The sequence below is a fragment of the Ambystoma mexicanum genome, chromosome 1p (assembly GCF_040938575.1).
Source record: "Ambystoma mexicanum isolate Mex_15411 chromosome 1p, UKY_AmexF1_1, whole genome shotgun sequence".
Classification (NCBI taxonomy): Eukaryota; Metazoa; Chordata; class Amphibia; order Caudata; family Ambystomatidae; genus Ambystoma; species Ambystoma mexicanum.
The window spans coordinates 41,079,164-41,151,252 of NC_090921.1; positions in this window are offsets into that span (position 1 = coordinate 41,079,164).

The following is a 72,089-nucleotide window of genomic DNA, read 5'->3' on the forward strand; positions in this document are numbered from 1 at the left end:
GGCTTCTTAGGTCCTGTGGCGACTTCTGAAGTCCCAGTCTCCAAAGCCCTGCTTTTATGCAGCAAATCCCCATTCACAAGTCCTAGCTGTCACTCAAACATGCTAAGTGGTGAGCCGGGGGGCTCACCACTTGGCCAATCACACAAGAGTGCGACTTGAGTTGCCAAGGCAATTCAGTCCAGGGTGCCTAAATCCCCCTCCCACACATCCTGTAGACCCAGACACAGTGGCACCACTTTGGAGGGCTTCTGTGCAGAAGCACTTGTCCACTTGTCTCACCACTTGTAATGTGCCCATAAGCACATTACAAGTCACAGGAATACACTCAAATCATGTCCAAGAGTGAGGGCAAAAAGAGTCCCACTCTTGGCAGGAGAAGAAAATAAACCCCAAAAATCCAGCAAAGCTGCTGGGGGATTCACTAGGTTAGGAAATTCAGCCTAAACAGAGAATTCTCCCTAACAGCGCTTTGCACAAGCTTAGGGTGGTCATGGAGAACGAGGCAGGAATCACAAATGACCCTTGGTTGGACTTTCTTTTTTTCCTGGGTGCCATCTTGGATGACCCTTGCCATCAAAATGTTCATGCCTATTTTTATCTTTTTCCTTATTATCTTTTGTTCTTGCCAAATGCTCTTACGATGCTGTTCTGCCCTGATACCAAAAGCAGCTGCCATGATGACTGTGACCCTGTTCAAAGCTAGAACCACTACTATTTCATATCACATGGGTACTCCACCAAGTTGGGATGATTGTGTGGTGTAGCAGGTATATTGTAGACATCGTGGAGGTATGAGTGGGGGTTGTTCAGCAGAGGAGTAAGCGCCTACTGGGACCGGTATGAAAGATGATTGTAGGGTTTCCCCGAGAGATGGTTTTAAAAAACAAGAATTTGGTTTATTAGTTAAAATATTAACTAAATTGGGTAATGTTGGGGTGGTCAGGAAAAGCCCCAATGAGAAAGCGGGGTACACGTTGCGCATGTCGTATTTGTGACTGGGGCAGAGCACGATGTTGCAATTGTATATGTATATAGCGTAGTTAATGAGAATAGGATATGTGTTACTTTGTGTTTAAGTTGATACAGTTAGATTTGCATATGCATAGCAGGATAAAATGTCTGATTATGGCATGCCACAAAGTGCCTAGTAGCTGGCCAACAAGGAGCTTCATAATGCACATACAAGGGGATTAGCCATGAAGAAACCACTGTGAATAGGACACAGTATTTATTATTTATTAAACATGCATGCACTGATATACATACATGGGGAATTTACAAATCTCTGTTCAGGTGCTCTTTTTATAAATTGGTTAAACTCTGCAGTCAAGTGTAAGTAAACCGTGACATTAAGCAGATGGTATGCCAACGGGGCGGCGCAGGCTTTTTATGGCTTGGCAGTATCGCGGAAGGAAGATGTAATCTATTAAGTGCATTTGTTTTTGCAAGCAGTAAATCTGCAGAAAAGGGACACCTGAAGCCAGAGTAGACTGATACTTCATGGGTTTTGATTGTTTTCTCAGGGTGTGTATGGAGGCCATGCGTGTTGAATTGGTAGTTGGTTAGATTTGAGTGTTCCAAAGATGCCAGCAAGTCAGGGTGGTGGAGCATCAACAGCGCATTTCAGCATCTCCTTTCCTACAATGCTTGAAGTTGCCATGGTGCTGAAGCAGATGCCATGCACGTAGGTGTCGTATCGCAGCTGCCACGCTCTTGAATCGATTATCAACAGTATCACCATGACTACATGGTGAAGGGCGCATTGTCAGCACCCAACATCCTCTTTTCCAGGAACCATAAATAACAGCCTTACAATGGCGCTGGCGCTTCTGAATGAAGTAAGTACCAGCGTATCTAGGTTTCTGTGTCACTTGTTATGAATGCTGGCTTTGACCCTGTATCTGCACTACCGACTGCTTCGTATCCTGATTTGGTACCTCTGTTCTGATTACCTGGTAAAGAACGATTGATGTGTTTTGGACTTCTTTCTGGATTGCCGTAGGTTTACTGTGGTTTCTAAATCTCGGAGTCTATGGAATTATGGATCATAGTTTATTGGTTTAAAGGCTGTGTTGTGCACGGGACTAAGGATGCACTGCTGTTTTTCTGTGCACCATCCGTGGTTAGTGTGTCCTTGTGCCGCGGGGAATAGATTCCTATTAACCATACTAAGCCCTTCCTTCATCCCTTTTCTGCGCTCATCTTGCCCTGGAACTGATATTCTGGTTGTTCACTCTCTATCTAGGTAAGGCATAGAGTCCTCAGGAATCATAGACACCCTTTGCAGGGTGCTAGAGGGACTCCTCTGCTAGGCCCAGTTTCTGGAAGACCTGTGAGATTATTTCAGGGACCAAGCATTCTGAGGATTACCTTTTTGCCGGTGCTTTACTTTCTCTATTCAGTCACGCTGGGCCTTTAAGATCAAGGATACGTTCCTGGTCAGGTGAGCACTCCCTCAGATCTCCTGGAGACAACGGAAGTCTGTCCTGATCATATAGCGGTTCTGCAGACACCTCAATGTCTTGAATTTGCCGAGCAGGGGCTGAGATTAGGATTGCATTTGCCCCCAACTTCGTTTTCAATCCCATTTCCACGATGTGAATGTTCTTATAGTCAGGAAATCTGACATATTCAATATACTTCTTTCTCCCAGTAATTCTCTTGGCCCATAATTTGGGGATTGCGAACAGACAAAGGTTGGGGTTGCTATCATTTGAGAATTTGTTTATAGCGATACCTCCCGCTTCTCTTGTTGACCTATCTTCATGGGAATATATTGGGCTTGAATTTTTGGCAGCTTTGGGTGGCAACACTTCCTCGATTTCCGCTTTTTTCCTTTGGGCAGTCATATCGGCTCTCTGGCTTACTTGTGGGCAATTTCTCGTATTTGAGCCATCCTTAGCCGGATTAGGGCCAACCAGACTTTGTGCAGTTTCTATTTTCCTGCTTGATACAAGTCTTGATCTGCTGCATGAGTCAACAATCCCTGAAGTCCCTGTTTTCCCGTATTAATTCCCAATGTATTAGATTGAGGTTTGTTTGGGGTTACTTTCTTTCCCCCGAAGGAAGATTGGAGCCATCCTTAGTTCTTTTTGGGGCGTCATTGTTTGGACACCCACCAAGCTTTTAGTCTGACCCCACGGGGGACCCGATTCACTGAACCCTGATCGCTTGGCCTCTTCATCGCAGTCAGGCTGGATCGCTGGTGCATATGTCCCCGAGTCCTTTTCCGAAGGTAAATCATAATTAAATGCTTTCGAGGTTCTCAAGGTCCCAACTACAGGTCTTGATGTTGAGGGAATGGTTATGGCCCCAACAAATTGGGCCGTAGCACTCTTCCTCTCGGTGTTTACCTTCTGATTTTTTGTTTTTTGTTCTGAATTCGAATTATGTTGGGCCCCTTTCGATTCACCCTCTAGCTTCTCCTCTTTTGCTTTGTTTTGCCATTGGTTTTGAGCGCCTTAGTAATAGACTCTAGGATCCCCTCTGAGGGTCCCAGGACCGAGTCAGGGCTCCCCTCGTCACTTGCAAGGGGATCCTCACACGATTGAGCCAGGCGGATGAACTCCTCAATCATGGAAGTTGATAGGGGGGTGTCATTTAGGTCCATTTGTCCATTCATTATGGTTTCATTATCGCATTCTATCTCCCTTCTCGGCCTCATTAGGAGGATTCCTGGAGAGCTAAAATCTGTGAGCTCAAGGCATGTGATGCCTCTTGGGCCTTTACCCATTTGCTTTGAAGAACTTCTATTGCCCCTGTCTGTGTTTTAATGTCTTTTTTTAGATCGGCAATAGGATCTCCTAGGGATAAAGTTACTGCTGATTTTAGGCCCACACATTAGTGGACGTCTCTCTTCAATTCAAGGAGGAGGCCTGAATGGGTCTGTACATCACCCCGTAACAAATTAAAAATGTTTACTAGAGAGTTCAGCACAAACTGAGGGCTGTTAACCTAGCCTCACTAGATTCTCGCTTTGGCCCTACAGGGGTATTTCCAAAATCACAGCCTGATGGACCCTTGTTATGTTGTGCAGGTTCTCCCTCGTATATTATTGGTTGCCCTAGTACTGGATTTAAGGCAAGACCTTGTGTGAATGTTACTTGCAAGGCAGGTACATTGATGGGTAGAGAGTCTACTAGGTTTGCTGTGACGATATTGCTGTCCACAAAAGGGTCACTTAAGTTGAGAGGGGTGATTAGGTCCTCCAGTCTGAGCTGTTCCTCATCTCCCGCACTGCAGTATTTCTTTCTTGGGAACAGATTGTTAATAGTTCTCTTCATGGAGCTAGTTGTTAGAGTAAAGTCCATGGCCGCCTTCTGTGCCACTCAAGAACTCAAGATATTTCCAACTTCAGTGTTGGTGCACATTTTACTTAACTGTACAGTTGTTACTGCACAGGCCTGTGACCTTAAGTTTATCACCATAGACTGCAATCTGGGGGATTATTTTTAGCAATTTTCCCCATTGCTTTTTCCGACTGTCTCATGATTGTGCTTATTGAGATGGGGCTATCCAACTCTGGGGCCCGCAGATCGACATCCAGCAGGCCATCCCTTAAATTGTAAATGCGCAAAATCAGCTCAAGGGCACAAAATGACCCGCAGTCACTGATTTGAGGGTTGCCTGATTTACAGCAGCACAAGAGGGGGTGGTTTAAAGGCTCATGCAGCCTGCAGTCACCACCCCAATAACTGTTTTAGAAATCCCTAGAGCTTCACCTGCAATCTGTAATCTGGTGCCAATCCCAGAAGATCACCCGATGTCCAGGGAAAAGAACTGTGAGTGGGGTGAAAGGACTGAAAGCTGTTAAGAATGTCTTTTCACTGCTCGCACTGGTACTGCACCCCCTTACAGAGGATGAGCCGATGCTTACCTTCAGCCTCTTCAGGACTTCCTCATACCAGATCCACAAGCCACTCGAGCTGCTCAGACTGCCCTGACGGCCTCTCTGAACCTCTCCGCTCCGCGAAGTCCCGGTCGTCTTGTAGGCAAGCTCTGCCTCTGGTGCAACGAAAACTGAAAAGAGACTCTGGATTGCAGGCAAGTCTAGCGCTCTGCCTCATCTGCCCCTCTGCTCCGCTCTGCGAGGCTCAGGAGGTCTTGTAGGCAAGCTCATTCTCTGGTGCCACAAAAACTGAAAAGTGACTCTGGATTACAGCAAAGTCTAGAGCTCTGCCCCGACTGCCTCTCTGAACCTCTCTGCCAGCTCTTTATTATAATGGGGGAGTCTCCTTACCCTATATTGAGGGCCCAGAATATGTTTTGTTTGGAACTGTGACAATATTCCTTTATAATTCAAGGTGCTCCCCCGCCCCCCAACAGATGGCAGTAGTTTCAAACTCTCCACAACAGCATGCAATTCCCCAGGACGGATTCTAAGCCTATTGCCGCCTTGAGTAACCTGTACATTCTCTACTTTCATTTTTACATCAGATTCCAATCTGGTTCCATTTAAGCACCAAGAGCTGATGGTCACTATCTATTCCCCATTGGAAGTGCAACTAATGTAAAGACCCATTTATTTATATTACGGGATATGAAGTAGTAGTCGAGGGAAGGCCAACAGGAAAGGCCGTCACCCCTCTCTGAAGCTCCGCTGCGAGAGGAACAGCAAGTAGTCACAGTCGCCGTGCCTGCAGCACCAGCGCCGCTCCAGAGCCCCCAGATGCCTGCCCGTGCACCCTGTGTGCCCATTAAATGCCACGAGGAGAGTATTCATCATAAGATGGCCGCCGCCGCCGCCGAGATCGTCGCCATGGAAACAAGGAATCAAAATTCCTTCCTAGTCCGACCCAATTGGGTCCCACACCTCGCGCCGACTTCCCCTCCTGCTTTAAATGGAGGGGAGGCGTGCCGCGAGGCGAAGCTGCCGAGGGAAGGCCAACAGGAAAGGCCGTCGCCCCTCTCTGCAGCTCTGCTGTGAGGGGAAGAGCAAGGAGTCACAGTCGCCGTGCCTGCAGCACTAGCGCTGCTCCAGAGCCCCCAGATGCCTGCCCGTGCACCCTGTGTGCCCATTACACGCCACGAGGAGCGTATTCATCATAAGATGGATGCCGCCGTTGCCGCCGCCGCTGAGATCATCGCCATGGAAACCAGGAATCAACATGCCTTCCTAGTCCGTCCCGATTGGTTCCCACACCTCGCGCTGACCTCCCCTCCTGCTTTAAATGGAGGGGAGGCGTGCCGCCAGGAGAAGCCGCCGAGGGAAGGCCAACAGGAAAGGCCGTCGCCCCTCTCTGCAGCTCTCCGCTGCTCGGAGCTGCTGGATGCTGGCCTCCACGTCCTACCCCAATCAAATGCTCCCACTTCCGCTACTACATACCCGCCCACTCTCACATGCAGGATTGAAGCCCTATGTCTGCGCACTGCCTCGCAGCACCCCTGCACCTTCCAGCCAAGCGTGACTACCCGAAACGGTTGGCTCAGCACTAGGAACCACAACAATGCTCGTATGCCTGAGTCTGGAAGCCGCCCCGCCTACTGCTCACGAATTACATGCATTGCCAATAATAAAAAGGAGCCCGCCAACACAGTCAGGACGCATTTAAACCTAGCACATATTGATCCACTCTGGGACAAGAACACTGCTCCCGCTCCCCATTCAACGCCTTGGCAGACATTCGCATCTGACTCTCACCTCCACCAGCTGCAGCTGCTCACAGCCACAGCCACCATATCGCGCCATGGTAACCGTGTGGATTCAAGCACTGAAGCACCCTCAGCACATCATTTAAGTGCTACTTGCGCTACTGTATCTACCTTATCTTATGCCCCTTCCGGCAATACTGCTAATCATGCCCTGCCATATGCTGCTGCCCCCAGCACTATGTCTGTAACTGCATTCAATGAGGCCTTGATAGATTCTGCTGCCCCCAGTACTATGTCAGTAATTGCCGTGCATGATGCCTTGCTAGATTCTGTTGCCCCCAGTACTATGCCAGTAATCGCATCTAATGTTGCCTTGCTAGACTCTACTGCCCCCAGTACTATGTCAGTAACTGCCGTTAATGATGCCTTGCTTGATTCTATTGCTCCCAGTACTATGCCAGTAAATGACTTGACTGCCGCCTTGCTAGACTCTGATGCCCCTAAACCCACATCGACCACACCAACCAAACACTGTAGGCCCAACTGCAACCTCCTCTTATGTGCCCCGGTTAACGGCCGCTCCATCCCAGCACACACACTTGAAGTGCACAATCTTATCTCCAAAGATAAGCTAGACATTCTCTTTGTGTGCGAAACCTGGTTGCAAGACACCCCTGGCCCTGCCCTCTCGCTGGCTATCCCACCAGGATACACCATATTCAGGCAGGACCGGCTAGGTCAAAGGGGTGGAGGGGTGGCCATCATAGCCAAGGACACCCTGGACATTAAAAGAATTCAGTGTGATTTCGGTCATAATGCGGAATACCTCCTCATTAAACTCAAAACTTCCCCCAACTCTTCCATTGCCTTCCACCTCGTATATCGCCCGCCAGGCCCATTAGGTGACTTCCAAGAATCCATCATCCACTCTCTCTCCCACAACCTGAAAACTACATCCAAAGTAGTACTACTCGGCGACCTCAATCTCGGCCTAGGCAATCCCCATGACTCCTATGCCTCCACACTTCAGAAAGGACTAGCCACCTTTGGATTTCTTCAAAGCATCACCAAGCCCACTCTCATCAATGGACGTACACTGGACTGGGTTGCACACCACAACTGTCCCATCCCATTCTCCACCACCACCCCCTTACCTTGGTCAGACCATTTCTATATCAACTTTCACATTGACACGTCCACAGCTCCTTCCAAACCCTCTATCCTTCTCCCTGCCGCTCTCTCCAGGAGCTCCAAGAAGCTGACAAAAGACCGCCCTTTTAGTTCCAGCCCTGCAACCTCCCTTTCTAAATGATCCTGTTATCCTAGCCAACATCTTCAACCAGGTGATTACCACCGCTGTAGACTTCATTGCCCCCCTTACAGCCAAAAAAGCCAAGAGAACCAAGCATTCTAATGCCTGGTTCTCCCAAGCACTCATGGATCTTAGAGCCAAAAAAAGGGTGTCATTTTCCACATGGAAAAGAAACCCCACTGAACTGAACAAAACCGCATTCAAGACGATTGCGAGGGAATATAAAACAGCCATCATTCATGCCAAAGCTGATTCCTACAATACTAGGATCAACAATGCAAAATCAGGGACCAAAGAAATCTTTGCGATTTTTAGGGCACTGGAATCACCCTCATCTCCACCCTCCACAATTGTTAAAGATCAATCATGGCGCAACCAAATCCAATCTGCCTTGCTTGACAAACTTGACACTCTGCACACCAAAATCCTTGCCCATCAAGAAGCCCTCGCTTCTCTCATAGCCTCCCACACAGCACCCCCCACATGCAATGCAGACTACCAGACACGTAAATTCGAATTCACTGCCATGAACGAAACAGAGGTCACGGCCCTCATAAAATCCATTAAGCCCTCCAACTGCAAGGGGGACGCATGCCCGACTCACATCATCAAAGAATGAGCCCCAGCACTTGCACCATTTGTTACTGCTTTCATCAATTCGTCCTTCCAAACAGCCCATGTACCTACTTCCCTTAAAGAAGCCTGGGTGAGACCCCTACTAAAGAAACCCTCTCTCGATCCAATGACACCAGGGAACTATAGACCCATCACCACGGTTCTGTTTCTATTAAAAATCCTGGACAAAGCAGCCTACCTGCAAGTTCAAAAATACTGTTACGCTCACCTGGTTCCCACGGGGGCGTCGACCGGAACTGGGCCGCTGTTGTTTCCACCAGCGTGACGTGTAGCGCCGACATGACTGACTGGACTGGCCCGCTCTGCCTAGTTTGTCTGGCTCGCAGGAATATTCTTCTGCAAAGGAGAAGGGGAATTAACCACCCGTGGAATTGAGTGTCAACCCACCTTCCCCACTCCCGTTGTCTTCCCACAGATCACTCTTGATGTCCCCTCCTTAGTCTCACCTGATGGTTTGGAAGGATGAGCTCTCCATCCTGCGTCGACCGCAGGGGCGCGTTGATGACCAGTTACTTCACTGGCGCAGAGGAATTGGTGAGTTCCAGTATTGACTCTAAAGTCCAATTGTTCATAAGAGTTCAAATGTCTGATCTTCACTCTGTCCGATTCTTTGCAGGTTGCCGATTAATCCACTCGAAGATTTCCAAATGGCAATTGGTAAGATTCAGGTAAGTCTATTGTGGTTTTCCCCTTAGGGGCCGGGGTACGGCGATGAAGCAGAGTTGACTGCGCCGACCCGAGATGAGGTGAGTACCCCCCGTGGTAAATCAGGTAAGTCCTTGGGGGTAGCTTGTATAGCCTTAGAGAGTCCCCTTGCTCACCTTGCTGTCTTTGTCTCCTTAGGTGTCGGAGGGCGGCCGCGAGGTGGAGAGAGCGTGATGGAATGCTGAAGTACCGCCAAGCAGGTGAGTTCAGCGCGGCGCCGTAGGAATGCTAGGCGATACTTCAAAGACTTCTGTCTTTCAGCTCCGTGGCGAAATGGATCAGGATTCAGGTAAGGATTAAAGTTAAAACTCCTGTTCTAACCTTTATCCTTCTTTTCTTCTTGTTTCAGGAGTCCCAGGACTGAAGCGGGCGTGGCTGAAGACTGGAGCTGCTGAAAACGCGGTGAGCGTTACGCTGCAGCAAGCAGAATAACGCGAAGCACGAGTGGCTGTCCGGGCGTGGTTTAAATAGCCTTGGAAGAAGTTCCAGGTAAGTATTCTTCCACAGCCCCACCCAAGTAACAAAATAGTCCCTTCAGTAAAATAGTCCCTCCTAAGCCTCATTTGGCTTGAGTCTTCATGCAGCATGGTCTGCCTCAGGTGAGTATGCAGCATGGTCTGCTTCAGGTAAGTTATCAATAATGAGCCTGGCGCCACTAACGGGGGCTTTTGGGCATGCTCCAAGTGGCATGATGCCTGCTTCCGGGGCTGCTGGGCCTGGTCTGGTCTTCCGGGGGCAGGCATCATGACAAATACATTGAGGACAATCACCTTCTTGGACTTCGCCAGTCTGGCTTTCGTCCTCGCCATGGCACAGAAACGGCACTACTAGATTTGAAAAACCAAATAGATGACCTCAGAAATGCAGGCAAACCTGCTCTCCTCCTGCTACTAGACCTCTCCGCTGCCTTCGACCTCGTTGAGCACAAAACCTTATGTCACCATCTCACCTCCACGGCAAACTTCTCTCCTAAGGCCTGCGATTGGATCAACTCTTTCCTTCAGGAGAGAGTAATGAAGGCCTTTTCTGAATCGGCCAATGCCACCTCGAGCCCTATCAAGTGTGGGGTCCCACAGGGCTCATGCATAGCCCCTACGCTGTATAACCTTTTCACCAGACCCTTATTCAAAATCCTAGACTCACTGGGCATCTCATATAAAAATTATGCAGATGAAACTCAGGTGCTCATACCTCTCACAGGAGACTATCTAGCTGACTCCAACACCCTCAACCTCATCTACTCCACCATACAATCTTGGATGGCAGATAATTGGCTTTGTTTAAACAGTGACAAAACGGAACTCCTGCTGATAGGATCCCCCTTCACTCTAAATAAACTTGCCAAGGAATACCATACACTCACAATTGATAACATCCCTATCACAGTATCACAAACGATCAAAACACTAGGCGTGTACCTTGAACCAAGCCTCACCATGGACAGGCAGGTCAACGCCATCACATCCTCTGCAGCTTACCACGCCAAACTGATTAACGCTGTCACACCATTCCTAACCCAACAGAACTGTATCACCATAGCTAGAGCCCTCATCGGCTTTAGACTGGATTACTGCAATGCCCTCTTCATTAGCACATCTCAAAAGAACCTGGCCAAACTTCAGATAGCACAGAACAACGCCTTAAGAGCAGCCCCTGGCCTTTCATGCAGGGAACACATCTCCATGATCAGAAGACAGGCACATTGGCTACCTATCAAGGAAAGGGTCGTCTTCAAAACACTATCCCTAACCCACAAATGTATTCACGGCCTCGCCCCCAGATACCTTACACAAAGGATCTCCAGACAAACAGCCTCCAGACCTGCAAGAACTGCATATGCTAACAGCATCACAGTACCTCACTCACGCAGAGTGCGTGCTGGAGGACCTAGCTCCCCAACTATGGCCGCCACTCTTTGGAACAAACTCCCAGACCAGATTAGATCTATCGAGTCCCATGCCACCTTCCGCAAGGCCCTAAAAACAAGGCTCTTTGTCTAAAGAGGCTATTCTTCTTGTATAATGTCTCTACTACTGCTATAACTTGAACTCGACATACTCTGTATTGTAGAACATTGTACTCAGTAACTCAAATAACTGTATGTAGTTAAGCTTCACACATTGGGCCGCTTATTGTAACCCATAAGCAAGCCTCCTTAAGTGTTCATATAGCGCCTTGTTGCCTAGAGGGCTGCAGTGCGCTTTACAAATCCAAAAATAAATAAATAAATAGTCTATCCTAGAGTGTTGATTGCCCCTAAGCCACATGTTCTTGCCCGGTATATCAGCTCATCTACAGCAAGGCCTTTTTCTTCCGACTCTTTGATGGTGGTTTCATACCCTTATCATCAAAGTACCTTAGACTGAGATCACCACAGATCATTATATGGGGATGAGGATCTTTCATATAAACCGTGTCTATCAATGACATAATCATATTGACAAGAAGCATCATTACCATATACACTGGGTTCCAGCATAGGTTAAATACCACTACAGGCACATTTGGCCCACCCCCACACATACTAACCACTTGGAAAAACGGGTTTGAATTTAGGGTTTCCAATATTTGTATGCCTCTACCCAGCTTTACCATGGTGAGTAGACCGGAAGACGGGCACCCCAGTGTGTATTTTTGCCGGATTACAACAGACCGCAAAACCATCACTGATGGGAGGAATACAGAGCCAGGTCTCCTGCAAACAGAGAAAATCATACTTAGTTCCGCACCCTCCATGTGGGGAAGATGTTTGTGGCCCTTTGTGTTCCAGTAGCCCCACAGGAGGTGTTTCAAGTCCTCTTACTGTAAATGTTAATTCTCATTCAGTTGGGTGAAGGCCCCCTGCCAACCATGGCCAACCATGGACACTCTTCTCTTGCAATTTCCGGTCCTGGTCTATGTTTATCATCCTTTTGCCGTGTGTAGAGCAATCCGTAGTGATTTTTATTGATGGAAACTCCCTCGAGGGAGGTGATGGATCTCTACATCTGGCTCTCTGGATAGTCAAAGGCAACTCAGAACAAGCTTTTTCCTTGGGTGACTTCAATTCCACTCTCCATTTAGTTTTTTTCAAAATGAATAGGCCCAGGCGTTTCTTCTCCTGCTGTCCGAAGAAATGGATTTTCCGAAATCTCAAGTCCCAATGGGAGCAGATCTCCCATTGATGGCAGCAAAATATTTCGTACCAGATTCGAATGAAGGCGAAAGATCACCCAGTCCATAAGGTTTTCATTCACAAATTGGACTGTCTTTAGATCTTCTGATTTGATGCTCCTTAACTTCGGGGCACAATGTAGAAGCCTCAGAACATTTTCACGATTTAGGATTAGACCATCCTTGGTAGGGTTAACCTTTCTATTGTGACTACCAGGGTAGGAGTCTCAATGGGACCCTTAGATTTCATAGGTTTTTCTTTCAGATTTTTTTCTTGACAGTATGAAGGCTTTTTGCCTCAATCCAGGATCTTTTCAGATTTCTTATATACCATCAATATTTTTCTTCTTTCCTCCAAAGTACAAAAATCTAGGAGATCCAATTCACGGTCAACTCTATTTGTAATACAGATATTGTGGTACAATTCACCTTCAACTTGATTTCTAGGATGGATGTTGGGAGGAAGAATGTTTTCTCTGGAGGGTGGTTGATTCTGCTGTTCATCGCCGTAAGTTGTCTCATCAGGTGCCTCATCATCATTAGTTATCTCATCTGAGTAGGTTGAACGATCCGGACAGCAAAGCATCTCCTCATCCATCATTACCTCTTCTTTATCCAGATCAATGGTTAAATCAGATCTCGGCTCCTCTCTTTGAACGGACAAAGGGTGTTTTGCCTTCATCAGTCTTGTCTTTTTGGTTTTCCGGTGGTGGAGTTGTCAGTTTATGCAGGAATGCCCTTGAACCACTAGATTTCAGTTTGTGCATGTTTCGCTGATTTCTAGTCTTTTTCTTACTGTACCATCCCCTTTTTTCATAGGGTCTTTCGGCTTTGATTTCTCAAAGTTCACAAAGGGTTTGGAGCAGGTTGTCTTATGATTTAACCCTTTGGCTGGTTCATTCACAGTCGCCTCTTCCACCATTGTTTTGTCTATTTCATTTTGTGCGTTGTTCTCAGCAATCTCTATAACCTGGATATTTGAGGAACCATATTATGCACTGGTTGTTGGTTTAACTCTGACTGAAGCAGACTTACAGAGGGGACTTTTGTGGTCTTAGACCACTTTTCCACTGCAAAATCTTTCTGTGATTGATCTGCTCTCATCCCAAGAGCCATGTCCAGAGGTCTAGCAGGCAATGGCTCTGGCTGCATGTGATTGTTCAGGGAAGAGATAGATATTGGCCCTTCCTTTGTCACCTGGGTATTTTCGTGAGCCTCTCTTGCCCAGTTCACGGTCTCTAAGAGAGCAGTCAAGAGTGTGTTTTTCTCATTAGCCTCCCCTTGTGCAAGATCAAACAGTCTCCCCTGCTAATGAGATATTTTGGCTTCTTTGTACAGCCGGCCTCTGACCTCTTCCGTGAAGGACTCTAGGAATATCAACGTCGTATGAGCCATTGCCAATAAAGTGGACTGGTCTTTAATTGTCTCGTTCATGGACTAATATAGTTTGATAAATGGGCTTAATGCCACTGTCAAACTTGACACTATAATAGTCTGTATATTTTCCAACGAAGGAACCCTCTGTCGATAAGCACTAGGTGTCCTGTTTTGATGGTGTGCTGGCCTATGTGAGGATTCTGAATCCGAGGATGAGGAAACAGATCTTGGTAGCCTTAGCTCTATCCTCCGGTGTCTCTATGGGGTTGGGACTGGAGTCATGTGTCTCCAAAACTGGTTCAGCACCTTTTGAGTTTTTTAACGGGGTACAATTTGGTTCTACCCTTATAGAAAGCGACTTGTCTTTAAAACACGCCATTTCCATCCCACTTTCAATTAAGATTAAGCTTATATCATCCAGATTTGTGTTCCTTGCTATAGGTATCAGAGGAGATGTGTTGTAGGCATCACTAAGCCTTCTCTGGCCTTCCATTGGTGTTTTATATCTGCAAGGTCTCGCAAGAGCCTCGCGGCTATGACAGAATGTTGGATCAAAAGGCTATTGGGGATTGCATTTATACAAATGCTTACTCCTTGAGCTTCACGATCTTCATGAAACTTTGTTTGCAAATACTCAGGGTAGTCTGGGCGTGCAATTACTTTTAAATTTTTTTTATTGTTTTCCAGAACCAACGCAACACACCTTTGTCACACATACATCAATTTAACATTTACGTTTAGCCACTCCCCCCAACTTCGCAACTCCCCATACACCCTGTCTACAAATCCTAATAATGTACGTTAGGTCTTCAGTTCTGTCATATACCAGCATCACTTGCCCATTTATGCAGTTACATGCTCCATATTCGGGCTGAACAATGACACGGTCAGGGCTATCCACTGCTGGATGTCTGTGCTTTTTTTGTGCGCGAGGGGCATTCTCCCACACACCTTTTCGGCTGCCACCCATTTTCTTCAGATCCTCCCACCATCTGATAACACTCTGTCCCCATCTTTCTACCTCATGGCTATGCATCGCTTGGCCAGTACATACATTAAATCTTTGAGTTTATTTAGTGGTTTGTTCTTCGAGCTCCTGTTGTACCTGCCTAGTATGCATGCCTCTGGGGCTTGTATTTCTAACTAAACTCTGCCTTGGGCGGCTTTGTGAGCTAGCTGCTCCGAGAACCCCTGTATCACCTGGCATCCTCAAAACATGCGAGTCATCACAGCCCCCAATTCTCTACATTTGGGACATTCTTGTGCACTTGTGCCTTTGAATTTAGGAATAACCTGAGGCGTAAGGTATGCTCTGTTGGTGACATAAAATTGTACCAATTGTAATCGGCCGTTTCTGGACACTTTCTTATGATATATAGATATGGCTCACCATTCCCAGCTCAACTTCCCATCGTCCCCTGCACTTCAGCATGTCCCTCGAGGAGCTCCCAATCAACACCTCATAGATTCTGGAGATTTCATGCCCACCTTCCGCGACACTAATTAAATTCTCTACGCCTTCACTCCCCATCGCCTCCCCAATGACACAAGGCCATCTCTTAGTAATCACTCCCAGCACCGCCCCATGCAGATGTATGCCTGAAACCTCCTGTAGTTCTGAAAACGTCAGCAGCCCTTTTTCATTACATAGGTCCCCTAGTGTGGCCACCCCGCATGGTTCCCAACTGGTCCGCACCATCGTACTGCCCCACCTTTCACCTGCTATAGTCACCGCAATAGGGACCTGTGGAGAAACCAGGTCTCCCATAATCCTACAGGTGCTCTTCCAGATTCGGACCCCCAACCTCACCAAATATGGGTGATCTTCCACTTCCTTACCAGGAGCCCAGAGCAGATCTCGGAGGTACATGTGTTTGACGGCCGGTTGAAGGAGTGTTGTTTCTGTCGTGATCTCATCTCCATCCATCGTAACACATGCCCCAATTGACATACCAGAAAATATAATTCAAAGTTTGGTCATTTCAATCCCCCATTTTAATAGGGGCTCTGCAGCACCTCCAGCCCAACCCTGTGTCGCCCTCCCTGCAATAGGAACCGCATGCACAGTTTTTCAAGGTCTCGAAAGAATTGCCTCAGGATGTTGTACGGGATGTTGCTGAAGTTATGCATAAACCTAGGTAGTGCTACCATTTTGAGAAGCGCTGCTGTCCCCGCTATGGACAACGGCAGCTTGCCCCAGAAAACCATCTACTTTTCCAGCCCCTCTTTAGCTCGCACTGTGTTTATTGCATGTTCTATCTTGCGATCATGATGAATATTCACCCCTAGGTATTTAAAGGAATCTGACAGCGCACCACGGCAAGGGTAGAACTGGCAAATTCTCCCTTGCAATTGTCGCCAACGCTGCCAGAGGGAAGAGGCATGACTTGCTTTTGTTGATTTGGATCCCTATGAACGCACTGAACCCATCTGTCATGATCCTGCTCGCCTGCCACCCAGCACCACTACATGCGCCTCTTCCTTTATTTCCTTGTTTTACAGCTGCAGTTTTGGACTAATCTAATTGCATGTTCCATTCCAGCTTTTGGGATAAACCAGCAGATGCATTCTGGGACATGTATGCTGTCCAAAATGCAAAGGGCTGGAGGAGGCATACTAAATACATTTGTTTGCAGCAAGCTACTAAGAGCTGCAGAGGGCTGATTGCATTCACCTGTTCCAAGCTACTGCAGGCAAGGCTGTAGAGAGCTGTAGAGCACTTGATTAGAAACCACTGCTGCTACTGCTGCTCCAGGCTACTGAAGCCAGGGCTAGCTTAATTGAACACAGCTGCCAGAGTCTGCAATCAGCTCCACCCTGATGGCTGGGAGGGCCTTTATAAGGCCACTTTGAACAGAAGCAGTTGTCAGTCAACTGCTTCCGCTGGGAGTTCGTGCTGGTGTCTTGTTACCAGTTTTTGACCTTTCCTGGAAATCCTCTTTTGGCCTTTGATTCCTGTTGCTGTTCATGCTTGCAGCTCCCTCTCCAGTCTGCTGCAGTCTTCCGCCTTGCTCATCTGGGCTCCCACCTGACAGTTCTGCCGCACTCTGCTGCCTTCCGCCCTGCTCCTCTGGGCTCCCACCTGGCGGCTCTGCCACACTCTGCTGCCTTCCGCCCTCCTTCTCTGGGCTCCCACCTGATGGCTCTGCCGCACTCCGCTACCTTCCGCCTTGTTCCTCTGGGCCCCCGCCTGACAACTTTGCTGCACTCCGCTGCCTTCTACCCTTCTCCTCTGGGCTTCCCTGCCTGGCAGCCTTGCCACACTCCTCTGCCTTCTGCCATGTTCCTCTGGGCTCCTTGCCTTGCAACCTGCCTGTTCTAACTTCTCATATCCTATCCTGTCCCTGGTTATTTCTTTCAACGCTGCTTTCTACTTGTATACATCTTGGTCCACTGTTGTGCCTCCACTTGAATCCGTTTTACAGTGTGACCCTGGGTTGGTCTCCGTTCAGATCAGATAAGGGAAAACTTCTGTTGCCTTCACCTAGTCCGTTGAAGTCGTACCTGTCTCAGTATATGGTCTTTCAGTTTTACCCTTGCACTGAGTACAACAGTTTACTCGGCACGCCTAAGTCATGATTTTGCTGTATGACTGTTGTTAAGAGTAATCTGCTTGTACCTATCCCAAGGGCTTTCCTTAATCCCTGGAGACTCCTTATCATATTCCAGTACACCCTTATTTCTGATCAATCCAAGTTGCCAAGTGTACTTGCTTGTCTTTCCTTTTTCTCTGTTTCTTTGTTTACAGCCTGCTCCTGCAGTTCCTGTGAATACCTGTTTCATCTAACAGCTTGGTATGTACCTTTAATCTGTTATGTTCTAGCATTGTCTCCGGAATCTCCCTTAATCTACTTGCATACAGTGAGAGATAGCCTCTGCCTGTACTCTCCGCCTAGACTTGTGACACCATCCAGCACGTATGCAGGATGGTCTCTGGGTCCTTAAGGAACAGCATATCGTCGGCATACACAATGTGTGGCACTCCGTCTATTTCAATGTTGCATCCCCGTATACCTGTTTCAAGTAAGTGGCTACTGGTTCAGCAGCGATGATGTATAGCATTGGAGACAGGGGACAACCTTGCCATGTCCCTCTATATAACGATTCTAAATGATCCGGCCACGGCTGATTTTGCCGCGGCTGGAATGTTTGCATGAGAAAGGTGCAAACTACTAAAAGTTTGCACCTTTATCATGCGAACACACTTACAAACTACGGGGGGTGCAGGGGTGTCCCAGCAACCCCTCACTCACTATACTATGAAGTATAGTGAGCGGGGTGTTGCGGGGGACACCCCTACAGTCCCCGCTTTTTTTTTGCGGGTGTCCTCCACAACACCCCGCTCACTATGCCACACAGTATAGTGAGCGGGGTGTTGCGGGGTACACCCCCGCAGTCTTATTTTTAAAAACGTTTTTATACTTACCTGCAATGCTACCACCAAAGGTTCAAACTTTTGGTGTTTGAACCTTTGGTGGTAGCATTTTTCGGCTGTTTTGTACGGTCGGACCTTTTTTTCAGTCCGATCGTACAAAACCTATATAACTGCCACTTGTCTGAATACATTTCCCCAGTTCGGACCCTAGCCATCGGAGCGGTATATATCAGTTTCGACCCATCTCATGTAGGCTGGTCCAATCCCCATCCTTGCCATAGTGGCATACAGCCAATTCCAACGTACTGAGCCAAAAGCCTTAGTGGTGTCTAAAGATGCCACTGCGCATTGCGCTTCTTCTTCCCTGGTGATGTAGATAACGTGGTGCAGTCTACCCAGAGGTCAGAGATATTCCTACCTGGCACATATCCCGTCGGATCCCGGTGAATCAACGAGGGGATCACTTTCCTGAGTCTGTACACCAGAAACCCGTGAGGATTTTGCTCTCTTGGTTTAGCATGGAACGTGGTCTGTATGATCCACAGTCTGTGACATCTTTATCGGGTTTCAACAGTGGGATTTTCACACCTTCCCTCATGGTGTCCGGGAGTAGTCCCTCTTCGTAAGGTGCATTAAACACCTTTGCCAGGAGCGGCGCCAGTGCATCCTCATATGCTTTATAAAACTCCCCCGTCAGCCCATCGGACCCCGGGGCCTTCCCAGAAGGGAGCGTTCTGATGGTAGCCAAAACCTCTTCAGGGGTCACAGCCCCCTCGAATAGCTCTGACTGATGCGTTTCTAGTCTGGGAAGTTTTATCATATCTAGTACATCCTCTATATCATTTTCCACCAACGACGAGGAGTCGGCGTAGAGTGTTTGATAGTACCCTGTGAAAACTGCTTTTTTGCCCACTTGCATATTCACCGTGGTGCGGTCTGTGGTGAGGATAGAACACATGGGCGTCCTGGGAACTTCCAGTTTATGCAGCCATGCAAGCATCTGACCGGGTTTTTCTCCTTGCGCATGGCTCCTCTCCTAATACTGTGCACAGTTGAGCTTCCCCAGCCCATCCCACTGTACCAAACATGCCTGTCTTAGTTCGATCTCTCTCTGTAGGTGTTTCAGGTCGGTCCCTAGACGCAGTTCCTCATCTATGCCCTTGAGGGTGTTCACAATAGACTTCGGGGCACCTCCCGAGGCCGCCACCATTTCCCCCCTAATGACTACTTTGTATGCCTCCCAGACCATGCCAATTTTCTTCGCACTCCCCTCGTTGGTCTCTATGAAGTCCAATGTACCTTTATTTGTTCACAAAATGCTATGTCTAGCAGTGACTCGCTCCGCGGTCTACATGTGCGTTAGGTGGTGTAGTGCTGGACACCGTTCAGCTATAAGTGGGGCGTAGTCTGACAGAATCCTATTGCACGTCCGAAAACATTGACTCATGCTCCTCCCCCAACAAACATATAGTCAATTCTAGTGTGAACTCTGTGCGGGGCTGAATAATAAGAATATTCCCTGCTATCTGTGTGTTGCTCCCTCGACAAATCTTTCAGCTGGAAGTGTCTCATCAATGAGGAGAGCACTTTGGCAGGTGGGGACGGTCTTCTATGTTTGTCGTCCGACCAGTCTTTGGTGGGGTCAATCATGCAGTTGAAATCTCCCTCCCACAGCAATGGGCCTATAAGATCCCAGTCTTGTGTACAGTGATCGGAAGAAGACAGTAGCATCGTGGTTCAGCACATATGTATTTACTATGCAAACCTTGTGATGTTCTAGCATGCCATGTATCAATACCATCCTACCCTCATCATCAGTTTTACTTGTTAGAACACTAAAGGGAATAGTCGGACTTCTCCAAATCAAAACCCCTCTTGCATAGGTGGAGTAAGTGGAACCAACCAGTATCCCTCCCTACCGATGCTTTTGCTAAATTCCATTGTGTTTGTGCATTCAGGTGTGTTTCTTGCAGTAGTGCTATCCCCACTTTATTCCTTTTAATATACAAGCCTATCCTGCAGTGTTTACCAACTATTTAACCCCCGACATCCCATGTTATAATCTTAACCATACCCCCCCACCCCAACTGAAAACCCAATGTATCTTGTTGACAGCGAAACTGGCAATAGTCACATACCTCGCTGCATCGGACTTAGTCCAGGGTGTGACATGGCCCCCTCCCCAATCCTTCCCCTTTTCGCAATAAACCCCCAACCCCCTTCCCTTCCCCAACTGCAAACCAAGCACACACATAACTTGTCCAGCGGGGCAACCCTTACTAGGACTTCCCTGTTTCCGCTCCATTTGACACTGTCCCTCAACTAGTCTCCTGGTGCCCTAAGGGCGGGTGAAATATAGTGCCCAAATCTACTTCTCGAGGGGGTGGTGGACTGCTGCCAGCGTCCCACTACTAGAAATCTGTGTTCTCCCTGTACGTTCCTGCGTTTCTTTCCGGATCCTACTGCCACTATGTTATTTAATAATAATAATAATAATAATAATAATAATAATAATAATAATAATAATTTGGCATTTATATAGCGCTACGAACCCTCAGGTATCTGAGCGCTGCTTATTATTACCCACGGTGTGTGGTGCTCATTTATCGACCTCGGAAGAATGAAACGCTGAGTTTGGCGCTGCCGGGATTCGAACCTGCATTCGCAGGCTCTGCACTGATGTCAAAGCGAGCGCTCTACTCGCTGTGCCACTTGACCGGCTGTCTGTCGGACATTTGTATGTCTTTACATTATAAGCAACTCTAGCATGCCTCCACCCTGAAACAACATTGCACCAGCATCAGATTTTTGGTATACGTCTCTTCGGTGGTCTAAGCGTTCTTTAGGCCCTCGAACTCTGAACCTCCGAGTCCAATATCTGTGCAGTATCCATCCATTATGGAGCTTCCGCTGCCGACTTGAAGAATAGGGTTTTGTTGTTATAAAACATTTTCAGTTTTGCCAGGTATATCAGCATGTACTTCAGTCCCGCTTTCTTCAATACTGCCTTTGTTGCGATGAATTGTGCTTGCCTCTTCTGGACTTAAAGGTATAATCCGTGTAGAGAGCGATCTTCACAGAGTCTCTTTGGATCGTTCCTCCTGATCTGGAGAAGGCCAGGATTTTTTCCCTGTCCCTATAATTCAACACCTCAGCTAACATTGGTCTGGGTGGAGCCCCAGGCGGGGGCCATCTGACGAGGGAACGGGGAGCTCTTTCAATAGTGAATCCCTGTGTGAGGTCATGCGCTCCAACGTCCTGAATCAATAGATTCTCCACATAATTGGTGGGGTCTGCTCTCTCAATTCCCTCTGGCGGGACAACTATTTGTATATTATTTCTGCACGCTCAACCTACCACTTCCTCCGCTCTATCTTCTAGCAGCTTCACCTTCTGTATAAGCATGTCCATGTCTTTCGTTGTTTGCACTCCCACCTCCCAGACCTGTGCTTCCAATGTGTCCATTCTTTCCGCTAAGGTTCGGACATCCTGACGTAATAGTCCCAGGTCAATAGCCACATCATCCATCTTATTTTCCACCGTGTCTATCATTTGCTCTAGAGTTGCTTGGAGCGCCCCTATGGCTTCCAGGATCTGTTTGTTCCCAGGTTCCGCCATGCTTCCACTCACCCACAGTTGCCTCTAGGCCTCCGAGTGAATGTGCCCTCGTGGGGTAGTTTGTGGGCCATGTGATATGGGGTGTGCGGTCTCCAAGTGTCCTGACGAGCTATGTACCGCGTTGTTAGGCAGAATCCTGTGCAGATCCCTTAGGGAGCACTACAGAAGATTAAGACTACAGGTATGAGCAATAAATCCCCTTTGGTATCAGTCTGTACCACAACGATTTAGTTGGTAGCTGTGGCTAAGCAGTATTCAGGGTTTACACATTAGGCCTACAGTGCTATGGTACAAGGAAACACTGACAAAGCTTTGTATCAAAAAGAATATATATTTATTTTACACACTCTGATGTTCACACACAAATCACTATTATAAAAGAAAGTTAAATCAGTCAGCAAAAGTATATACAACTCCCTATTTAAATTGTAGACAAGTTTGAGCAAGAGTGAAAACTGAGTAAAACGGCACAGTGAAAACCAAGCAGAAATGGCACTCTATCAATTTCTCAAAAGGGAGGGGAAAGGCCAAGTTATACAGGAATATACTCTTAAACACACCAGCAACACTTCCCAAGAAGATTGTGAACAAGTTAGGCAAGGCAGTACTTTAGCATGTGTAATACTGAGGTGAAAACGGAGCAAAATGGCACTTCATAAGTTTAAAAAGAGGGAAGGCAGTTGTAACAGATTTAGCCAGAGTCAATAGGCCTGTGCCAGAGTCAGTGGTACAGGGCAAAGTGCCCAGGAGCAAAATGTTCTTGTAGCTGCAGTCAAGTCTTTGTTAAACGATTCGAAAAGGGGGTTTCAGGAGGTGAAAGACAATGTTAGATGATAGGGGTGGCCAACCCAGTAGGTAAGTAAAGGATTTAAAACACATTTAGCAGTACCCAACGAAAAGGGAGGCCTGTCGGAACAATGTACCTTAAAAAGTAGAAGAGTCTCCTGCGGTGGCGGTAGATCCTGGCAGTCCCTGCAGTTCGGGAGATCCAGCAGAGGAAGAGAGACTCTCGTTGTGGAGGAAGGTTAAAGTTACTGCACTTCCCAGGGATGAAACCAGCCGCGGTGCTGCCAAACAAAATAAAAGGTACGCTGCTTTAAATTGCGGTCCGGGTGGACGGGTCCCTGGCTATCCAATCTCCTAGTGCTTGGCACTGGCGATTCGACTAAGGCGATTGGCAAACTGGTTGGCCCCACCAGCTCAAGGGAAGAAGACTCTTGAAGGTGAAGATCTTCTCGAGTCGTTGGAGAAAAGTGGTGAGGATCTGCAGCAGGGCTTCACCGGTGGGTCAGTCATTGCAGATGTCTTTGGCTTCTCTCCTCTTCAGCTTCTTAGTTCCAGTGGCGATGTCTTGTCCTCCAGTTCTCAGGACCCTGCTTTTATGCAGCAAGACCCCCATTCATACAGCCTAGCTGTCACTCACACAGTGGGGTGGCTCTCCTGGAGAACCCCCCAGCCTATCTGGGCAGAATGCGACTTGGGTTGCGCAGGCAACCCTGTTCAGGGTGCCTATTCCCCCTCCCACACATCCTGTCTACCCAAGACTCAGTGGCGTCGAGAGGAGGCTTTCTGTGCAGAAGCCCGCCAAAAGGATGAACAAAGGATCCCCGACCTGGGTTAGGACTATAGAGAAAGACACGAGAAAGAAATTAAATCAAAGTTCTGGCAATAAAAACCTACCGGAGTAAAGTTAATATTAAAATAAACTGGCGGTACGTTAGAGGCTGTTAGTAAAAGTGGTAGCCCCGAACAATGGGAACATCCCATAGGAAAATATTTGCGGTCGAATATTTTCAGTAGCAACCACTGCCACAGCCAGAAACATTTGAGAGAGAGACTGTACGGTACCCCCTCGAAAATGAACACCATGGAAAAACTATTAACCCTTCCCAGTACCTCCATAGTAAGATGGGTTGTACTGGTTTTGTTCATAAGATTTGACTAGTAAAATCAATGGGGACTTTACCTGCCCTAGGAGACAGTAGTCAGTCCCAGGGTATGGAGTCTATGTTTGGGGGTCGCTACGACATCCCTGTGATACGTGCTGTGTACCACACATGAAAAAGATGATTCCTATGAGGGTGAGAAAAACCCCATAGACCATAAGCACACTAGATAGCCTAAAAGACACACTAGCAATCTGCGTAAGAGTGGGAAAAAAGGGTCTCACTCTTAGCAGGAGAAAAAAACAAACCCCTCAAATCCAGCAAAGCTGCTGGGGGACTCTATATGTAAGGGAAATTAGCCAGAGATGAGAATTCTCCCTAAGACGCGTTATGTGGATCACACTCCCTGTCAGCCTTCTGTGGTGTAGTTTTCTCTGTACTGGGGGTGCCTCCCTCCTACGCACCCAGTCTTAGGGCGCTTAGTTTGTGCACATCAGGGTGTTATAGGTGGGGTTCCCAGAGCTTTGCGGTTGGTTAGATCTACTATTGCCCCCAACCCGCGCTGCTAACTACTGACGCTTGGGAATGATTATGCCCCGTTGGGGCGAGTGCTTATGTGCATGGCCTGGACTGTGGTCTCTCTCCTTGAGCTAGCAGGCACACTACTTCAGACTGCTATGAAGGCCTGGGGCTGGTAACTAGATGACTCTCTTTACTGCCGTTTCTTGCCTCCTCAGCTGTGTCTCCGTGTGCCGAGGATGTTTGCTATCTAGGGCCAAAACACCTGGTCCTAGTTCAATATGGCGTTGGAGGCGTTTAAGGTACTGTGTGCGCCTCTATTCAAGGGCCTTTCGTTGGGCCCGGCGTCTTGGTCCCAGTCTATCTGTTGTCGCACTGTCTGTGTCTTTTGCTGGGGCTGTACGTGGTGGGTTCCTCGTTGCAGGGCTGCCTCTGCCTCCCAACTGCTGTATACTTCTGGACCAGTGCGCCACTTCGCTGAGATATTGCTGGGATGGGGGGGTTGTCACAGCGCATAGTCAGTAATTCCTTTATATTCACCCCACTCCTTACCCCGAACTCCAGTACACAGCATCCGCTCTCGCTGTATCCCGCACCGCCTCCTCTTCTCTCCTCTTGGTCCTGGATGCCTCAGGGGGGAAGATGGGGCCCTTCTCGTCTCTGGCGCCTTTTACAGTCCACCTCCGGGCTCCACTCACTTCATATGCCAGCTCAACAGCCCAGCTGGTGAAACAGGGCAGTTGCCACTGTCCGTGGTCTTGGGTGTTCTTCTGCAACACTCCGCACCTCCCAACCCCTGGGTAACTCACGTCCCCACAGGGTGACCGCGTCCCATGAGGCAGGCTCCCCCGATGTTACGCACTTCCCCCACAGTTACACTGTCAATGTTAGCAGTGAGTCTCTCGGTCCCTTTGTTGTTGCTCGCCACGTGCAACAACATATCAACCCAACACTCTCCTCATCGTGTGCAGGCCATTGTCGAGTGGCGGCTGCCAGTGTCATCCGCCGGGTAATGTCCCGAGCGTGTCAGCTGCACATTCATGCACTGCTCTGCTATCACGACTCTCTAGGTGTGCTGATATCACGGTGGACCCCGCTGCAGTGCCACTGTATGCCGATGCTCCAGAGGTCCAAGGAAGCCGCAGGGTCCCCAGTCTTATCGCAATGTACCTCCAGGGCATGCCGCGGTACACACCGGACTCATGCTTGGGCACTTCAGGGAACTGTCCTGGTCACCACTCTAAGGCAATGGCAGCCACCTCTTGCCTCTCGCCTTGATCCTTTGTCTGGTCTCCGTGCACCACAGCAATGCTCACGTGTGTCGGATGTTGTGCGTGCCAGCTTGCATTTGTTCCACGTCCCTCTAGTTTCATCTTAAACGCTGGTAGGAATTGCATCTCGCCTCAGCTCCTCGATGGTACAACAGCACTTCCCAGCTTGCTTGCCGCAGTGAGTTCCATTCTTTGTCTCAGCTGGTGGCCATCTTCCTTCTTCCCAGCCTTCCACTTCGGTTGCTTCTCTAGAGTATGTATGTCGATCGGTGCATAGAACCTCAATATTTTGTAGTCATGCTGCCCACTGTACATTCATACGCCTGTACTGAAAGCATTACAAGTCACAGTAACCCATGACAAGGGTATTTCGCCAGGATCTTTAAGGATCTGCAGGAGCCCACAGAGTCACATCCTTTCACATGGCTCTGTAGCCACGCCCCTCCTGCGTGTGCTATTACATCCTCCAAAAAGGCATAGTCCTCATCGTATCCAGAGGTATCTTGCAATGCTGTTGGTACTTGCATGTTCGGCACACTTTGCAGATCATTAGAGCCCTCCTCTGAGCCCTCATGGCCTTCTCTTCCTTTCTCTGGTCTGTGCTTGATAAAGGAGGTGGGAGGATTCTTGCCTTTTCCATAGATGTTTCTTCCCTAAGCATTGTGCTGTGACGAATCCTTGTGTCCCCATTCAAATCGTGTTGCTTATTTTCTGGTTCAGGGACCCCCCCCCTTGGTGTTTTTAAAGTAGGAGGTTGAGATGTATCCATAGTATTAGGTACCCCAGGGGATTCATAAAACACTGCAGTGCTATTATTGTCCTCCCTCGAACCCCGGGTACTCGTTCCCCTGGGACAGAATAGATCAACTGCACACGACTGCAAGCGCCGGGGGAGTACATGAGGTGGAGTACAGGGCTCTGTGGTGGATGACAGCACTTCCTTACATTTCCTGCCCTGCCTACGAGTGCATGGTCGCTCTGGTGACATATTGCACCGTTTCACTCTCTCCACCGCCTCAGAAATGTCAAATAGCATATAACAAAGTCCAATGAGGCACCCCAATCAGCAATAGGATTGAAGCGTTGCTATACTGTGACTCACTCGTCTGGATATAAAAGGGGAGCTACACCCGACTAATCCCAGCAGTTCACCGATTTCCAGACAACTTAGATGGTACAGACTTTACTGGTACTTGGTTGCAGTTGGATGTGTTGAATGCAGGTAACAACTTTCTAACATCCGAGCATAACGGCTGGAAACGTGGTCACCTGCTTCACGCTTTCCTGGCTGCCCAGACTACTCCAATCTGCACCTATTGCCCAGGTCACTTACCCCTGCCCCAGTGTTCTGTCTGTCCAGCCATGTCCATCGAGGATAACAGCATCACATCACTTCCCAAGACCTGCATATTAATCAGTCTAATGAAGAGTCTAATGAATCTATTGCCCAAGTCGCTTGCTCCTGCCCCAGTGTTCTGTCCGTCCAGTCATGTCCATCGAGGATAACTGCATCACATCACTTCCCAAGACCTGCATATTAATCAGTCTAATGAAGAGTCTAATGAATCTATTGCCCAGGTCGCTTGCTCCTGCCCCAGCGTTCTGTCTGTCCAGCCATGTCCATCGAGGATAACAGCATCACATCACTTCCCAAGACCTGCATATTAATCAGTCTAATGAAGAGTCTAATGAATCTATTGCCCAGGTCGCTTGCTCCTGCCCCAGTGCTCTGTCTGTCCAGCCATGTCCATCGAGGATAACAGCATCACATCACTTCCCAAGACCTGCATATTAATCAGTCTAATGAAGAGTCTAATGAATCTATTGCCCAGGTCGCTTGCTCCTGCCCCAGCGTTCTGTCTGTCCAGCCATGTCCATCGAGGATAACAGCATCACATCACTTCCCAAGACCTGCATATTAATCAGTCTAATGAAGAGTCTAATGAATCTATTGCCCAGGTCGCTTGCTCCTGCCCCAGTGCTCTGTCTGTCCAGCCATGTCCATCGAGGATAACAGCATCACATCACTTCCCAAGACCTGCATATTAATCAGTCTAATGAAGAGTCTAATGAATCTATTGCCCAGGTCGCTTGCTCCTGCCCCAGTGCTCTGTCTGTCCAGCCATGTCCATCGAGGATAACAGCATCACATCACTTCCCAAGACCTGCATATTAATCAGTCTAATGAAGAGTCTAATGAATCTATTGCCCAGGTCGCTTGCTCCTGCCCCAGTGCTCTGTCTGTCCAGCCATGTCCTTCGAGGATAACAGCATCACATCACTTCCCAAAACCTGCATATTAATCAGTCTAATGAACTGGATCTATTTTCCCAGACCACACATTTCTGCGCCTGCGGTCTGTGTGTCTATGCTGCTCCAGGACCCTCATAGCACCTAGTAACAAGTTAGTGCGTTGCCTACAAACATGCAAATACAATATAATACATGTGTTCCCTATAGTCACTTTTCTTACGTGTCTTGTTTCTTTAAACTGTTTTTGTTGTTGTGAGGCTTCTGCAGTTTTACATTTTACAAGCTTTACATTTTATACGTATTTGAGGACTTTGAACACTCTGCACAGCAGCACATCACTCCCCCCAGCTGGTATTTGCCCGGCATAGTCTTCAAACCTTCCTACGTTGAATATTCATACCCATTTCTTTACTCACATTTTTATTTGCATTAGAACCAACAAAAATTCAGTATCTGTATGATCCATGTCATCTGTAATATAAAACAAGTATAAGGCTAGGATCAAGGAAAGATCCCTACACTAGGAAATATCCAATCCTTGAGGTCAACAGCAGAGGTTCAGAATACACCCGCTCCACTTCCATCACTTCAATCCGTTCCTCTGAACTCCAGTCAGAGAATACCCAAGAAGTGGTCAAGATTCCATGTTTCGTCAATGGATTGCACACATTACCTGAAAGAGAAAAGCAAAAGAAAATAATACCATCTGTATTCTCCCAATAGGTGGTGCAATTTCAGGGGGAAAGGCCATTTTGGATGGTAAGGTTAGCTACACCCCAGGATACGGTCAATCTGCTCAGGGTTCTTCTTCAATTGGGGACCAATGCATACGGTGGACAATGCACTAACATCAGAGAAAGCATACAGTGCCAGATTACCCAATAGACCAAGTAGGCACCTGTCTATGGACCTCACTCCTTTTAGGGCCCCCTGCGCCTGCCAGTGCTTAAGATACTATGTTCCCCTGGGTCTGGATACTGTACCGGCAGCCTGCGCTGTGTTAGCATTCTTTAAAAAAAATTACATCAGTCTGTCTCCCATCATGTCCACGTGGGACCTCCTTCCGAGTCTGACTTGCTTTTCCGTTTCTTTTTTTTACTTGCGTATCCATGCGTGCCAGCCAGTGTCCAAGCGCAGACTCCATGATTTTAAGACACACCGTGGCTGGTGCGCGCATGCAGGAGCACCGCCACTCGTAAGTATGAATCCTCTTTTGTTTGATAAGACTGGATTTCTGAGGGAAGCTTCTCTCACATGCAGTGCACTAGAATGACCTCTCCCCAGTATGGATTCTCAGATATCTATCTAGACTGGAATTACGAGTGAAGCATTTCTCTCATGCAATGCCCTGGTATGGTCTCTCCCAAGTATGTATCCTCTGATGCGTGTCTAGAGTGGATTACTGAGTGAAGCTTCCCTCACATGTAGTGCGCTGGAAAGGCCTCTCTGCAGTATGTATCCTCTGATGTGTGTCTAGTTTGGATTTCTGAGTGAAGCTTTTCTCACATGCAGTGCACTGGAATCGCCTCCCTCCAGTATGTATCCTCTGATGTGTGTCTAGAGTGGATTTCTGAGTGAAGCTTTTCTCACATACAGTGCACTGGTATGGCCTCTCCCCAGTATGGATCCTCTGATGTGTGTCTAGACTGGATTTATGAGCGAAGCTTTTTTCACATGCAGTGCACGGGAATGGCCTCACTCCAGTATGGATCCTCTGATGTTTGATGAGGGTGGATTTCTGAGTGAAGCTTTTCACACATACAGTGCACTGGTATGGCCTCTCCCCAGTATGGATCCTCTGATGAGTGTCTAGACTGGATTTAAGAGTGAAGCTTTGCTCACATGCAGTGCACCTGTATGGCCTCTCCCCAGTATGGATCCTCTGATGTTTGTCTAGACTGGATTTATCAGTGAAGCTTTTCTCACATGCAATGCACGGGAAAGGCCTCTCCCCAGTATGGATCCTCTGATGAATGATAAGAGAGGATTTCTGAATGAAGCTTTTCTCACATGCAATGCACTGGTATGGCCTGATCCCAGTATGTATCCTCTGATGTGTGTACAGATTAGAGCGCTGAGTGAAGTATTTTTCACACTCCTTACACTTATAAGGTCTTTCCCCACTGTGGGATTGCTTCTGCAGGATAAGGTGGTGCCGGCTAGGGAAGTGCTTTCCAATGACCCTGCCTGGAAAAGCTTGCTCCTCGAAGCAGTTCCTCAAATGTACCATAAGGAGTGACTTCTGGGTAAAGCGCTTTCCACAGTGCGTGCATTTTTGGGGTTTCCCTTTAATAGGGCATCCCTGGTGTCCTGTGATGTGGGATGGATCTGTAAAGCTTTCCCCATTTTCGGTGCATATGCCGGGTGTTTGACTATCCTGCGAGCTTGTTGATTTCTTGTCCCGTGCAGGGGACTGGTCTACTCCAACTTCAGCAATGTTTCTCTTCTTCCTCTGGACAGCACTCAATCTTGGGTCGGCTCCTCGCAACCTCTTAGTTTTGGTAATGGCCCAAGTTTCTGTTGAAAAAAGAAAAGATTACAGAATCTATTTTACCCCACTTCACAGCACAAAGGTTAATTTGGGTTCAGTCACTAGAACGGATAAAACAGTACAACCTCTATTGACGCAACTATCACAATTAATAGATGTGACAAATGGAGACCATTTTTTGTGTCATTTATGATGCAATAAGTAACATTTAAAAGGACAAACACTTCTTGGGTGAGCTAAGAGTGAAGGTAACATATTTTATGATATCATATTTATTATAGCATCCAAGTGAGTTCCTAAGTGAACTGTTGAGGAGCTGCAGCGACAAAGGTCATGGTTGTGCTTCCCTAACGCTTCAACTCTTTCTACAGGGTCCCATGCGCAAGAGGAAGGTCGGACTTTATTCAAGAAGCGAAACGCTGTGCATGGACATTGCTGGCAGCCTACGCGTACCAGAATTCTGGGGGGGGGTGTGCGTGAATCCGGCCCCAACTCTCCAGGAATGCACATTTACTCCGGGTGCTTCGCATCCTGCACGCGCATCCAAGTGAGTTCCTAGGTGAACTGTTGAGGAGCTGCAGCGACAAAGGTCTTGGTTGTGCTTCCCTAACGCTTCAACTCTTTCTACAAGGTCCCATGCGCAAGAGGAAGGTCGGACTTTATTCAAGAAGCGAAACGCTGTGCATGGACATTGCTGGCAGCCTACGCGTACCAGAATTCTGGGATTCTGGGGGGGGGGTGTGCGTGACTCCGCACCCAACCCTCCAGGAATGCACATTTACTCCGGGTGCTTCGCATCCTGCACGCGCATCCAAGTGAGTTCCTAAGTGAGCTTTTGAGGAGCTGCAGCGACAAAGTTCTTGGTTGTGCTTCCCTAACGCTTCAACTCTTTCTACAAGGTCCCATGCGCAAGAGGAAGGTCGGACTTTATTCAAGAAGCAAAACGCTGTGCATGGACATTGCTGGCAGCCTACGTGTACCAGAGTAATTGTTTGTTTTCTTTACGAGTGAATTACCTTTTTGCCATGGGCTGGGCAGATAGTAGTGGGCTGGGTTAGTGGGCTGAGTTACTACTGTGGGCTGGGCCGGGCGAGTGGCTATGAGTCACAATGTTTGCGTGCTACACCCACTTACCTTGTTCCTTCTGCCCCTCTCTTTCTAGACCCTTGGCGTGTGTGTGCGTGACACCGCCCCCAACCCTCCAGGAACTTACTTTTACTCCGGGTGCTGCGCATCCTGCACACGCACCCAAGTGAGTTCCTAAGTGAGCTGTTGAGCTGTATGGCTGTATGGGTGAGTGTGAGCAGAGCCGCTATATACTTTATATGTGAGTGAATAATTGATTGCTTTAAAATCATATTAATTTAACCAAGGTTATTTCACGATATATTGCTTGTACAATCATCAAAGTCTGTTTTAAAACAGATTAAAGTAGATCAGTCACAGAAGTGGCGAAAAAACATGGATCCTCGCGGCAGACTTTATTCTTTAAAATCAGGCATGCCGAATATTGTCAATAAGTTCAACAGCATCGATAGGCAAGTTCATGTGCCCGTTGTGTTAGTGGAACTAGTGGTTCCTCAACATTCCAACCACATGGCCTATCGACACCAAAACCCTTTAACAGTGGTAATGTAAATGTGCCTTGTTCATCGGCTCAGCAGAGAAATGTGGGTGTGCGGAATGAATCAGGTATACCGGGCAGTGTGGGAGGAGTGACGCAAGTTCTAGCTGATGACACGATATTGGCCTCTCCCTGTCCTACTTTAAGGAACAGATGGGGGCACCAGCCTTCAAACTTACAGTCCTCGGTCTCCCTGATACATGCGGGGGAGAATCCAGAGGTTTCGATTTATGCAAGTCAATGTGAATCGCCCATCTCCATTCAGAGTTCACATAAAACTCAAGGAAGTGTAAATCTAAACGATTCCTCCTTTCAAGCGCAATCTGTTTCTTTTGTGCAACCCACCCCTCGGCGTCCAACGCCATTACCGAGAGGAGAGAGTTTAGACACACAAAACTCAATGACTCAAATGGCATTAACTGCCATTAATATCACCTTACTGACCCTATTCAAGTTGTTTGAAACTCTTGATTTAAAAATCACCAAACAAGCAATACAAGTAGACCACATAGCTGCCTGGTTAACTGGCAGTCTCATGCTAAACAGACATCACTCGTAAATGGTGGGGGGGCGGGGTGTCTCATATTCACAGTAACGCTGTAATTGAGCCTCCAGATATTAACAATATCCCGGTGATATTAGACAATGTGGTTGGGTATTTACCAGCAGTGCCTGCGATTGTAAATATAATTGCATCTGCAATGTCTTTGCCTAATGCTTTGAATGCCCAGCCGATAAACTCATCATGGACAAGTGTCCTAGACTCACTGCCTAAATGTACTGATGAGGTTAATAGACCGGCGAAACAAGTAAGCAATGATTGCGCCGGAACCACTAGTCGATTGGGCTCAAAGAAGGGAGATAAGCATAAGAATGGTCTGAAAAGTGCAATAAAAAAAATAAAAAACCCCAGCCAAGATATCCCAAATCATCATTAAATTCCTTTTTTAGGACGTTGACAATATCTAAATCAAAAACTGGGGGTACTACGAACTCTGGTCTGACTTTACTAGACTGGGTTAGTAACTTAGGATAACAAGAGTCAAACGTAGGCAATGGTGCTAACAATCCACATGCTCCACTAAATGACCTGGTGCGAGAATTGGAAAAAAAGTAAGTCAGTAGCACATGTACCAGCCGTGCATCCTGCCCCGAACCCTCGAAAGGCCTCAGTTAAGAATGTGGCTGTTGAGGAGGACCTAATATCTGGGGAAAGAAATCTTGATAGGCTGGCGATAATAGCCGAACTAAGGAAAGCGGTTGATCTCTACCTGGCAGAACGTGTGAACGGTGTGAAGGACGATTGTGTGCAGAAAAGCCCAATGAACAAGGCAAAACTGTCACCTGGGATAGCTCGGTGAATGAGTGTCTTCCCAAAAGTATAAGCTGTCAAGATAACATCTTTCAGGGGCTCCAGCAAAGGGAGGTGGTCAGTGCCCCTGCCTTACCAAGTTTTGTGGCCAATGCACCCTCAAGACAGGATCCACAGGTCAGTCAATTGGAAATGAGACGTGGGTTGTCTCGTCACACGATAAACGTACAATCCGATGGTCATTCTTTAATTTTGAAATGTCGAGAGGGGCCGTATAACACTTACAATCTATATTTAGTGATTTGGTTGAACTAGAAGATATTGCGTCTCGAGACATTGCTCAAGTGGAATATCTCTCTAATACTGTCAATTCTGTTGTAAGACTGTGGATTCCTTCTGGTATAGTACTTAATGCTATCTGGAAAGCGAAAATCAAATTATTTGAGATGGGATTTTTAGTTGCTCAGGACCCTGAGCGATTGGCATTGAGAGCGAAAGCAGTTATTCCCATGAAAGATAACCTCTATACTAGTTCCCAAAATGAAAGGTGTTCAGAGGTGGCATGGTCCACAGCTATGTAACCATCAACAAACCACGATTCACTGTCTTTCAGAGTGGCGAGTTTGAATACTCGAGGACATTCCCACCTGAAAGAATCTATTAAGAGTTTCCCACAGCAATTTGATGTAATTGCGCTCCAAGAGACTTGGTATACCGACGTTCCAATTTGGGATAGCTATGATGTGGCTTTAATACCTGCGAGAACTGGTTTGAAGGGTCGTCAGTCATCGGGTTTGTTGATGGCTATAAAGCTAAGCCAGAGCCTATCTATTGAAACATGGGACCATGTCGATGCATATATTCAACTGGTAAAAATGAAATGTTCACAACATATAATTGCACTCATTAACATATATCGTAACCCAGTGGCCTTGACAGACTTAGCTTTTTTATAAAGGATTGATAAGACTTTTGGATTTAATTGCAATTACGGATGAAATTACCGATACTCTTATAGTCGGAGATCTAAATTTAGATTGCATAAATATAACACCAAAGAGGAAGGCAAAGGAAGTGGCAATCTGGGTAAACCGTATGAGGAATAGACATTTTTGTATGCTGAACGGAGCAGTGGAGGGAGATATCCCATCTCACCATACTTGGCATCGAGAAAGCTGTAAAAGCACAATTGATTATATATCTGTTGAACAAAAGCTATTCCACAAGACTTGCAGTTTTGAAGTAGTACTGCAAACACAAAGCGATCATCAGTTGTTTGCCTTCCATATACAATGGGCAGGGATTAAATCATTATGTATGTGGATGCCTCAACAAGTCTCTGTTAATACGGCCAAAACAAGATTTCAGTGGACACAAGCTAAACTGATCAAATTTTCCAGACAAGTCAACCGACACAGTAACTTCCCTGCTCTGATTCACTACACAGAATTTCTCGCTCCTTTTAAAAACACTATTATACCCTTACAGGATCGCAAACATCATCCTCATGCATTTGACGTGGAAATTAAACAGTGAAAAGCGCCATACCGCAAGGAGAGAAAATTGATAACAGCTTCCAATGTTAGTAACATCTCTCAGGCTTTAAGATCGGCCAAATGCTGGTACTTTAACTGGATACATGGCCGGCAGTCTTTGAGTTATCAAAAATATAGTGAGCGCATGCTGTCGGCAATAGCATTAAAAAATTCAGCGGAAATTTGGGGGCACTTAAACCATCAAGCTGATTGTAACCAAGCGAATGTATAGGCAAGCGCAGTACAAGAACAGCAATGGGTAGACCATGATACAGCCTTATATGAAGACCGAGCGTTTAATCCTGGTGACTGCATAAACAAAACTACATCGAATTGGCTAATAGAGTGCTCTTCAGAGATCATTGAAGTTATAATCAAGAATCTGAGCTCGTCTAGAGCTGCGGGTCCTGATGGCCTCCATAATGCCATGTTCAATGAAAAGCCTCAATATTGGGCAAAAGCCCTAACAAAAATATTTAAGCAAATTATGGTAAAACGGAGATTACCGGACACATGGAAAACTTCCATCATAGTTCCAATATATAAAAAAATGAGACCGAACCATACCGAAAAATTACCGGCCAATCGCGTTATTGGACGCACCGGGCAAGTTGTTTGCCAAATTGGTCTTGCATGAGTTTAATGTATGGACAAAGTCAGTTAGATTGAGAGATCCCCAACAGACCGGGTTTGTTGCGGGATTAGGTACAAATGTTAATCTCCTCTCCCTCAATGCAATAAAATCACACTGTCACACAATCAATCACTTTATTTTGCCTTTGTAGATTTAAACGCACGTTTGATTCGATCTCCCGCGTGCTACTCATGGCTAAACTACAGAGAGATGGTTGTCCCCCTGTATTACAAGACATCATTCACGCATTCCATTCGGATACCTCCATCCATATCCGTCTTACCTTAGAAGGACTCCTGTCGGCCCCAATTAAGACTGCACAGGGCCTTAAACAAGGCTGCTTAATAGCCTCAGCAATTTTCAATGACTTTATATATGATCTACAATACATCTTCTCACACATACTATCTGACTCGCCAACGTTAAATGGCAAGCCGATAACAAATTTAAAATATGCTGATGATATTGTACTTATCTCTAAAACTCCCATAGGATTGCAAAACTTGCTTACGAAATTCCAGTCATATCTAGAACTGAAACAGCTAACAATTAACATGAAAAAAAATAAACTAGTGAAATACTTAGCATATAAAAACAACCATGATATGTACTTGTGGTCTATCAATCAGACCAATCTTGAGATAGTTAGTGAATATACCTACCTTGGAATGATCATCGAAGGTGGACCTAGTCCAAAGAGGCAAATAGAGAGCAGGGAAGAGAAACTAAAGACGGCAATATCCCAGGCAAAAATTATATTATTTCGCTCTGGCAAGTTTACAATCAAACCTGCAATCCTATATTGGAAGCTCAAAGTGATTCCCACAATTCTATACAGTATTGAAACGTTACCAATCGGGCGAATACCAAATTTGAGAATCCTAGAAGCCAGGTTTTGGCGAGCCGTTTTGCATTTGCCGCAATGTGTACCGGGTTCGTGGATACGATACGAACTCGGAATAAGTTCGCTTCATGCTCTCTATCTGTGGAGTCTGCGCACTTTTTCAAAAATGTCTCGTAGGATTCGAATCAACTAATATGCTGCATGTGATTGCAAAATACATGTTTTCTTCATGTACCAAATTTGCCAAACGATGGACAGACAAAATCTATGCAATCATGGTTGATGCTGGTGTATCGATTGAAATGTTAATCAGAAATCCAGATAAGGCCAAGACATTAATTTACAGATGTGATTGGATTGCTACAAGAACTCAATGTTCAAAATATCATCAACAGTGCAGATATAGATTTTAGCCAAAACATTTGAAAGTGACTGAATCCTATCTGCTAAAATAACCATCTGCGGCATTTAGAGCAGCCTTCTTAAGAACTCGATTTGACTTATGGGCAACGAGACAAGTACAAGCACGAAGGAAGCTAATATCTAATTCCTTGAGCTTCTGTAGATTTTGTGGAAATCAGAATGTAATTGAATCACTTGAACTTCTCTTATGCCAGTGCTGCCCTTACCTATATAATGTAAGAAAAACTCATTTTGAAAATGTCATATCATCGTTGGAACATGTTGACCAGGATCTTCGTTGGTCATATCTTTTATGTTCAGATAAAAGTAGGGTACAATGGGTGACTGTACATTTTTTGCAATCTTTGAACTTAGACAATTGCAGTGCCACTGTTTACAAAAACTAAATTTAAAAACATACGGGTACCAATGGTAAACATACACCGACAACCACTGCCCAGCATTAAGGCTTGCCCTTTTAAGCTTGAATTTTTGTATATATGAACTTGTGCCTTTTTTTTCTTTCTTTTCGTTTTTACTCTTTGATCATGGTTTGGCATTTGTATCATTTATGTTTACATGAAGAATTTGGAAACTGATTTATGAACATTATTTTTTAACAAGATATGTATTTGTGTATATGAATTAAGTGTATTTCTATTTCTATTATATTGAAAAGCTGTTTACAGCTAATACAATAAAAATTAAAATTAGCATATTACTACATATCTGGAACATATGAGATAAAAACCAACAAAGATTTTAGTTGCACTGTACAGAAGTTTGGGAGTGTAGCAGGAAGAAAAAAAAACATGTCTAAAACAATATAGTTTTAGAGCTTGTAGACAAGCCTGAGTCAGACGGGTAAAGTGGCAAATGTGTAGGTGAAGTAGAGAAAACACAATTTGTTAATGTCAAACAGTGCCATTTGGTCCCTCTCTTGTGTTAGAATGCATTTCTCAGCCCAAACCAACCCTAATTATATTAAAACAGAAATATGATCTGCTTGCTACCAAACATCCACAAATCCCATCTTAATTTGTTTGAATCTCCCATCACCATCTCCAATAATGCCAAAAGCTGTGGTGTCATAAGGGAAGCTGCCCTAAGAAGTAACTCCCACACTGGAGTGGTTGTGAAATTGTGCTTTATGCCCCTCACGTCTTATTGCTTGCTGAAAAGAACTACATAGCAACTGAGGACTAACTGATAAACCATGCTCTCGGGCAATGTTCCCGCAAATTATTTTTTTACAAGTGTCGAAATCATTTACTTTTGTGCACACATTAATCCATATGCACAACTGGCTAACAATGGAAGCCATTTTGTGAGCACGGGTAAAAAGTTAGTTATCGTTGAATGGAATTTCCTCCTCCTCAGCCACTGCAATTGTTTACAAATAATTCTAAAGCTGACACAAAGTTTCTTTTACATATATTCGTCTCGGGAGGATAGCTCAGGGGCAAAGTGCTCGCCTTGGAAGCAAGACGACACGGAGCACACAGGTTCAATCCTCGGTTCTGCGCTTAGAAACCTCTGGGTATTAAGCGCGTTATAAATAACCTATCATATCTTAAAAAGATGTTTTGTAGGTAGTTTTAAGAGAACCTAGAAACCAACTAAGACTTAAAGGGTCATGGACATGTTTTGCATCACTGGGATAAAACCTCATCCAAAAGTGTGTTGCAAAAACAAATCTTGCTTACCATACCTCACGTGGTTGGCAAAGCATTCAGATATGACCCATTCTTTGCCAGAAGTAATAATGGCAGACAAAAAGAGTATACTGGAAAACATGCCAATAAGAGTTCATGTGCCACTCCAATTATGGAATTCAAGGGCTAGGAAAACATGCCTCCCAATTTGTGTAAAGAGAATAATTGCATCACAATTGCTGCACCACAAGGTAGAATCATCAGAATGTATGTGCCACTGCTTGCCATCATTACTCTGCCCCAAGAACAGAGCAGCAACAGCCTCATTATGTGTCGTATAGAAAAACAAAAGACCAGACGCTTTTACTTCCTAAAAAAGTAGAAAACAGTGGTCACAAAGAAGCCTAAACCCTGCTTCCAGCACAAAGGTCTAAGGGTATTTTCTGATCAGTGGTGACATAGAAGCCTAAGCCCTGCTTCCAGCCACAAAGGTCTAAGGGTATTTTCTGATCAGTGGTGCCATAGAAGCCTAAACCCTGCTTCCAGCCACAAAGGTCTAAGGGTATTTTCTGATCAGTGGTGACATAGAAGCCTAAACCCTGCTTCCAGCCACAAAGGTCTAAGGGTATTTTCTGATCAGTGGTGACATAGAAGCCTAAACCCTGCTTCCAGCCGCACAGGTCTACTGGTATTTTCTGATCAGTGGGGTCATAGAAGCCTAAACCCTGCTTCCAGCCGCACCGGTCTACTGGTATTTTCTGATCAGTGGTGCCATAGAAGCCTAAGCCCTGCTTCCAGCCGCACAGGTCCACTGGTATTTTCAGATCAGTGGTGCCATAGAAGCCTAAACCCTGCTTCCAGCATCACAGGTCTACTGGTATTTTCTGATCAGTGGTGCCATAGAAGCCTAAACCCTGCTTCCAGCCGCACAGGTCTACTGGTATTTTCAGATCAGTGGTGCCATAGAAGCCTAAACCCTGCTTCCAGCACAAAGGTCTAAGGGTATTTTCTGATCAGTGGTGACATAGAAGCCTAAGCCATGCTTCCAGCCACAAAGGTCTAAGGGTATTTTCTGATCAGTGGTGACATAGAAGCCTAAACCCTGCTTCCAGCTGCACAGGTCTACTGATATTTTCTGATCAGTGGTGAAATAGAAGCCTAAACCCTGCTTCCAGCCGCACAGGTCTACTGATATTTTCTGATCAGTGGTGACATAGAAGCCTAAACCCTGCTTCCAGCCGCACAGGTCTACTGGTATTTTCAGATCAGTGGTGCCATAGAAGCCTAAACCCTGCTTCCAGCATCACAGGTCTACTGGTATTTTCTGATCAGTGGTGACATAGAAGCCTAAACCCTGCTTCCAGCCGCACAGGTCTACTGGCATTTTCTGATCAGTGGTGACAGAGAAGCCTAAACCCTGCATCCAGCCGCACAGGTCTACTGGTATTTTCAGATCAGTGGTGCCATAGAAGCCTAAACCCTGCTTCCAGCCGCACAGGTCTACTGGTATTTTCTGATCAGTGGTGCCATAGAAGCCTAAACCCTGCTTCCAGCCGCACAGGTCTACTGGTATTTTCTGATCAGTGGTGACATAGAAGCCTAAACCCTGCTTCCAGCCGCACAGGTCTACTGGTATTTTCTGATCAGTGGTGACATAGAAGCCTAAACCCTGCTTCCAGCCGCACAGGTCTACTGGTATTTTCTGATCAGTGGTGCCATAGAAGCCTAAACCCTGCTTCCAGCCGCACAGGTGTACTGGTATTTTCTGATCAGTGGTGCCATAGAAGCCTAAACCCTGCTTCCAGCCGCACAGGTCTACTGGTATTTTCAGATCAGTGGTGCCATAGAAGCCTAAACCCTGCTTCCAGCCGCACAGGTCTACTGGTATTTTCTGATCAGTGGTGACAGAGAAGCCTAAACCCTGCATCCAGCCGCACAGGTCTACTGGTATTTTCTGATCAGTGGTGACAGAGAAGCCTAAACCCTGCATCCAGCCGCACAGGTCTACTGGTATTTTCAGATCAGTGGTGACATAGAAGCCTAAACCCTGCTTCCAGCCGCACAGGTCTACTGGTATTTTCAGATCAGTGGTGCCATAGAAGCCTAAACCCTGCTTCCAGCCGCACAGGTCTACTGGTATTTTCTGATCAGTGGTGCCATAGAAGCCTAAACCCTGCTTCCAGCCGCACAGGTCCACTGGTATTGTCTGATCAGTGGTGACACAGAAGCCTAAACCCTGCTTCCAGCCGCACAGGTCTACTGGTATTTTCTGATCAGTGGTGACATAGAAGCCTAAACCCTGCTTCCAGCCGCACAGGTCTACTGGTATTTTCTGATCAGTGGTGACATAGAAGCCTAAACCCTGCTTCCAGCCGCACAGGTCTACTGGTATTTTCAGATCAGTGGTGCCATAGAAGCCTAAACCCTGCTTCCAGCCGCACAGGTCTACTGGTATTTTCTGATCAGTGGTGACATAGAAGCCTAAACCCTGCTTCCAGCCGCACAGGTCTACTGGTATTTTCAGATCAGTGGTGCCATAGAAGCCTAAACCCTGCTTCCAGCCGCACAGGTCTACTGGTATTTTCTGATCAGTGGTGCCATAGAAGCCTAAACCCTGCTTCCAGCCGCACAGGTCCACTGGTATTGTCTGATCAGTGGTGACACAGAAGCCTAAACCCTGCTTCCAGCCGCACAGGTCTACTGGTATTTTCTGATCAGTGGTGACATAGAAGCCTAAACCCTGCTTCCAGCCGCACAGGTCTACTGGTATTTTCTGATCAGTGGTGACATAGAAGCCTAAACCCTGCTTCCAGCCGCACAGGTCTACTGGTATTTTCAGATCAGTGGTGCCATAGAAGCCTAAACCCTGCTTCCAGCCGCACAGGTCTACTGGTATTTTCTGATCAGTGGTGCCATAGAAGCCTAAACCCTGCTTCCAGCCGCACAGGTCCACTGGTATTGTCTGATCAGTGGTGACACAGAAGCCTAAACCCTGCTTCCAGCCGCACAGGTCTACTGGTATTTTCTGATCAGTGGTGACACAGAAGCCTAAACCCTGCTTCCAGCCGCACAGGTCTACTGGTATTTTCTGATCAGTGGTGACAGAGAAGCCTAAACCCTGCTTCCAGCCGCACAGGTCCACTGGTATTTTCTGATGAGTGGCGCCATAGAAGCCTAAACCCTGCTTCCAGCCGCACAGGTCCACTGGTATTTTCTGATCAGTGGCGCCATAGAAGCCTAAACCCTGCTTGCAGCCGCACAAGTCTACTGGTATTGTCTGAGCAGTGGCGCAGAAAGCGGCTCTGATAATATTGCATTCTGGTATGAGGGGGACGTTTAAGGGACACGTCCAGCTCTTATTTAGCATCATGTACTAGGTTGAAAGGTGTATGGAGTACAAAAACATTTGTTTTAGATTTAAATATGTTTCCACTCACCTATAACTCGTCCAATGAGAATTGTGAATTACCTTTTTACTCCAAACTTCAAAAATAGGGAGTAAAATACTCACACATAATTCTATTTCACGGCAACTGGTGGAACATTGTCATAGGAAGTGAAATTTCTGGGCACGCAACATGGACTTAAGTGGTCTTGCCCACCCTTCCTCTATCCAGCATAAAGAGCCTCAATGAGTACCCTAAGAAACCCTTCAAAGAAACTCAGGTTTGCCTTACAAGTTAATACCTGTACTGCCCAGCAAAATAACTATGCAGTACCTGTTACCGTAACCTGGAGTACTTCTTCTGCAATTCATAGTTAACTGTTATACAAGGTATATGAGATGGTAGAAGCTTTACAGATTATACTATTATTCAAAAGCCTCAGCAGTCGATTACAAGAAGAAGCCAAGAGGTGCAGTATCCTAGACCGTTACTAGAGATCTCCATCCATTAATGCAAACAGACAGCACATTTCCTTAATGACAGTGCACTGCTAAAGCTTCAGAGTGTCTAATTTGTCTATCACCACCAAATATTAGGTCTCCACACTCCATAATCAACATCCCTCGAATGTCTCCTCCCTCACAACGCAGGTCCTGTGCTGACCTACAAAACTAGTTGACAGGGATCATGAAAACAGGAGATAGGCTCCCCTGGGAATTGCTGTAGTAAACCACTCACTGGGTATTTGCATACCATGAGGAATCATGGGATCACGTCACCTCTCCCCATAGGGGAGCCCTTCCCTGTGAGGCTAGGAAGGTGAGGCCACTACCAATCATTCCCCCTGGGGGAGGTAAAGTAAAGGAGTTGTGCTGATCCCTCCTTTAGAGAAGATAGGAAGTAGTTGGAAAAGGTGGCCCCAAAGAGGCCTGAAGAAAGCATCACACAAACAAACAAAGGACTTTGAGTCTCTGCTGGGGTAAACCCAGCCGAGAAGAATAAACACTGACAAGGGACTACAAGTAGGAGGGAACCGCAGGGCTGAGGCCTAGCAAACCAAGGAAGTTCAAATCTGAAGAGAAGACTGCTGTCCCGAGAAGCAGGTCTTCCTGTTGCAGGATGATGGCGGTAGATTACCTGAGTCCTCCGCAAGGCAGCAGAGGATGCAGCGATGTGGAAGCTTGAGACTGGGAACTGGTGGCACGCCCCCGTGGAGGTGAACCGAGTGATCCCACAACTGCGCCGACACAAGATGCCCGGAAGATGTGGAGCCAATGAAATTGAATGCCAATCTCTGAGACCCCAGGAAGAACTGGTGACCTATCCCTGGCCACAGTCAAGTAACAGGAGACCTGGTAGGGGCGTGGAGAGATGCAGAACTGTAACCAAACGGAGCAGTCTCTCAGGAGCAGTCTCCCTCATTTTAATACTTGCCTCAAGATTGAACAAAGTGTGACCGTTAAGGAGTGCATCAAGGAGTAATCTCCTTTGTCATATTTGGAAGGAAGAGCGCACCGGGAGTAGTCTCCCACATTGCAGTGCTTGCAAGGAAGAGTGCATCAGGAGTAATCTCCTCCTCCCTAGTATTCCTATTGAGACGACTATCAGAATTTAGCATCAAGAATAATCTCTCTCGATATAGTAGTGACACCAAACCTGTTGGTAATTTATGAAGCCTCAGGAGTAAGCTCTCTCGTTTCAGTACTTGGAAATAATCTGAACAAAGTCCGATAAATTGCAGAAGTAGTGGGAGTGAGTTCCCGCTGAGAAAGAAGTGCATTGTATTATTTTTGAAAGAACTTTAAAAGAAGCTTGGAACAAGTTGCAAGGCTGATAAAAACTATAAAAGGAAGAGCGATTTTACCAGAGAGAGAAAGAGGATCATCTGTGGAATTGACTTGTGAATTATCCATAGGAATTGTAACTTTGTGACCCGGGAGAAGGAAGCCAGTCCCCTGGTTGCATCTTCCACTGTAAGACTGAACTGTTTGATGAACTATGCAACTACGCCCTGCAGGCCCGCTTTTGTTATTACCAGGAGAAGGGAGTCATTCTCCTGGTATCTTTCCGGGTTAGGTTTTGTTACTAGTGGCAGGGCTAGTTTGAAACAGAGGGAAGCTATCTTGTTTTTGGACTTTCATCCCAACAACTAACATTTCTTTATTTCCTTGGTTAGGTGAAGAGCCAGAAAATGCTATAAATCTGCGTACACACAATTATTCTAATAAGTGAACGCATGTTTTTGGCACATCTCCTTCCCGTAATGTGGTTGGGCAGGATTATACAAGTGCTCTATGATGCATTGATTTACAGGTGAGGTATGAATGACCAAAGCCCTCGATGTCTGTGCCGAACTATGCAGATTGTCCTAAAAGCAATTTTGTTTTTTTAATATCTATCAGCCTAATGTTAGGCATGAGTGCTGCCAGGAATATTTCCATATTCGTAACCCTTTGTAGGCCAAACAATTGATATGGTCCTGCTGTTCTCCCCTCAGAGGGCAATGTTAACACGGCTAAAATAGGAAAGGCCCAGCATTAGATGTGCCTTCCCATAATCCTTAGAGGGCAATGTTGACACTGCTAAAATAGGAAAGGCCCAGCATTATAGGTGCCTTCCCATAAACCTTAGAGGGCAATGATAACACTGCTAAACTAGGAAAGGCCAAGCATTAGATGTGCCTTCCCATAATCCTTAGAGGGCAACGATGACACTGCTAAAGTAGGAAAGGCCTAGCACTAGATGTGCCTTCCCATAATCCTTAGAGGGCAATGATGACACTGCTAAACTAGGAAAGGCCTAGCACTAGATGTGCCTTCCCATAATCCTTAGAGGGCAACGTTGACACTGCTAAACTAGGAAAGGCCTAGCACTAGATGTGCCTTCCCATAATCCTTAGAGGGCAACGTTGACACTGCTAAACTAGGAAAGGCCTAGCACTAGATGTGCCTTCCCATAATCCTTAGAGGGCAACGTTGACACTGCTAAACTAGGAAAGGCCTAGCACTAGATGTGCCTTCCCATAATCCTTAGAGGGCAAGTAGGAAAGGCCATAATCCTTAGAGGGCAACGTTGACACTGCTAAACTAGGAAAGGCCTAGCACTAGATGTGCCTTCCCATAATCCTTAGAGGGCAACGTTGACACTGCTAAACTAGGAAAGGCCTAGCACTAGATGTGCCTTCCCATAATCCTTAGAGGGCAACGTTGACACTGCTAAACTAGGAAAGGCCTAGCACTAGATGTGCCTTCCCATAATCCTTAGAGGGCAACGTTGACACTGCTAAACTAGGAAAGGCCTAGCACTAGATGTGCCTTCCCATAATCCTTAGAGGGCAACGTTGACACTGCTAAACTAGAAAAGGCCTAGCACTAGATGTGCCTTCCCATAATCCTTAGAGGGCAACGTTGACACTGCTAAACTAGGAAAGGCCTAGCACTAGATGTGCCTTCCCATAATCCTTAGAGGGCAACGTTGTAAATGAGATGTTTGTGTGTTGACCTTCCCATAGTGGGGGTAAGGTAAACCAGGCTAGACTAAGATATGAATACAAGCTAAGGGAAGAAACTGATATAACTGCTGTGGCTTATGAATTATGAATGATTGAGAGGCTAGACAGTTTCTGTGTGAGCAACTAATGCTCTTTTGAGTGCCACCCAGAAGGAATACCGGGCATGTGAACATGTGTCAAGCCTAGAAAGAACAGGTCTTTTAAAAAAAAACATGTATTTAGGTTTACTTGGTGACACAGCCCACAGTACATGTAGAAGACACATTCCCAACGCTATACCAATTCTGATATAAATCACAAGCTACATCCCTGAGGCTCCCATTCCTACTATTCTGTTCTTGTCAGACTCTGTATCCATCCCCAAAGGATCACTGAGGTATTGGCGGAAGTCTGGCCAAATGTCTTTAGGCCTACTGCTAGAATGGACAAGGGTCCAATAGACCTCTTCCATGTCATTAGCCCAAGGTACATCATGAAATCATTCATCAACCATTGGTGGCCAATGCAAAGTCCATGCCATCAATAAACATCTTCTGTCAATCAGCAGTCCTAGGTTCAGGAATATGCGTATCTTCTTAGCCATTTTCACACTGAAGCCTAGAACACACACCTGCGGAGGTAAGGGCACCTGTTGCCCAATCACTTCACACAGTATAGCACACGTCTTTACCAAACAACCGGATCTTGGCAGGAGAATAGTGTAGCCAATTTACAATCATAGATTGGATGAGCCGAAATTTGGAGTGATAAGAAATCTTTTTAGTTCAAATACCAATATCAAGCCTCTGCTTCTCATGAAACACTATGAAAATCATGTTCAGCCCCTTGCTCCCCACGCTATAGCCTCGTGTATATATGACTCCCCTGGATTGATGAGTGGCTCGCTCGGAAAGCATGGCCTCTTAGATTTAAAAGCAGGCCTCCTTCTCCAGTAGTACATAATCTGCAGCAGTGATTCCCCAACATACTCCTTGAAGTCTTCCCAGGTAATGAGCTGCCCCTGAATGTACATATACCCCACACAACGGTAACTCCTGCCGTCCTCCAGTTCTTTCCAATCGATCGGTCTAGTGTCGGCACTAGGTCTTGTACTCCCCATATAGGAGCTTGCCAGTCATAAGATGACTATCCCCTGTAAACTGTGAAGCCTTGTCCGAGCTTTCCTTGAAGCCTCCACAGGATCTAATGCACCCCCAGGTTTGTACTTGCCGCCATAGGGAATAGTACATAAAGGGACTCCACCTGCCGCAATACAGAGGGGGATCATCTGATTCTTCCCAATAAGCTGTATATAGTCCCTTCTGGATACGATTGGAAAGGTGTTTGCCACGTTCCTCCAAAAAAAACTATCTGTATGGGCAACAAAAGCAGAATTGGTCGACAAACAACAGACCGGTTTTACCAAGGGTATCGGGACTGAGTTAAATCTGGCAATTGAAAACATCTTGAAACTGGAGGCCATAAAGAGAAAGTCGAACTTGTTTTTTGCATTTATTGATATGCAACAAGCATTCGATACTATAAATCGTAAATTAATAAAACAGAACTGTCCGGTATCACTGTTGCACCCAATAAAGGGGGTTATTCATAGAATTTCACGCACAAGTGGCACACGCGGCTGGCGTACAGTGTGCGCGTGCGAATGTCTGCGCCAGCCGCGTGCGCTAAAATCCATTTCCGCGCACAGCGTATTCATGGATTTCAGCCTCCCAAAACCAGCCGTGGCACAGAGTAGTGCAGCGACCCTGCAGCAGCGCCAGTTACGCCCCCAAGAACACCCCTAGCGCAAGGAAAAGCCATCAAAATCCCCAATCCAGGGCAAAGGGCTGCGCTAACCCTGGACCAGTTTACAGGGCTGCCAAACAGCAAACGCCAAGCGGGGAACGGGTATTACTGGGGTTCGCGTGAAGTTTCACACGCGATAGGCCCTGTGCGAGTGGGGTACGTGGATAACTGGGGTGCGCAGGATGTCTCACATGCGATTTGAGCAGGGTACGTGTATTTCGGGGGTGCGCGTGAAGTTTCACATGCAATTAGCCCTGTGCGAGTGGGGTACGTGGATAACTGGGGTGCGCAGGAAGTCTCACACGCGATTTGAGCAGGGTATGTGTATTTCGGGGGTGCGCGTGAAGTTTCACACGCGATTGGCCCTGTGCGAGTGGGGTACGTGGATAACTGGAGTGCGCGGGAAGTCTCACATGCGATTTGAGCAGGGTACGTGTATTTCGGGGGTGCGCGTGAAGTTTCACACGCGATTTGCCCTGTGTGAGTGGGGTACGTGGATAACTGGGGTGCGTGGGAAGTCTCACATGCGATTTGAGCAGGGTACGTGTATTTCGGGGGTGCGCGTGAAGTTTCACATGCGATTGGCCCTGTGCGAGTGAGGTACGTGGATAACTGGGGTGCGCAGGAAGTCTCACACGCAATTTGAGCAGGGTACGTGTATTTCGGGGGTGCGCAGGAAGTTTCACACGCGATTGGCCCTGTGCGAGTGGGGTACGTGGATAACTGGGGTGCGCGGAAGTCTCACACGCGATTTGTGCAGGGTACGTGTATTTCGGGGGTGCATGGGAATTTTCACACGCGAGTGGCTCTGTGCGAGTGGGTTATGTGGATAACGGGTGCGCGGGAAGTCTCACACGTGATTTGAGCAGGGTACGTGTATTTTGGGGGTGCGCGGGAAGTTTCACACACGATTGCCCCTATACGAGTGTGGTACGTGGATAACTGGGGTGCGCGGGAAGTCGCACACGCGATTTGAGCAGGGTACGTGTATTTCGGGGGTGTGCAGGAAGTTTCACACACGATTGGCCCTGTGCGAGTGGGGTACGTGTATTCCTGGGGTGCGTGGGAAGTTTCACACACGACTTGAGCAGGGTACGTGTATTTTGGGGGTGCACGGGAAGTTTCACACGCGATTGGCCCTGTGCGAGTGGGGTACGTGTATTCCTGCGGTGCGCGGGAAGTTTCACACGCGACTTGAGCAGGGTAGGTGTATTTCGGGGGTGCGTGGGAAGTTTCACACGCGATTGGCCTTGTGCGAGTGGGGTACGTGGATAACTGGGGTGCGTGGGAAGTCTCACATGCGATTTGAGCAGGGTATGTGTATTTCGGGGGTGCGCAGGAAGTTTCACACGCGATTGGCCTTGTGCGAGTGGGGTACGTGGATAACTGGGGTGCGCGGGAAGTCTCACACGCGATTTGAGCAGGGTACGTGTATTTCGGGGTGTGCAGGAAGTTTCACACGCGATTGGGCCTGTGCGAGTGGGGTACGTGGATAACTGGGGTGCGCGGGAAGTCTCACACGCGATTTGAGCAGGGTACGTGTATTTCGGGGTGTGCAGGAAGTTTCACACGCGATTGGGCCTGTGCGAGTGGGGTATGTGTATTCCTGGGGTGCACGGGAAGTTTCACACGCGATTTTGCTGTCAGAAAGGTGTACTGAATTTCGGGGGTGCGCGGGCGTCCTACACGTGAATTGGCAGTGTGGGTCCTCCCAGGTGTTCCCTCTACACCCCTCACGGCCCCTGCAGGCAGCCCACACCACAGGGGACTACCCTGCACCCCTGGTCATGTCCCGCAGGCAGCCCATCTACCATGGGCATGCCCCCCAGCCAAGCCACATGTCAGCTTGCACTACTGATCACCCACTCATGTCCCTTTGCACCCCCACCCCTCAGCAGTCAGGGGCACCTGCCAGCAGGCCCCCACTCATGTCCCCCTGCACCCCTACCCCCCAGCAGTCAGGGGCACCTGCCAGCAGGCCCCCACTCATGTCCCCCTGCACCTCCAACCCCCAGCAGTGCGGGGCACCTGCCATCAGGCCCCCACTCATGTCCCTTTGCACCCCCACCCCCCAGCAGTCAGGGGCACCTGCCAGCAGGCCCCCACTCATGTCCCCCTGCACCCCCACCCCCCAGCAGTCAGGGGCACCTGCCAGCAGGCCCCCACTCATGTCCCACTCATGTCCCTTTGCACCCCCACCCCCCAGCAGTCAGGGGAACCTGCCATCAGGCCCCCACTCATGTCCCCCTGCGCCCCCCACCCCTCAGCTGTCAGGGGCACCTGCCAGCAGGCCCCCACACAGGTCCCCCTGCATCCCCACCCCCCAGCAGTGCGGGGCACCTGCCATCAGGCCTCCACCCATGTCCCCCTGTACCCCCACACCCCAGAAGTCAGGGGCACCTGCCAGCAGGCCCCCACTCATGTCCCACTCATGTCCATTTGCACCCCCACCCCCCAGCAGTCAGGGGCACCTGCCATCAGGCCCCCACTCATGTCCCCCTGCTCCCCCAGACCCCTGCAGTGCGGGGTACCTGCCATCAGGCCCCCACTCATGTCCCACTCATGTCCCCCTGCCCCCAGGTCATGACAATCCTCAATCATGGCCCTTATGGCCAGCCTCCCCAGACCAAAGACCCAACCAAGTATTGCATCCACCCACATAGAAAAGGCAATTACATGATACAACCCCAATGGCAAGTATGTAAATGAACACATGTCCGTAACACACACACAATGGGTGCAAGTGAATGTGAAAGCCCATATCATGACATGCATGAAACCAATGAGATAATACCACACATCGAGGTATGAAAAAAAAATGTATTAAACACAACATGAATGTAATTAAAATCCAACACACAACAATGGGAATAATAAAAGAAAAGCTGCATGTCCGTAAAAGAATAAAAAACAAGAAATCATAATCCAAAGAAATCCAAAAGAAATGGTGTCCAAAGTCACAGTCCAACAAAGCAAATCCAAGGGAAAAAAGAAAGTGAAAACCATTGCTCCATGGTGAAAATAAAAAAAAAGAGAATAATCCAATGGTGAACTATGTACAGATGAACAATCCAGGGTCCATGAGCCCAAATGATGAAATGAAACCTATCAAAAATACTACCTATTAAAAAACTATATACAAAAACGTGGTGCATTGTCCAAGCGCAACCAAAATAAAGAAAAAACGAAAGGAAACCTAACACTATCTTGCTATATACAATGGCGGCAGGCAAGTTCAGCGGCTCTCTCTGTGGTGTCTGGGCCAGGGCATCATCAAACTCCATGTCTATTTGCCGGAGGCGGGCCTCTGTCCTGGACCCGAGGTCTCGCAGGGAGGCACTTATGGCCTGTTCCAACTCCCTGCGAGATGCCTCGAGGCACTCTGCCCGCCTCAAAGCCTGACGCATGGAGAACTCCGCCCTGACCCTGGTGAGCCGCGCCTCTTCCCCCCGCCTCCACTCCGCACCTATATGCTTACCCAACCGGTGCCACACGGAAGACACTCCCATTCCTGGGTCCTCCTGCCCTCTGGCCGATGCCTGCCCCTCCGATGTTGATGGCCCCGAGCCATCATTGCTCCCACCTACAGCCTGCTCCTGCTGCTGCTGCTGTCCATGTGCCCTGTCCGATGATGCCTGCACATCCTCCATCAGCTGGTCTCCAGTTGTGGTGTCCACCCCTGCTGGACCGCCGACTCCCGACTGTGGCAGGGATGTGAGCTCCACCAAGCTGGCTGTGTTGGTCGGGCCAGGTCCACAGGGGGCCCTGGTGGAATCTGGGCTGGAAGACGGTGTGGAGAACGACTGGCGCATAGTCACCACAGAGGAGGAGAGGTCCGCCAGAGTGCGCAACACATGTAGGAACCCACCAACCAGGGCCCCTCCCAGCAGTGCCATATCACGATGCTGCTCTCCGTGATGGCGTGCGTTCTCCGCCCAGGAAGAACACACGTCATCACGAATGACACGCGTGCGCAACGCGACACCAACCAGGACGGAGCCCATACGTTTGTGGGATCCCTCGCCCGCAGGTAGTGGAGAGGCAGATGACATGGCACTCTCCCCTACCTGCGGACGGGCCTGGGACGGGGCCTCCCTGCTGGTGCATGGTGGTGCAGTCACAGGGTCAGGGACAGTGACATGCACAGGCCCCTCTGCGGTGACATGTGCTGCCTCCTGACCCTGGCCCTAGAATGCACCAGTTGCACCAGTGGTACTACCCGCACCAGGCCCCATGTGCGGCTCAGTAGCGGGCTCCTCCTCCTCTGTGGAGACCACCAACCTGGATGTCTCCACACCGTCTTCCGCCATTGGAAGCCCCTGTGGATGATGGTAATTCCTGGGAGGGTGGCTGGGCCTTGCGTCGCCGCCCAGTGGAGGCATCCCCGCCGCTTGGCTCTACAGCGCCTTCTCCGCCCTCTTCTTCACTTGACACTGCGTAGAGGGAGACTTAGAACACAAGCATCAGGGTACAGTACAAAATACCCTAGACAGGAAGCAATAACACATGAGTGGCACTGTCAAATGTCACTTCCATCCTGTCATTCCACAACACATGGGTGAATGCACACAACACACATGCAGAAACAGTTGCAGCGCCTGCAATCAACATCAACATCCATGTAGAAGGGCCCCTGTAAACCAAGATGTTGCCTTCAAAGTCACATGCATCCATGGTGTTTCAAAGCCACACACACACTTCTCAGGCACACACACAAACACATGTGCACCATACATGTACATGACATCAGCACCCATTCCTCACCCCCCTTCCATTTCCAGGAACAGAGACAGCCATGCTTTCATGTGTGCATTCCGCATAGAGCTCCCCATGTTGCATTAAAACACATGCACCAACCATGTGGTTCACACATAACTGGTCTCACATGCATGACCATGATGTCCCTGCACACACACATCCATACATGGCCTATGTCACACATACAGGCAAGCATCAGACTACCAGCACACTGCAACATGCCCTGTCTCACACAGCAATGCTTGACCACTTACTGCTCAACTCCAGACGGGTCTGCCTCTGAAGGATCTGGCGTGGAGCGCTGGGCCTACGCGTTCCAGGACCCTCATCTAGATGTTACTCATGCGTGCCCGGCCCCCCTCCGCGAGGCGCCGGGCCTTGTGGAGGGTCCTGGACCTGAAGTCCTCCCAGCGCTTCTTGACATGCTTGATGTCGCGGGTTGCCACCCCCTCCGCGTTGATGGCAACCACTACATCGTCCCAGATCCTCTCCCGTCCTTCCTTGTTGGCGCGTGATGTTCCGAAGAGGCCATCATAATGCCCCAGGACATGCTCCACCAGGACACCAACTTCAGTGGCAGTGAAGCTGGTGGCCCTCTGCCTCTCTGGCTGGGGGTTGCCAGTGGTGCCAGATGGAGATGTGCCCGACATGGCAACCCCAGAGGCAGGAGTGGGTGGGCAACTGGGTCCTGGGGCTGGGCTGTGGAGCAATGGTATCCCAGTCGGGAGTCTTCTGTTCCAGCAGGGGTGGACACAGCAACTGGACCCCTGCAGATGGCTGATGTGCAGGCACCAAATGGCAGGGCACGTGGGCAGCATACAGTCAGGCAGCAGCAGATGGCAGGTGGGAGCGTGCTCGGGGCTCTGGGGGGCACGGAAATGGCCTACAGGGCAGGAGCGTGGTCTCCCGTGTGTTTTCGCGTGGCCAGCTTGATACGGAGTGATTTGGTATGTGAAAAAATTGCACATCAGCGTGTAATTCGAGGAAAGGGTCTTAGCGCGTAAGCGCGTCAGCACACGCACGCGTTTTCATTGGACCAAAGGCCCTTAGCGCGTAAGTTACATTACGCGCGCAGCTGTTACCCTCATAGCACGTGATGACAGAGCACACGTGGAAAAACTGCACGTCCGAGTGTCATCGCGTGTAATTGGAGGAAAGGTCCCGCGTACACGCGTATCTGACGTGTACGTGTGGGCCGGTTTAAAAGCTACGTGTAGGACGCCATTTCCTTGTACATGCTTTTCGTGGAGAGCGAGTGGGTGAAATCTGTACTTCTTGTCGGTTCACACGAGATTACTTCACAGCGTTTCTAGTTCGTACTCCCTGTTACCTCTGACAGCTCTTTTCTGATTTTTTGTTGGGCCTGTTTCCTCAAACAGAGTTCACTTCTCCTTTTTTCCTATCTCCTCAGACAGCATACAATTCTTCTTTTGGCGGGGTGTTGCCAATGCGCACACGCGCGTATTTTTCACGTTTTTTTCCAGGCAGACAGTGAGTTCCACACGTACTTAGCAACTGTGCTTGCCCCGTGTGTCGCGTTCCCCTTCAGAGGTCATTGTAGGCTGCGTGTATTACGCGTACGCTTATTTTTGTGTTTCAGGGTGCCACAGCATAGTGCGGGTTCATTTTTTCACGCACATGGTCCACGAGGGGTTGCGTGCACGTTAATTTTTGATTTTGGGCTGCCTGTGCGTTGCGTAACCCGTCATCTTCCCCCAGGGGTCACAGACAGCCTTGTTAGAGTACTGGGGTACAAATTCCATCTAGTATCCTACCCCTTTCACCCCCAATTGCCCAGGACAGTAGTTTACTGCAACTCCCATAAGCACAACAACATCAGTGCCATGGTTGGGTGGCAACCAAGCGGTAAGGGAGGCAAAGGTGGCCGACCTTCAAAAGGTGGGCGTGGTGGGCGCAGTAGGGGACGTGGCTGGGATTTGCAGGGTGCCCCTGTACCCCCATGTGTGGAGGAACAATCAGGGACACCCATGCCCCCCCATGGTTGAGGGAAACGTGGCTGACACCATCCCAGCTCAGCCCCTGTTGGACCAGCCCATTGTGGCACCTGACCTGGCACAGGATGACTCCCAGGCTGACTTCCAGGTCAGCAAGTCTAGGCCACGTGTGGCGGTGCAAGTTGTTGTCACCAAGCCACGTGGATCTGGGGCAGCTATGTCATCTGCTGCCCCAAGTATGCAGGGTGGGGAGGCTGCAGGGGCAGCTGCAGCTCCATCAGCTGCAGCTCCATCCGCCCCAGCTCTGACTCTCCCAGCCAGGACAGTGTCAGTCCAGGTCCATCAAACTGATGTTCCCCCTGCCAACATTACCCTGCAACCAATGCCTGCATCAAGACCTATGGTCATTGTGCATTCCCACACTCCTACTACCCAGTCCACCGGTGATTCTGCCCCTACTGACCAGAGCGGCGTAAGCCACTCTGGCTCCGCTCCACCTTTAAAGAAGAGGAAGAAGGGTGCTCTGTCATGACAGGCTGAGACCCCAGACACGGCTACACACTCCGGTACATCAAGGAAGCCTTGCTTTAATGACGCAGAACTTGATGCACTTGTGTCCTATGTGTCGGCACATAGCCACGAAATGCTGGTGACTGCAGGGTCCAAGACCACAACTGGTAAGGCATACTGGCAGATCATTGCCGACCGCATAAGTGCCCTTGGATTTGTGAGGCGCACAGCTGATGATTGCTACAAGCGGTGGAATGACCTGAAATGCAGAGCAAAGAACAAGCTGGCCTCAAATCATGCCGCTACTCTGGTGACTGGCGGTGGGTCTCCACAAGAGGACAACAAACTCACTGAACATGAGTTTTGTCAAGGGTTGAATCAATAGACTGGGTAGATGTGGGGATCAGCTGTCGCCGCCCATTATTCTATCCCAGAACAAACTAAATCAATAGACTGGGTGGATGTGGGGATGAGCTGTCGCCGCCCACATTCACGCCAGAATCCAGGAGAACTGCGCAGTTTACGCACACCAAAATAGTCACCTAATCTGCCACCCACCAGTGCAAAGAAAGGTGGTTCTGTTCAAAATCTGTTTTTTTATATCAAAAAGTTGCTAAAATCATGGGCACAAGACCACTCTAAAGATACAACCTTCTTGTGGGGGGTTCCACATCACCACTCTACTGTAAGGATGCCAAAGACCACTCTATTGAAATGCAGTAATTCAAGACAGATCGCAAAAATGGATGCAGTACCAGCTTTGTCCACAAACCGGCGCTAGCGGTCTAAACTCTGACAGGGAAACTGTATTTAGGAGTTGCAAGAGAGGCAGGGACTTCATAGCCTGTTGGTTAATTAAAAATCTTAGCCACCTGCTGTTCCCAGAGGCCAAGAGGCTGAGAACTCTTAACACCCCAGAAACTCACAACAGGAGGCAGGATATCACATGGCCCTTCTGAGTGAGAGGGAGGGGGTTTCCCCTTCAGCCTGGAGGAGAGAGGCAATAGCCCCTTTCAGTTGAATGTGGTATGTTCATTTTGAATGTTGAGTGTAAACAGAGCTCTGCCTGGGAGCAGAGACATGTGATCCCTGACCCACCCAGCTTCAAGGGGTGGGCCAGACTTGAGTGTGGATTCCTATTGCAGCAAATATATATTTTATAGAAACATTTATAACTTATTGTAACCAAATGACAGGAATGTACAACTTTGAGATTCTTAGTATGAAAAATGCCCTCACGATTTGAGTCCAAACTCCAATTTCTATGGTGTTCTAGGACCAAACCCCGCTATTTATTGATATTACAGACACCGGGTTTATGCTAGAAACCTAGTAAATAGCTGGAATGTGTGTAGAAGGAGGGTGTACATTTGTGTCTTTTTTGATGAAAATCCAATATTGCAAAACCAGTCAAAAAGCGCAAAATGTTGTCATTTTTTAATGCAAGCCCCCAGGAAGATCAGAGTTGGACAAGCATGGACCATAAGGAATCTGTAATATGTACATGTAATTTCAACAAATTGTGTATCTAGGAAATATGTATTTGGATCAGAAATAAATTTGTGTGCACATTGACAAGGGGAGTGTCTTTCTGTAAGCCATAAAGATGACACACAACCCAGCTCCCCAATCAAGGGAGAGAGGAAAGCTTGGCCAATAACAAGTGAGAGGGGCAGGCTTAGCTAGGCCCAGGCACACACCCATTTTCAAAACACATAAAAGGAGCATTAAAACCCAGGTAGAGGGACATTCACTTTCCACTTTCTTGCGGGACGCTTTGCTGGGAGACTTTAGACTTCACATCCAGAGATCCAGACTTCAAATCCATCAATCTCCAGAGACCAGAAATTAACTCCAGAATTTGTAGCAGAGAGGCCTGAATCCACAAGCTGAATCCTCTTCAGCAGGCCTCAAAACCAACCAAACTATTCAACAGCCGGGCAAGCTGTTTGAATTCTTTGCCAAGAACTTTTGCAAGAACCTGTAGCAGTATCCAGAAAGCAGTGCTGTATCCGGAACCAGAGAGAACCAGAGACCAGACGCTGTGAGCAGAACCGCCAGAAGTCCCATTCAACTTGTTGACCAGATCCGTGACGAGGCCCATTCCTGTCCAAAATCTAGTGTGAGTACCCAGCTAGCACTGTGCCAAAACCAATCTCTTAGTGTAAAATAATCTAATTACAACTATCTTAACCTATTTAGAACTACCTCATAGGAATCGTGTGTGTCATTCTGTCCTTTTTAAAGCTGAAAACTGTCATCTGCCATTTTGAACTTTTAAATTTCAAATCCGAAAAACTACCTTCACAAAATCGTCCATATCTCTGGAACCGTGTGTCCTAGGAACAAAATTTAACTGTCATTTTAAAGCTTAGAAAAGCTTTCCAACGAACCTAGAACCGACTTCCTACTCCTTATAGTGCCTCCGTAATTACGCTCGACGCGCGCAACTAATTTTCCCGCGATTTGACATTTGCAATCATTCCAGCCACGTGTGAAAATATTTGCCTTTGCTAACATCCTTGAAATTCGATTTTAACCTGCTAATTACTCATAGAGCATTGCTAAAGTGAGCCTGAACTAATACCAACTAGCTACCACTCACCCTGAACCTCTACAGGGAATTAAAATCAATTTTAGCATCATTTCACTTCATTGCCACCACATTCAAAGCATTTTGGGCCTGTGTTTTAAAATCATACCTGTTTTTCTCTAAGCTTGCTAGGGGGGGACTGAATTTCATATTGTATTTGATTGCATTCCTGAGAACTGTGTGCTCTCCTTTCCATCTCCTTATATTGCATAAAGGGGGGGGAGTGAATTGTCAAGGAAAAGTGATTTCATTGTCTTTTGTTGAAGCCATATCCAGTTATTTTCTGTACTGCATTTCATTCATCATTGTGTTTCCTTGAACCATATAAAGCATTCTTTCCCGCCTTATTCTTCTGTTCCTATTCATAAGTAACCAAGAACTGTGCTACTGTAGGATTACCTCTTGCTGATTACTGCTCATATTCACAAGTGTACTATCCATTCTCAATTTATTTATAGAAGTGTGATATATATATATATATATATATAGTTTAATTTTTCAAATAAACCTTTTAAATTTGCAAAACAAGCCTACTTCTTGGGTCAGTGGGGTCAAGGGGGATTCTAAGAGAGGGGTGTTATACGAGGGTTCATCATCCAGATTATAACTTGCCATAAAAATATATAAATAAGGGCTTCCCTTGGGCATCCCAGACAAGGCACTGACTTAGTGGGATCGCTTGATTGGAGTCACTTACAGTCTGTTGCTGGGGCCTTCGTCACAGAGGAACAGATCCAAGGTGTGGGAGAAGTACCTGATTATGATGCATTGTCCGGTGAGTGCCCATGCATGTGTGTGTAATGCATGTGTATGTTGTTTGGGTGACGGTTCTGATTGAGTGCCAGCTGAGGGTGTGTGTGCCTGAGTGGTATGGGTCACCCATGTGCTTCATCCAAAACATTCAGCGGCCTTGGATTTGGGTGTGACAGTATCCCTTCTGCCCACAGTAGTAATTTAGCGCAACATTACGGCAGTTGCCCTTGAAGTGGCATCTTGCAACAACATTGTTTGTATTTTACAGTGTTCGTTTAGGCTGGTTTCAATTCTCCCACTTTTGCTACGCATTCCTCAGCCCTATTGTCACACTTGTGACATGCTTCTGTCATTGATGAACCCCACATTGGCCCACATGTGTTACATTGTTAGGTGAATGATTTGACCATTCAGGCTGATTGAGTATTGGCCTGATCACATACATTTTTGGGGCCTGTTTGAATGTGGAAGATGATAGTTGTTTCCTGTCATGTTGAAGTGCAAAACCATTGATGTGTACATCGGCCTGCAATCACTGTATTTTTGTACACTGGATGTGTTGCAGTGTGTGGCACATGTGTATTTTGTCACACTATGTAGGATTTTTCATCTCATCATGTCCATCTCACATGGATGGCTGACAGTACTCATTCACTGACATATGGATGTACTTGTGGAATGTACCATGGCTACTCACAGGCCAATGTGTGATGGCAGTGCTACCCAGCATGCAGCAAATGCGTTGCTCTTCCATCTTGGTGTCATCAGTGTCTGCCTTTTGCCTCCCATTCCAGCTCAGTTACAGTGCATGCATGGGAGGGTTATAGTCATGTGGGACATGTGTAAATCATGTACTGGTTCTGTAGCTTGTCAGGCCTATTTGTGTGCTATGGTACTAATGCCTGTTTCCATTTGTTGTCTTTCATGTTTTTGCAGGGGATGACGCACTTGATGCTGTTGAGGTTGAGGAGATGGTGCAGGGTCACACTCCACAACATCTGATCCTGTTCCTCGGCCAGCAGATCAGAGGGGGAATGCAGTCTTGCAGCCTCAGGCAGTGCCGGCATAGCAAGAGGTGTGGTGCCCGCCGACGCAGTGGCCGTACGCCACCAGGCAATACCGTATGGGAACAATCCATGTACGGTATGGCAACCCAACAAGCAGCATCAGTTGAGATGATGGCTCAAGCAATGGAGAGGGTGGCCACTTCCATTGTCCCCCCTGAAAGCAGATGGAGCAACTACAGCAGGCAACAGACTCCATTTGCCAATCACACAGGGAAGACATGTTGGCGTCCAACAGGGACCGACGAGCAGCACTGGAGGCTCTACGCCAATCGATATCAATAGAGTTCCAGGGCCACAGGGAAGCCCTGAGGGTAGAACTCCATCACCTCAGGGAGACTCTTGTTGACCTTGAGACTTCCACTAACTTGAGGACAGAATAGCAGCTGGAGCAGCTCACACGTTCGCTCTCAGCTGAGATGCAGGCAACTCGGGAGGAGATCCGGGCATCGCGTCAGGTGCTGCATGGGGATCTCCGCACTATAATCCTCCAGAACGAGACATTCCACACCCGCATGCTTGCTGCCATGGAGGACCATACCAGGGATTTGCGTGGGCTGCCTCCCATAGCACCACCACCTCCTGATGCAGCAGCAGAGGGTGATGAGAGCGACAGCAGAAGTTCTCCCACATTGGCATAGCCGTGCAGGCCATGAGCCCATGGAGGTGTTTTTTTCCCAACATCCACACAGGTGGCTGTTGGTGCGCACCCTGTCCTCGGCCCCCCCGGCCACCACATGGCCATTTTTGATTTTTGATTTTTTCTTACAGTGTGTTGCCTTGTGTGGCTCCCGTGGGCATCCACTGTATTCCGGCTGGGCACATGCAGGCTTGTCCTGAGTTTGGGTTAGATGCTTGGGTTCGTGAGACACACACCCCTCCTGCTTCCCGTTTCCATGGGCTTGCAAAGGGTGTGCCCAAGTGACAGTGAATTACACAGTTACGTTGGACTCCCATGAGCTGTGTGGGCAGTCTGTAGTCAATACTGTGTATACATTCCTAGTGGATATTGTTGTTGTATTGTACACTGCATGGTTTATTGATATGTGCTTGTGCATCCAGGTCTTCCTCCTAATTTGCAGGTTAATTCCTAATGTCTTCACAAGGCCGTCTACTTTGGAGATGGAGTTCATGTTGTAAGCAGTGCACTTACACATTTGCGTGGCAGCAACACTGTACAGTTGGAAGGGGTCGATGTGCTGGCATAATCAGGTTGTAACACTACCACTATTTTAACTTAGTACTGTCATGTTTTTGCTATGTTTGAAGTTGTGTAGCTGCATTGTATTGCTGGTAAGTATTTGGTCATGCGTGTTGTTAGTCCTACATTACTGGGAGCACATTGTGTGTGGCCAGTTTCCATTAGGGACACTGTACTTTGTGACACTTGTGTCAGGTTTTGGGGATTGCTTTGTTTGCTCTCACATAGCATGACATGCCATCATGCCATGGTATGTTGGGTGGCGGTGCTGGGGAGGGGTTGGGTGACATGGCACTGTTGTCATGTTGTATTTTGCAAGGGGGTAATGAATTTAGCAGCATAGAAGTGTGTATTTTGATGACACAGCATTGGTGATGTTTGTGTAGGTAGGGATGCACACAATGTAACACTTCCAGTTGACCAATCTCAGGCTGGTATGGTTGTGACAGTTGAGTGTCCCTTATGTCATCATCAATGATTGTCAGCTGGTATGTGCCAGGGCTGTGTGCACTCCACAGGAGTGTGATTTTAGGTGAAGTAATTAGCCACCAGCTGCGTACGGGCTGCCTCACCCCGTGCCCTTTCCCCTCCCATGCGCAGTGGCCATGCATGTGGTTGGGGATGTGGGGGCACCACCATGTCACCCGGCAGGCCCCGGCGTGTTGCAACGTTGTGCAGGACACATGCTGCCACTATGATCTTGCACACTACTGGGGGAGCGTATAACAGCTGCCCGTCAGAACGGTCAACGGAGCGAAAGCGTGACTTGAGCACTAAGAATGTGCGCTCCACTATGCCCCGGGTTGCAATGTGGGCTGTGTTGTATCTTACCTCGGGTGGCGTGGTGGGATTCCAAATTGGCGTCATCATGTGGGTGCTCAGAGGGTAGGCACTGTCCCCTGGGGAGGTGGTGATGGGTATCATTAGTGGGGTTGTGACATTACTCAGTATCTGACATGCATGCATGTGCTGTGGCATTTATACTCACCGAGCAGCCGTGTATCGCCATGCAGCCCAGCTTCTAGGTCCCATTTAGGGTTGACATTCTGTAAATAAAACAGTTGTGGGTGGACCCTGGATAGTTGGCATATACTGAGGTGATGATTCCCTTGGCATCACATACTACCTGCACGTTGATGGAATGCCAGTGCTTGCGGTTTCTATAGATGTGCTCTGATGCCCTGGGGGGACGTAGAGCCACATGGGTGCAATCAATGGCACCTAGGACTTTGGGGAATTGTGCCACCCCGTAGAAATCCTGGACGGCAGCCTGCCTTTCTGCAGGTGTTCTGGCAGGTATATGTGCCTGCGGACTGATGGGCGTGCAGTCATGATGGCCAACACCTGGTGTAGGCACCGTGACTGCGTGGCCTGTGACAACCCCCCCCCCCACTATAGCACTTAACCGCTGAAATGTGGCCAAGAAGTGCAGTACATTGAGGACCTTCTCCAGGGAGCTGAGTGCTTGGGAGCACAGGGTGGGTGATGTGAGGTCATTCTCCCACTCACTCACCAGGTCGAGTATTATGTGAGGTGGAAACCTGTACCTCCCATACACCTGGTCATCAGGCATCCCAAGAAGGCTGGTTCTGGGTGTGAAAATTCTGGGCCGGACTATCCTCCTCCTCCTCCTGCGGTATCCCACGACCACTGCTGCTAGGAACGGTGTATTCATCCTGGCGTCTGAGCTTGTTTGTTGTTTGCGCGCACTTTTATGCTGCGTGGGTCCACGTATACCTGCTTCCTGCTGGCGTACATGTTTCCAGATTAGCGCGTCTTTTTTGGCGCACGCGTTAGCCCCGTTCGAATCCATGAATGCGTGTTTTGAACGTGCGTGTGGGCGTTCCGCGCATTTGCCTCCTGTACTTCCCCGTGACACCCACATTTTCATGCGTTGTTCCCCATTCGCGTGTCACGCCCCCTGTTCCTCCTACTTTAGTTGTGTGCGCCATGCTATGTGCAATTTCGCGGTGTGCGTAGCGCACGCTGTTTGGAGACGTGTGCGCCACACAGACTTTTGTCGCACATCCTGGGATTTACACGCGCACGGACTACCATGAATCGCTGTGCGCGGTTTTCGCTGCGATTTTCGCACTGGCACTGCGATTCGCACGCTTTCCCCGAAAATTTCAGCGCACATTATTTCCATGAATCGGCCTGCATATCTCTACACGCAAAAACATCAATTAGGATTAGGATAAATGAACAAGGTGACCTTTCAGATCCTATTGAAACAGATAAAGGGGTGAAACAGGGCTGCCCTTTGGCAGCAACATCATTTAAATTGTTCATTGCAGATGTGTCAAATGCCTTGGAAAAAGCAAAAATGTTCTCACCAAAAGTCAATGGAATCCAGCTAAAATGTGTAATCTATGCCGATGACCTCGTCCTGGTTGACCAAACACAAATAGGGTTACAGCGACTCCTTCATGAATTACAAAGCTACATGGATGAAAACGATCTAATAATAAATGTTGAAAAAACTAAAATCATGAAGTTTGGCTCTGCTAAAGGAACAAAAAACAAGAATTTTAAGTGACAAATATATAACAAAGCGATTGAGGAAGTGGCTGAAATTTGATACTTGGGGATTAAGATCAATACCTCCATCCGAGAATGGTGTTGGGTGCAGGAACTATTCCAATGAATGCGGACTTTAACCTTACAAGGAGCAAGAATCCAGACCCTATTCGGGAAATTCTCCATGATACCAAAACGCATGTTCTACTTGAAGAAAGTGGTACCAGCAATAACTTTCGGAGCAGAAACAGGATGGAATATTGAAAGCAAAATCTGGCCACAGCTTGAAGGTATCTTTTGGCGGCGAGTTCTGAGGTTGCCTACTTACATATCTATGATAATAATAAGACATGAGCTGGCAATAGACAGCGTCGCTCTGTGGAAATCACTGTCTCTGTGGCGGAAGATGAATATGCCAAATCCGGAACCAGCCTACAGAATATTCACCTCAGAGGGTAAGCTCTTAAAGACTGATTCACTCCTGATATGGTCTCAAAGGGTGAAAGCAATTATGTATGAAGCAAATATCACAAAGGACACACTTTTGGCACTTCCCCAAATTGCAAAAAAAAACTTAAAGAATGGTCTTGGATTCAAAATACGTCCAAATACGAAGGTTTACCGACAGCCTTAGATCTTGGATTGTCGATGAATAAATTGGAGAAAATGCCTAATTATCTACAACAATTTCCTTCAAGACACCACCGAGATGGTTTCCTCCGATTACGTCTAAATGCATATAAATCTAAACAAATGCTATTTATGCGTCATATGGAAAACACTATGGATGATGTATGTAGATATTGTGATGCTAACAAGGAAAGCTTAAAGCATTTGTTAACGGAATGTACTGCTCTTAGAGATCAGAGATCACTACATTTGAGCAAATATGCACCAAAAACTGAAAATATGGAGGACTTGTGGACTCGCATTTTGAATGGGAGTTCGGTGCTTTTATTTTGTTCTGTAGTAAACTTTCTGGACAGTATATCAGTGTAAAAATGTAGAGTGGAGCAGACATTTAAGTGTTGATGTGGATGTGTTATGATGTGATATGAAGATTTTGTAATTAAAAAGTTTGTAATAAACTAAATGTTACAATAAAAAAAAATTCAAAAAAGAAAGGATCTATGTTTAACTTCCATAAAATGAAGTCTCTCAAGGACAGGTGTTCTTGCTCCAGACGATTCTTCGCTTCCCCTGGTTTCCCCGTCGCTTTCTTGAGTTCCAAATACTATTTCTTGATGTACCCTTGATTCAAAGGTTATCTGTATACAACTTCTCAAATATCTTGGTTTAAAGTATGATTTTCTTTCCCCACCCTTGGGGATGACAACTTTATATTTTCAACAAAACTGGAGGTTTCTTAGGATTAGAGGAATTGATCTCAGAGGGGGGTTGCTCTCTTTTCTCAGACGTTCATTCTTCTTTACTTTGTATACTACAGCCTCTGAATTGTCCTGATGCATCCTTCTCAGAACTTCATTTTACTGTTGTTCACCCACCACCACAGGTGATCCAGAGAACTATTTTGTCTTTTAACTTTTATACAGTTACTATATCTAGGCTGAACCACAAAAGTTATCGTCAAACTGGATATCTTACTTTTTATATTTGGTCGGGATACTTGGCATTCTCTCCGGACAGAGTTTCTGTTCCCAAGTCTATTAAACCAACACAGCCTATTGGCTATTTCTTATATCTTATTCACTTCCAATTTGCCTGGTATATTTCCCTACCCGGACTTCTCTTACACATCTGCAGCTGCCCAGTATTCTCACCTGCCAGGTATTCTCGAGTCACACCTTTACAATTGCCTGGTATACTCTCCTGCCAGTGCTTCTTGAAAAAACACACTTGTAACTGCTTTGAGAGGTCAGAAATGAGAGGCAGCCACAAAGTTGTATTTTTCTCATTGTCAGACATTTTGATTAAACAGAAATGGGATGGATAAACAATTCTCTTACCCTATCCTAAGGAAGAATTTCCCTGCCTAGGAAACTAAAACTAAAGATCATTCTGTGTCGAGTCGTTAGACTTAGAAACCATCCTGGTGTCCAAAATATCCTAATCTGACCCTCAAACAAACATCTAAGGGTGCAAGGAAATGTCTAGCTTATGTTTAGTAAAAAGTGCTCATGATCAAAATATCAAGATAAATCCCACAAAAAGTGTTTTCTGAGGATAAAACCTTGGATCCAGAGGGTGGTTCTTTTCTCTTGCATGGTTTAGGCAGGATGGCAAAAGTGTCTCTTTATCCAACAGTTCCTTTGGTCCTTTCTACCAGATTCAGAAAGTTCTTGCACAAACAATACATCCCATGACACCCAACACTTCCTTGATTTCTTTGTACTGGGTTCACACAGTTCCTGTTCATATAATACATTCCACAATAAGCTTTCTTGCACTTCTCTTGTACTTTGATGGATTGCCTGGTGTACTCCTTTACCAGGAATCCTCTTGTGAGCTCTTCAGATCGCCTGGTAAACTTCCCTGCCAGGTATCTTCCCCCAAATGTCAACTGCCGTGCTGCATTCCTTCTACGAGGACGTCTTCTTGGCTTCACTGCACTTTTCACTATGCCACAGCAGCATCAGCTTTGTTGTGTTCAATATGTTTACTTAGGGTAACACCACTTGCTCCACTTTCCCTCACATTGACATCTCATGCATAGTTTGTTCGAGTTTTGTTGCTGCACTTTATCTTGTCGGTACTCAAATATTCTTCTTATTAGGAATTGATTTAACCTTGTGTTTTGTCTGTATTTAAACTGCTTTTGCATATTGTCCATTATAGCAATCTCACATAATTCATTCACCTTGGTACGCCATGGGGTCCACAATGACTCTAGCAAGACTCACTGACATTTTGCAGCTTCTATGACATATGGCATGCCTCTGAGTTGAGGTTTCCTCCCTGGGTTGGCTTCTTTTATGATGCAGACATTTCTCCAGTGTTTCCGGCAGCTCCGTGTTCACTCGCCGGCTTCCCTCTGTGGCTTGGACCAGAGAATGCTGCTTCCTGGCACAACCGTACCCCCAAGAGCTCCACTGTGGCTCCAAATGCTTCCACAGCCCTTCAGGTGTGCCTGCTGCGTCTCTCCTTCCTTCACGCCATAGCACATCAGTTTGTGACACTCACCGCCGCATGGATGTGCCGATCTTATCTCTGTCAGCTTTTTCCTGCACAGTTCTCGCCCGTACTGCTCTTTCGTTGAGTGTGAATGTCATTTTTAAAATGCCCCATGCACTTAAGGTTCAGACAAATAACTAGTCTGCACATTAGATTTCGGTCTTCGCTTAGTCTGCATCAACTCCTCCCTTCTCTTCTTCGTCTCAGTACTTAAGGCTTTATGAGAGCTGAAGTCCACAGATATTATTGGATTTCTAAAATCATGTTGTTCAAACGTTTAATGGAAACATCAGAAACAGGAGAGGTTATATGTGTGTTGTGAATGTTCAAGGTATAAATGGAATTTTGTCTAGAGTGACACAAATGAAGGGGTTTCTGATTTTTACAATGAAGGGGAATTGTGGGATGAAAACAAGCCATTAAGAATTTGGGTATTATAGGTCTTCAGGAGGAAGGGGAGGATACTGCAACTCGCCTGATGGAGTCACCACCTCCCCACGAGCCCCCAAACCCCCCGACAGCTGTCTCCTCACATGTGATCCTCCCTCATATATCCACACCCAGGGTCAGGATCAGATAGTGTCTGCCATCCCCTGGCCACATGGCAGGAGGTCACTGCCAGGGAATCAGTTGTACAAACGTAAAGCTGCCTGGTATACTCACCTGCCAGGTCTTTTCATGTGTGAGCTTCAGCTCACCCTCCAATCTTTGATGGTTCCATCTTTTGGCCTTATTGGCTAATATACTTGGTTTCATATATATGTGTTCTTTTAGCATCTTTCTCATACACTTAGAATCAACATTGACACACTCTAAAGTCTCTTCCCTTGTAAAACTGCTTTTTCAGTCTCTCTTGGGTTTCAAAAAGCATTCCTTTTCTCTCTTGGTTTCGTTATTTGCAATTATTTTAGTTCGACTTACCCACCGATACGCTCCCGTTTTCTCTCTGCCCCTTAATGGAATCACTGGTTCTTGATGACGTTTATCATTGCCTCCGCGGTCTCCCGGGGATGGTTTTCTGCTTCTCCACCATGTTCCTGCTTCCTGAGGCATCTGCTGCACTCGTCTGCTCACCGGAATCCCATGCAAAGCAAAGCGCTGATCAAGGAAGCCGGTGAACGGCCAGGAGCCCTCCTCTGGCTTCTGACATTCACGCTGTGTGTCATCTGCTTTCAACAGCCTTCTCTTTTGAAGTTCCCGAGCAGGTTGGCTGTACAGACATCCTTTCGCATGGAAAGAAGCAACACGCTCCTGCCAGCAGCTGCTCTGTGTTTCCTGCTTCAGTGACTTAAATGCAGAGGTGTGTGCTCAATGCCATGGATTCCTGTGCTCTATATTATTTGATTTTGAAGGATTTGCAACAAGCTCGAAACGGACTGAACCGTATAATGGCGCAGAGGACATTTACAAAGGCTGATTACCAGAATTGTATAGGTATCCTGCATCCCGTCCTAAAAGCCACAGAGTTTCCAACATTCCTGACGGAAGCTGTAGCTTTATTTAAAAAGAAATTGTTTTAGGGCCTTGCAGAACTTGAAGAGCGAGTCAAGAGTCCTGATTTCCCTGGGTAAACTATTCCAGAGTCTAGGGCCAAACATTGCGAACCTTCTATCCCCTCTTGACACCAATGTAGATGTAGGAATAGCCAGCAGAGCATGGTCCCTTGATCGTAGACATCTGGACGGCTGAGTAGCTTGAGCTTGTCCTTCAAGTAGTCAGGTGCTAGAATGTTCAAACATTTGAATACCAGATTACTCCATCCCTCTTCTTCATCCCAGTGAGGTGGGGATTGTGGGAATCGTAGTCCATTCATAACAACACTAAGACTGTGTGCAATAGACTGTAAAGGCAAACTAGGTATGGAAGAAGAGTATGTGGGACGGGAGAAAAGGGTATTTCATAATTTTACAAGGCCAGTTAGATTCTGAGGGTTGGCCTTTGGAATGCAAGAAAAGATTCTTCCTACTCTTCATAGGTGCAAGAAGGGAGGTATTACAATAGGCTATTATTGTATAGGCTATTGTGGTATTGGGAAGCAGATGTATCTTAAGCTAGGGAAGGGGGATACCATGTCTCATCTGATGATACAACCCACCCTCTGGTGATCCTCCCTCATATAACCTCCCACGGTCTGTATCAGGTAGCAGCTGCCATCCCCTGGCCACATGGGAGACGGTCACCACTTCTCCCCCCATGTGATCCTCCCTCATATAACCTCCCCCATGGTCTGTATCAGGTAGCAGCTGCCATCCCCTGGCCACATGGGAGGAGGTCACCACTTCTCCCCCATGTGATCCTCCCTCATATAACCTCCCCCATGGTCTGTATCAGGTTTACATATCCGAGAGACGGATAATCTTGACATTCTTACCAAGAAAATCTTTTCTAATCTTAAACTAGTGGCAGACTCGCTTGCTCCCATAAAAGACAAAAAGAAACCGATTGAAAGGAAACTCACTAATCCTTGGTTTTCGCCGGACTCCAATCCCTCAAAGCCTTCTCTCTCAAGCTATTCTATTTCTGGAAAGCCAATCAATCATCCACAGCACTCTCAAACTATAAGGAAGCTGCTAAAAACTACAAAAGAGCGGTTACTGATGCCAAGAAATCCTATCTGGATTCCAGAATCTCCCAGGCTATATCGAACTCTAAGGAACTATTTAAAATATTGAAAGAACAAGAGTCTGTTCCAGAACCGGCACTATCCGCCATTATTAAAAATGACGAGTGGTGTCTGGATATTCAGACCGCTATGGCAAATAAATTGGACGGTATCCGGGAATCTATAGCAACCAAAAAAGCAGCCTCTGACACACCAGGCATCAACCTAGTTAGTAACACCTTCATTAGGGACCCCAACATCCCCATCTTTGACTTCACACCTATATCAGAGGAGGAGTTGGCTTCCATTATTAATGAACTCAAGGCAACTAACTGTACAGGGGATCCCTGTGCTTCGACAATTATCAAAACCTGTCCTCCCTCTCTTGTTCAAGCCATATGTAAATTTGTAAATGCCTCGTTACAGAACTGTACGGTCCCAGATGATTTGAAACAAGCGTGGGTTACTCCCTTATTGAAAAAACCCAACTTGGATCAAAACGTCCCCACAAATTACAGGCCCATAACTAACACTCCCTTCTTGCTCAAGATACTGGATCGAGTAGCATATATTCAAATAGCACAACATCTAAACGTCCACCCTATTCTTAATCCTTTTCAGTCAGGATTCAGACAAGGGTTTGGTACGAAGACCTCACTTCTTGACCTTAAGTCACAGTTACTACAAAGAATGGACTCTCAAAAGATCTCTCTAGATCAATCGGCAGCGTTCGATCTCGTCGATCATGCTATGTTAGCAGACAGGCTTATGTCAGTAGCTAACTGTTCGCAGGCCGCTACCAACTGGCTACTTTCGTTCCTATCCAATAGGTCTAGCAGGGTATGTGCCAACAATGCCAAAGCACCAGCAATTCAGACATTGTTTGGAGTGCCACAAGGCGCCAGTTTGTCGCCGTGCATCTACAACATCTTCATGTCTCCTTTCTTTGCCCATCTTGCCCATGAGGGCATCCTCTTTTCCAACTGTGCTGATGACACTCAATGTGTCATCCCTCTTACAGGCCAGCATTCAGAGGATAAAAAAGAACTTAATCGCATCTTTGCTATGATAGAACAATGGATGATGTTGAATAATCTTGCACTCAATCGCAGCAAGACAGAACTCATGGTTGTAGAATCTGATAGCATCATAGCCAAACTAGACCCAACTTACAAACATTTCCAGCTGGGAGACGCTCTAATTTCCACACTTCCTAAGGTTAAAATCCTGGGCGTGGTTTTGGATTAATCACTCAAGATGAATTCTTATGTGGCCAGTACGGTTTCTTCCTCCAACTATTATATTAAATTGCTGTCCCACCCGCGTCTGTACTTCTCCCAATCCAACGCTGAGACCATCGCCCGAGCCATTATCGGCTCCAAACTAGACTACTGTTGTAGTTTATTAGCAGGCTCCCGTAAAAAAAATCATCAAACGCCTTCAGGTGGTTCAGAATGGAGCAGTTAGAGTGGTATCTGATCTTGCATATAGGGTACATATCTCAGAGGCACCTCGAGCACTACACTGGCTGCCTGTGGACTCAAGAATCTCCTTTACACTTATGGTCATCACATTTAAATGCCTTCAGGGCAAGATGCTCACATACCTGCAAAGGTACATTGGAATAAAATCTTCGGCCAGAAACCTTTGGTCCAACAACCAGAACCTGCTCCAGCAGCCCAGAGTCAAAGGCAAAAAGGCACAATGTGGTGTTTTTGCCTCTGTTGCACTGGCGCTTTGGAACACTCTGCCAGACCAACTGAGAAACTCATCATCCCTGAATACATTTAATAAGGGCCTTAAAACCTTCCTCTTCAAATAGTTACCCCTGGTTTGCGGTTCCTCTTTCCATTAGATCGTTCGGCCTCTCTATCTCTCCTTTTTCTGTGTTTTTGTCTGCGCCCTCACACCTATGGGTTTATGGTGCGCCATACAAATGTAATAAAGTAAAGTAAAGTAAAGTAAAAAGGTAGCAGCTGCCATCCCCTGGCCACATGAGAGATGGTCACCACTGGGAAAGAAGTCATATCACCGGATTCATCACAACTACCTCTTTCAACATAAATAACCATTTAACAAAACATACTGCCCGTTCATATCTATGATGGACTGCTGACAAGTGTATCAGTATCACAACGCCACAGGCTTTAGTGGAATACTGTCAGAAATCGACGGCAATTACTTGACCACGTAGTGTAGCCGAAGATTTCTTCCCAACAATCCCACTGACTGGCCGCCTAATAACAGACAGTCTGAGGCATTCTTTGAAAGATGGAAATCCACAAACCGCCAGGAGGATCCCAGAAGACGCCCAGAGGATAATCACAAGGTGATGCCAGCAACTCCAGGACCCTATGAAAAACACCCTGATCAAGTAACAGCACAAAGCAATATGTTCGTAGAATACTATAAGTAGCAGAACCAACCTCTAATGGGAGGAAGACAGGAGCTGGTAAGAAGTGCAGGGAAAACTATCCTCCTTAATTCTGTGACAGAGCAAACAAAAGACAACAGAATAAGTGGTGGAAGTTCTAAAGGTTCGAGAAATATGTGCAATGTGAATTATGTACCTTACCGTGGACCCAAGGAATGTCAGCAAAGAAGAACAAGAAGTAAAGTGCCGTATCTAAGTAGCAACAGCCCACTGTGCCCGACGACACGAGGACGCCTTCGTAGAGTCTCTAGTTCCAAATGGGGAAACCCGACGAAACGAGGACGAACAGAAGCACACCAATCAGGCAGTCTCTAGTCCAAGGTGTACGACTGGAGGGAAACGGAATACGGGCTGATATTGCACTGGGATACAAGCCCTTCAACTGGAAGGTCGTAGTGAAGGTTGAGTCCGACAGGTCCGGTACGCCGTGGTTCATGGAAAGAGTAAGAGACACTGGGCCTCATTACGACCGTGGCGGTCCGGAAATAACGGTGGTGGTAAACCCGCCGCCACCGTTGTTTCCGGACCGCCTGATCCCGACCCCTGCAGGCGGGAGGTGATGTTCCCGCCAGGTCTGACCTGGCGGGTTTAACACCGCCCGCCTGCAGGCGGATGAGGAAACACCGGCAGCATTACAAGATGCTGCCGGTGTTTCCATGATCCCGATTCCCATTGAGTCCCATAGGACTCAATGGGAATGGGGATTTACACCATTCCGCCTCCGTGATTCCCGGAAAACCGGGGTTGTGATGCCCCGGTAATTCCGGGAATCACGGAGGCGGAATGGTAATACGAGTCCGGCGTTAACCAGGCGGTTTTACCGCCTCGGTTAACGCCGGACTCGTAATGAGGCCCACTGTATTGAAACGAACAGCACAAGTAGCAGACAAGGGAGCAGCAAGACAAATCCAAAGGAAACGTTCCAGGGTCGAAATACCAAAGTTCCAAAAATGTCCAGGTAAACAAAGCAGACAAGGAGTAGGCAGGAGACTGGTCCAAAACACAAAGTCCGAGGTCGAGGCAGCAGTAAATCCAGAATGTTCAAAAAAAAGGAAACAAGGCACACTTCTGTGTAATCAGAAGCGCGGGACCCATGGCAATCGAGCATTAAGTACTGCAAAATCACATGACCTGGATGCGAACGTGATGACGAAACAATCACGGGCGTCATAGTTTCCAGGCCAACCGCCAGGAACCACCGTAACGTCCCGTAGGCTGAACCTTCTGGGAAATGTAGTGCAAATCATGACTTGGTGAAAAACGGCGAAGGTTCTTATGCAGAACTAGTCGCTTAGCCGTTGCCCGAGGTCTGGGTGAGATGCGTGTGTGTTTACTCATAGTTTGTGAAGTATCATGTGAACTAGCAAAGCCTGTGAGACCTTGCGTGTGTGACTGGATGCTAGTGGTAGGTGGATACCTAACAAATACCACTGCTTGCCCCAGTTCCGAGCCACTTTCAGGGCCAACTGTACCATGAGATGCGTCTCCTGAAGGAAGAGTATACCAACAGTAAGGCGATTCGCTTGTGCACAATCTTCCTTACCTCTATACAATTCGCAAGTCCCCTAAGATTCCAGCTCATCAGTTGAATCTGACTCATTTTGTCACATGTCCCCTACATGCAAATTCAAGTACAGTACGTATGTATGTGACTAACTTTGCATGTCATTCCACACAACTGAATAATGCATG